This window comes from Thunnus albacares, chromosome 6, assembly GCF_914725855.1.
Source record: "Thunnus albacares chromosome 6, fThuAlb1.1, whole genome shotgun sequence".
Taxonomy (NCBI): Eukaryota; Metazoa; Chordata; class Actinopteri; order Scombriformes; family Scombridae; genus Thunnus; species Thunnus albacares.
The window spans coordinates 11,350,411-11,421,914 of NC_058111.1; the positions used below are offsets into that span (position 1 = coordinate 11,350,411).

General features: G+C 39.3%; 4 protein-coding genes across 8 annotated transcripts; 1 reads left to right on the plus strand and 3 right to left on the minus strand.

Annotated features, from left to right (window-relative positions):
• Window positions 1–7,833: 7,833 nt before the first annotated feature.
• Window positions 7,834–20,786, minus strand: apbb1 (amyloid beta (A4) precursor protein-binding, family B, member 1 (Fe65)). Of its 5 annotated transcripts, none has more exons than XM_044353116.1 (15): window positions 20,757–20,786; window positions 17,486–18,150; window positions 16,314–16,519; window positions 16,171–16,230; window positions 14,911–14,990; window positions 14,735–14,801; window positions 14,109–14,255; window positions 12,564–12,691; window positions 11,980–11,985; window positions 11,664–11,778; window positions 11,458–11,542; window positions 11,280–11,360; window positions 11,009–11,124; window positions 10,623–10,799; window positions 7,834–10,363 (listed from the first exon to the last, which is right to left on the minus strand). In XM_044353116.1, the coding sequence occupies exons 2-15, from the start codon at window positions 18,126–18,128 to the stop codon at window positions 10,208–10,210; spliced, it is 2,067 nt and encodes a 688-aa protein (XP_044209051.1). In that variant the 5' UTR covers window positions 18,129–18,150; window positions 20,757–20,786; the 3' UTR covers window positions 7,834–10,207. The 5 variants fall into 5 exon arrangements, with proteins under 5 accessions (XP_044209051.1, XP_044209053.1, XP_044209052.1 ...); XM_044353118.1 differs by having other exon boundaries at window positions 17,486–18,145; window positions 20,757–20,765; XM_044353117.1 differs by lacking the exon at window positions 20,757–20,786 and adding an exon at window positions 18,818–18,959 and having other exon boundaries at window positions 17,486–18,145.
• A 200-nt stretch (window positions 20,787–20,986) lies between these two features.
• Window positions 20,987–36,245, minus strand: LOC122983398 (integrin-linked protein kinase). Its single transcript, XM_044353120.1, has 13 exons — window positions 36,119–36,245; window positions 33,537–33,811; window positions 27,304–27,469; window positions 26,292–26,387; window positions 26,084–26,180; window positions 25,881–25,964; window positions 25,587–25,672; window positions 25,360–25,469; window positions 24,991–25,118; window positions 24,665–24,786; window positions 24,395–24,494; window positions 22,771–22,901; window positions 20,987–22,622 (listed from the first exon to the last, which is right to left on the minus strand). Exons 2-13 carry the CDS (start codon window positions 33,623–33,625, stop codon window positions 22,473–22,475), a joined length of 1,359 nt encoding a protein of 452 aa, XP_044209055.1. The 5' UTR covers window positions 33,626–33,811; window positions 36,119–36,245; the 3' UTR covers window positions 20,987–22,472.
• A 2,063-nt stretch (window positions 36,246–38,308) lies between these two features.
• On the plus strand, window positions 38,309–44,222 carry rrp8 (ribosomal RNA processing 8). Its single transcript, XM_044354672.1, has 8 exons — window positions 38,309–38,513; window positions 38,633–38,750; window positions 39,765–40,026; window positions 40,836–41,718; window positions 42,886–43,015; window positions 43,115–43,221; window positions 43,313–43,409; window positions 44,067–44,222. Exons 2-8 carry the CDS (start codon window positions 38,646–38,648, stop codon window positions 44,178–44,180), a joined length of 1,698 nt encoding a protein of 565 aa, XP_044210607.1. The 5' UTR covers window positions 38,309–38,513; window positions 38,633–38,645; the 3' UTR covers window positions 44,181–44,222.
• A 277-nt stretch (window positions 44,223–44,499) lies between these two features.
• On the minus strand, window positions 44,500–56,638 carry si:ch211-149e23.4 (synaptogenesis protein syg-2). Its single transcript, XM_044354671.1, has 14 exons — window positions 56,477–56,638; window positions 53,722–54,057; window positions 53,193–53,501; window positions 51,226–51,504; window positions 50,981–51,134; window positions 49,930–50,084; window positions 49,528–49,809; window positions 49,083–49,388; window positions 48,705–48,986; window positions 48,447–48,609; window positions 47,548–47,708; window positions 47,333–47,408; window positions 46,100–46,127; window positions 44,500–45,894 (listed from the first exon to the last, which is right to left on the minus strand). The coding sequence occupies exons 1-14, from the start codon at window positions 56,541–56,543 to the stop codon at window positions 45,742–45,744; spliced, it is 2,751 nt and encodes a 916-aa protein (XP_044210606.1). The 5' UTR covers window positions 56,544–56,638; the 3' UTR covers window positions 44,500–45,741.
• Between the last annotated feature and the right edge of the window lie 14,866 nt (window positions 56,639–71,504).

Here is a 71,504-nt window from a genome sequence, read left to right on the forward strand (position 1 = left end):
GGTACCCCAAGTGAGATTGAGTTGATTGCTTGAACAAATTTGCAAAGTAACGATGCAATTTGCTGCAGTATGCCTTGGGAGGGTTTGGGGGCGTCAGATTGGTGGGGTTCTGTGGAGAGACTTGCAGGAAACCAGGCTGAGAAGTTGTTGTCTTCTTATAAAGATTTGTCTGGAAGTAAATAAATCTCACTGTTGATCATTACACCTGCAAGACAATAAACCATTTTATATCTGCTTAAGTTTTAAAGGAACAATTGTACACTTATTTGTTTTCCTGCCAAGAGATAGATGACAAGATTCACCATTCTTGTATGTCCATAAAATAGATGAGATAGACAGATTAGCATAAAATGGGAAATAGCTAGCCTGCCAGCACCTCTAAAGCTTACTAATGAACATGTTGTAGGCCTCTCTCATTTGTTTAAAAAAATGTATTTGTGTTTTACAGGAGGTTATGTGCAGGTCTAGGCTATTTCTTGGCTGGGCTCAGTGACTTCACCTGTAAGACCACAAATAGTTGTCTTTGCACTTCGGTTTTTGAAAGGATTAAACAAATTAGGTTATAACATGTTCATTTATGAGCTTTGGAGGTGCCAATGGGGCGGGGGGGTTAACCTCTGGACCAGAGCTGGGTGATATGCTTGGGGTTGATTCACAATTTTTTTTTTTGCCTGCAAAATGCAGGGTTGAAACATCATATTTTTTATACTGTAGTGCAAGAAGACCTGCACCACCTGCAAGGCTATCATTATACATAAAATGCAGGTTATCCTGCACATCTATTGACTGTCAGTACCAGATGCTTCAAGTAAATAGAGCATGCAAGGACAGACAAAGTAGAATCTAGAAACTGTTGACTCGACTCCCAGCTCTTCAACTCTTGTCACCAGAGATGACACCTCTTCAATAAACACAAACCAAGAGCCAGTGGTGGAAGAAGTATTCAGATCATTTACGTAAGTTAAAGTACCAGTACTGCACTGTAAAAATACTCCATTTCAAGTAAAAGTTCTGCATAAAAAAAACTACTTAAGTAAAAGTATTAGCAGCAAAATGTAATATGTGAGTATTAAAGTAAAATTACCTATTTATATTATTATATATGCCATCATTAGATTATTAATACTGAAGCATCAGTGTGTAAGCAGCATGTTACTGTTGTAGCTACTAGAGGTGGAGCTAGTTTGAACTACTTTATATACAGTTAGCTAGTTTAGTCCAATGATTCCCAACATAGGGGTCAGGCCCCTCCAAAGGGTCACCAGATAAATCTGAGGGGTCGTGAGATGATTAATGGAAGAAGAAAGAAGAAGAAACAGAGTACTGATACACAAATCTGTTCTCAGGTTTTGGATTTTTTCCCTAATCTTTGATTTTTGGGGAAATATTCGATAATTTGAACATTTATTGAAATGAAACCATGTGAGAAGTTTAGAGGGGAAAAATCACTATTTGGTGGAGCTGTTAACAACTCATAGATATCTGAAATGTGACCCCGACTACACACTGCTTTTTGTAAGATATCAAAAGCCAAAAAGTTTGGAAACCACTGATTTCATCTGTTGTGTTGTATTTTAAAGCTTGTTATATTATCCATTGTGTCAAATCAAAAGTAACTAAAGCTGTCAAATAAACGTAGTACAATATTTCCCTCTGAAATGTAGCGGAGTGGAAGTATACAGAAGCATCAAATGGAAATACTCAAGTGAAGTACAAGTACCTCAAAATTGTACAATACTTAAGTAAATGTATTTAGTTACTTTCCACCACTGCCGAAAGTGCAGACCAGTGTGAAGAGTGTCATTGCCAGTGTCATTTCTGTCCATCTCTTAGATGTGACTGTTAAATTCATTACAAGATAGAGACATCTAGCCCCCTGCAGTCATCAAAGACCCATAAACAAATATTGTAATAATTTGATTTTCACAATTTAGACATTTTACACATCATGGAAAAAGAAAAAATCTAATTAATTAGATTTATCTTCCAGCCCTACTCTGGACAAAGGCAGGCTGGTTGTGTCCCTCTGCCTCCAGTCTTTATGCTAAGCTAAGCTAAACTGCTGCTCGGTGTTCATATTTACCTTCTAATATGAGATTGATATCTATCTTATCATCCACTCTCAGCACTTACGTGTCTAACTAACTGCTTTAAAACTCAGAAGACTGATGTGAAATGGTTAATTATTTGGTACTAGACAATCAGTAAATGAACTATTCCAAATTTTGTGTCTGTAACAACCTCTGTAACACTTTGGGAATGTTTCATCCTTATGTATAATGAGATATGTCATTTTCCACTAACTCCAATCATTGGACATTATGGCCCGACAAACCCCAATCATCCCAGGGTATGAATATGAATTGGTTGCTGTCTGTCATCTCAAGTTTAATGATTAAAGACTCCAGTGACATGGTGGTGCACCATATATAAAGACCATTCATTTACAATGTGACAGTTGCTATTCTTCATTGCAATAACTCTATTATGGAATTTGACAATTTTTAATAGAAATGACTGATTGGAGGAGGGAGAGAGGGGGCCAAGATGTGCCTGAAAAGTATATTTGTCTTGAAATAAAAGTGCCAGTGACTTGCCAGTGAATTGTAGCCTACTGAGATCTTAGTGGCAGACTCCAGGCATTTTCATTCATGCATTGTTTGCAAACAAATCTGTGACAAACATCAAAAGATCAATTTTAAGCTTAACAGGTGGGAAGCTCAAAGGAATATTTGTTAGATGACACCTTTTTTCCCCCTGCATTGCATCTCTCTTTTCTCTCTCAAGAATTCAATAAATATATCATCTGTGCCAAGACTACAAAATACTGACCAGAAGAACTATCATTCTCAAGATATCTTCAAATTACGATTGCAAAAGTAGCAGGAAAGTCCTCGCACGGAATCTCAGAGAAGTGCAAAACTTAAAAAGTATCTTACATGTTTTTTTCCTAATGTCATATCTTTATATTTTATACTTTGTACACTTAGTACCCTTGTCTTTATATATTGTATTACGTTGTATTCCAACTTGTAACTTCTGTTTAAGTGCTTTACAGTTAAATAAAGTTTGCTTGATCTTACAGTCAGGGATGTAGCTACACCATTAAGGACACTGAAATCATGTTTCAATAGTTTTTCTGGGAATTAGCTATCTGGATTTTGCAATTAAACAATCTGATGGATGTTCTATGTGCTATTTTAGCCTCAATATATTTAAACTACTACTGCTACTACTGCTGCTTACAAGTTAATAATTCATCATTTCCCCACCAGAGATTTATTCTTAGCAGTGTGGCGAAAGCTTTGAAACAGCTCACCATCCTTAATGTTGGCAAATAACACTTACAGTATTATTAAAACAGTTTACCAAATTAAATTAAAATTAAATTTTAAAAATACTTAAATTTATTTTTTGGTCCTGGTTGAGATTTTCTGGGAGAGTAGGGACATCAATGGGGGGCTGAGTAAACACTGATAAAATATAAACCAAGAAATAATATACTGTAATGCTCCCACTGACCTTTAAATCTAAATTTACCAGTCTTTGACATACAACAATATGATGTATTTCTGAGCGTGTTTAACATGTCATGCATCATCACACGGCGCTGCATGTTACAGCACCACAGAGTAAGTTGAGGCTTCCCTGTAAGATTGGTATGTGTGTTGAACTGTTACTGAACCACCGCTGAGCTGCTGGAATCGCTGGAGGACCACTGGAGAAACGATTATCCAGACACCAGTGGGCTGCTGGCTGCTCCCACCAGCAAAGCAATCACTGTGTTATTTGGGAAAGAATGAATTACTGGACATTTTGAGATTAGGCCGCTTAATCCTCAAATGAATGGCTCAGGGCATTAATAGAGACTATACCAACATTTGTGTGCATCTGTATTGTCTGTCGTATATTCTCTATCGCCTGCTTCTAACATATTTTCTATTCATGTGAATTTGTATGACTGTGTGAGCAGGAATTGTTTTTTCATAAAACTCCCTATAGTAGTAGAATAAAAAAAAATACTATCCGCTCCTTTGGTTTTCCTTTGTAGTTGATCCAACTCTTGGTGTGTGATTTGCTGTGGCCCTTGCCAAAGCTCGGAGCTCTGTGGTGTCGTCCCTGATTACCAAGAAGTAAAGATCTCTGTAGAACCCAAGAGTGAGCAAAACAAAAAAAGCAGCAGACTGTAATGGGTAAGCACTGCTGAAATAAAGGCTGCAAAGAATATGAGACTCCTTATGCGAAGAGGTTTATTCTCGCAATATGAATCAGTCAGAAAAGACTGTGCCCCACAGGGATTTCCATCATCTCTCTCTCAGACCTTGATAGAGGTTTAAGACGGAGCTTGCTCGGGCTCTTTTATCTAGCCTGAGATTGGTGATTAGATTGAAGAGCCCAGCAGAGGAGGCAGAAGTCCTCTCCTCCACACCGAGAGGAAAAGCAATGTTCCACAAGACTACACATTCATTACTCAAAATAAATCTCCATTAAACAAATGCCATATGCATAATTAGGCTATAGGAATAATTATAATTGTGATTAGTTTCTCCATGGACCGACCTATGTAAATTGTGATTGACACCCAGCAAATACTGAGCGCATAAATCAGGCCTCAGTGATACACGGACACACACTGCAGCCCAATAACAAGCATCAGAATACAGGCCACAAAGGGAATTAGGGCATGGGTGGCTGTAAAAACATGCGACCATGGCACATTCATAACCCAAGAAGAGAACTACTGAATGTTTATTGTAAAAATTCAAAGAAATTTCACCGAATATGAGCAATAATCCGCCAAGAGATAGTAAAAATTACCCATGTCCACTCCTGTGATGTAAAACTGGGCAATTTTTGTTTGAAAACACACCAGTCGTATGTTTAACCCATGATGCAACAGGACACACTATACCAGTGGACTTTGATATGTTTAATCTATACAAACAGAAGTCAATCAGTCACCTAGCAGAGGGGTCCCAGTCTCTGTCTTCAAAAGGAAGCGATTATAGCCAGAGCCTTGATCTGTCCGACTGCTCCAGGATCCCGCTGGCAGGGCAGAGCTGTTATTCATGTGGCGATGTGGAGCCCATTATTACCAGTCTGCAGCTGCTGTGGATTCCACTTGATGTGCACCTTTCATCTCCAAAGCCATCTCTTAGGGAAACCATAAGAGTACACTCAGTAGAGTGTGGATCTCCGCCAGGTGTGTCTGGTGGCATGTGGGTGGTGAAGCACCTACTGCGACGCCACCACAACTGCCAGATGCAACTGGTGGAGATGTGTAAAGTTTTGAATAAAGTTTTTTTTGTATAGTATTGTCTCAGTTTTCTTTAAGATGCATAGAATAGTGTCAGTGGTGGACTCAGGCTGTCTGAGAGGCAGGAGCGAAAAAATATAAAAGGGTGCTTGATACATTCAATGGGCCGCCATCAGCAGAGAACAACGATGCATGGTCGGTAAAAAGGCTGCATAACATTTTAAATGTTTATTTTTCATCTGTCATAAAAACATGGAACTATTAACATTTTTAGAATTAGCTTTAAACAGTCTGGTCAGGGAAGCATGAAACTTGGTAAAAATCAAAGGAGAAATCTTTTGGCCATGAGTTTGTAAAGTTAATGACCTTGTTATGGTCAATTGGGAGTCTTCCTTCTCCACATCGGTTTCTAAGCTGGGTCTTAATCAGCTTCAGTTTGGAGAATGATCAATCGACTGATGCAGTTGTCTCTGGCAATGTAGCATATATTTTGAGGAGTTTTGTGTTATTGCAGGGCTACTCAAATGGTTCCCTGTCATAACAGGATACATTTTTTAAAACTTTTTAACATGCCAAGGCAGAGGTTCAAGTTCTACTGGGCAATCCATCTAATTGCTAAAGGCTAATGCAAACATACTTTTATCTCTCTCATCTCCTCCCTGGCTGCCTCTAGCTGCATTTTTCACATCCCTTGGTATTGTCTTCAATGTTCTGTCTCTTCTTGGCATCTTGTAATCACAGGGTAACCTAATGCTAATCTCCCTCTCTACAAGTGCAAGTTAATCCAAGCTAAAGGGTTGTAAACACATTTTGAATAAAGAATACTCTAATGATTTCCTTAAAGATTTTACTACACCACAAACTTGACTCCCAGTTTGCATTAAATATTTAATATCGAGTTAGCTAAGTATGTATCTAGCTAGTTAGCTGCTATCTATCTAGCATATTGTAGCATGTTATAACAGCTTTGGACAGGCCTAAACATGCAACCAATTTAGAAGTCTACAGTATACATACATTAATAATGTATCTTTGATAAAAATTTAATCCATACACTCGTTTTAACTGCAAAAAGCCTTGCTATCAAACCTTGCTTGTCAAGGTTACAGCTTAGACTGCACTGACCCAAACAATCTAAAGAGGTTGTGACAAACTAGTGAGTAGTACTGTACCAGAATCAACTGAATGGAGTAATGTCAGCCACAACAGCTACATGTTTTTAAGGGTGCTTTATTTCCCTAATGGTCTGCCTACATAAAGGATACATTAATTTCTACCATAATGGCCAGTTTACTCCAACGTAAAGGCATCTTACAGGGCAAAGTATCTCATGTTCTTCACTGGAAGGGCACTTAACCATGTTTATTCTCAGATATAGTACACCCTATAGGGCACTTCACCATGTTTTTTCTTTCATTGAAAGAGCACCCAATTCTACACTGAAGGGAACCCTAAATGGTACTTTTCTACTTTTTTTCCACTAGAAGGGCACCCATACAGAACCTGCAGCTCACCCCATTACAACGGCAACTCATAGGGCACTGCATTACATCTTGTGGGGGTACTTTGCAGGGCAATATCACACGTTCTTCCACTGAAAGGGCAGCAATGAGGGCACGTCAGGCTACTTCATCCTGATTTACCCAGAACTCAGACAGCGATTACAGAACTTTGGTAGCTTTTCTCCTTTCTGCGTGCACTCTAGAGGGCATTTTATTATGTTTGCTCTACTCTGGGGGCACCTTAGGGAGCACTTTCACTGTATTTTTTTGAGACAAATTTTCTATGGATGTCAGTTTTGGAGCCATAACAAAATCCAAAATGTGGGCTGCAACAGACTAGGTAAGGGGTGTATTTAGCCTAGCCGATTGCCGTAAATGCCTTTTGCTGTCATAACACATATCATAAAATGGTGAGGACTGATGAAAAGATGAAAGGTTAAGCTTTACTATAGGCTCATAAGGAATTGTGTTATAAAATGTGTTTTTTTTAAAACGTTTTTCACTGCAACCACTAGAGATCCTTAAGCATAGTCATAAATGTGCACAAAAAATATTAGGCTGATAGGTCCAGTTGTTTGCAAGATTAGCTGCGGACAGATGCACACGTCCACGTCCATGCACGCGCGCGCACGCGCGCACGCGCACACACACACACACACACACACACACACACACACACACACACACACACACACACACGGGCAGCAGAGCTGATATGAATTGAACAGGTGAATGGGGGGGAGGTTAGCATCTTTTATTCCTGCGCTATGTCTGGCCTGTCAATACATATGGTAAAAACCAATGTCAGCAGGTTTAATGCATATGCAAAAGGACCAGACATGTTATGTGTGGCTTCTTTTACATTTTAATGAAAAAGCTGCAAATGACAGATAAAGCCATTGATAGAAAATGAAAAAAAGTGTGTATGCTATAGGAGACATTTTCAGACTATAGGATCCAAACCTGCCCTTTGGAAACCAATCTCTTCAGATTCACTTGGCTTCACACCAGCCTAAAAACAGCAAAACCTCATCAGTGAGTCATAAGGTATTAAAAGACCACAAGATAAACAGCTATGATATGTTCACATTTATTGTGCAGTGACTTTTATATACATACATTTTATACACCTAATTTACATGAACAGAAATAAATTAATCTGCTAATGTTCTTTAACTCATCTGGCTTTAGTGTTGCCACTGACCGGACACAGCAAACTTTGAAGGAGTAAAAGCACAATAATTCCAAGTGACACATGAGTGACAAGGCAGTAATATGAGTAGTCTAATGTTGATTAGTGTTTATATCTTACACGTATAAAGAGGCAGTTGATAAGAGTTTTAGTGTTCGGTAACTTCTAAAACATTAAAAACATCACTAGGGATCTGTGTCACACTTGTTAACATTCTTCTGAGGATACTTTCATTATAGAAATCATTTTTAAAATGATGATTTGAAAGGTAAAGTTTCTAGGAAATGAACGAGTCACAGTGAAAATGACTCAATGCTTATAGCAGGTAGGTGAAATGATTTTAAAAATATTTTCATCTCAGACCATGGCGGTTCAACAACGTTACACACAAGTAACAACTCAAAAACAGTTAACACAAAGTCTCTCTTTAAAAAAAAAAAAAAAAAATCTCAGCATGATGCAATTTGTTTATGGTATTAAGAAATCACTGTTTCAAACATGTATTTTTTGTGTACATGTCTACACATTGCTTTCCACAATATTTTGTTGTAATTTCATTGAGTGATATATCTCCGCTAAAAGAATTTCTAATTTGTAAAAAGACACATTTTGATGTGGTTTCGTCTGTATCTGTAGATTTGTTTTTTATCGCTTTATAGTGAAGTCAGTTAGCCTGAGGATGTTTATTAAGCAGCTACCAAAGAAATGCCCTGCAGAGGTCAAAGTTACCAAAAATCTTACAAACTGCGTCTTTAATATTAGAGATGACTAGTACTATTGTGCTACATACAGTATTAATCACTTACATATACATAAAGATAAAATACAACTTGGCTAATTAGTGTGTTCTTTATAAAAAGTAAATCTAATAATGTGAAAATCATCTTACTTGTGTACATTTTAGTGTGTTGAAACAATAAAAATACATTAATGGGAGTGGCCACGGCCCACACATCAAAATGTGGCAAGGAAAAAATAAAAATGTAAACCACCGGAGAAGTCTTCTCTAGGTTTCCCATATACACAAACTGTAAATACAAACATTAACCTGCTCTCATCTTCTAAATGTTCTAATGCTAGCTTATGATAAACACTGACACTTACTAGAGTGACATGCCTAGGAAACACGAGAACAACACACCAACCCCAGCCTCCTCTTACCATAAACACAGAGAGAATTTACAGGATACATTGATGGGTCTTAAGCACTAAACTGCTGCAAGCAGCAATAACTCTAAGCTATCAAAACATGCAGCTTGTGGTGAGGTTCTACAGTACTATTCAGTAGTTGGTGGCGGTAAACGGCTGTGTGAAAAACCCAGAGTTTGTATTTCTTATTACTATTATTTCTATCACACCAGAATGATTTTTCATCATGGCTCCATTGTTCCATTAGCCTTGCACCCAATGTAGCCAGACTCTCATTAACACATAATCACATGGCAGCCATCTTATCACCACACCATACAGGAACATCTGTTTATTGCACACTAGCACTGAACTTGCAAATGTTCATGCAGAATGTATGAGAAACACACTACACTCAAATCAGTGGTTGCTCACTATGTGACAGATGACCATACAGCTCTTTGGAAGACTAAAATACATTGTTTGGGAGGGTCGGAGACATATAACTACGTGGCACACTACTGAAGCGTCTACAGCGCTTGTATTACAACCTAAGGTGGTAGAGAGAGGTGCAATGATGTTTTAGAAAAACAACATTAGGATGCTTGACACCATCTGAAAATGACTGCATTACAGTACCTTCTTTAGACAGTAGAAAAGGAGGAGTGTTAGAGATGGTAATTGCACCAAGGAGGAAAAGGGAACGAGACAACTTCTGTGAGAATCTAGCAACCTCTTTTTCAAGCAAATTTTTAGCGTCTTTTAGCATGTAAAATATATTACATCCATATCCAACATTCATAGCATTGTTTCTGTTAAAACACAAAAATAGTTAAGAATCACAGAAAGAATCCCAGCCAAGAAAAAATAGATGCCAGGGTTTCATCTGTTTGGAGATGAGTTTAAAATCGTTGTATAAAGTAAAAGCCCCAAAAAGGAAATAAATGCTATCTTTTCAGTCACACATTTTCCCCCACAAACTACTCCACGCACTAGACTAGCGGCTAGACAAGTGAAACGGTCGTAAGGCGCAACTGTGGCAGAAGGATGAGAGCAGACGTGAGAGTGAGAAGGGATTGTTGTGATGGACCTTGTATTTAATGGACTGTGGATCATCTTCGCTCCGACTCAGGGGGATTGAGAGCCTGACCTGTAGCTCTTAAAGCTGCCCAGGAGACTCTGGACCCCCTTCTTGACACGTCGAGCCACAGAGTCAGAAGGAGGAGTGGGCAGACAGGAGGCTAGGCTAGGTGGACGTGCATCCAAACATTTCTGGTAGCGAAGCTATAAAAAGAAAACACACACACACACACCCATAAATGGTCAACCACAGACACTAGACTAAACACAAACACTGGATTCTGCATTTAAACATCTGGGTGAGTTTTGCAAAAATCAATTTGGAACACAAAAAAGAAAAAGTCCTGACAGAATTAAAACATAGAGAATAATGCATATTCAGATATCATTGGCAAGTCCTTTACATCTCCTGTCTCAAATGTGTGTGTGTGACTTTCATCTCATGTATTTGTTGATGACTCACCATGCAGGCAGCCTGTACAGCCTCGCTCAGACTGGCAGCATTGGGTTCGCACCAGAACTTGTGGCAGGTGAACTCTCTGGGACCCTCCGCCATGATGAAAGCAAAGGTGTGAACGTCCTTCCCGACACCCATGAAAGACAGGAAACGCACCCTGCACTCTGACAACACCTCTTCATTCTGGAGTAGGAAATATTGAAGATTTTATAAAGATTCATTTGAATATTTTATATGGTTACTATTTTTACATTTTCACAAATTGTAATATTCATGATGTATCTCCAGCCAAAATACATCTTGGAATTGTGAAGTTTCCAAAAGAAAAAACAGGAAAACATCAATCACACCCTCCCACAGTCCCCAGTCATGTTCAGTTTGTCATCTGTTACCTGTCTTGAAAGTATCGTGAGGGTGGCAGGTGCGACATTCACAGAGACAGGAGTCCATTCGCTTTTATCTTTCTCATTCATTGCTACCTCTAGCGCATCATTGATTATATCCATGCCTGAGAAAAAACACACACAGAGCACATGATAGGATGCATTAACATTATCATAGCCAATCATAATAATGAAACAAAAAATACAACAATATGCTAAGGCACAAACTGCTTCAGTGATTAAATAAATCATGGCAATATCTGAGCGTTTTTTTTCTTACCCACAGGCTTCACCACAGGCCCACTACCAAGGTAATAAACATTAAAGCGCTGGAAGAGTTCATTTTTCGGAGCAGGAAACTCTGTTAAGAAATAAGGCAGCATTGATTATTCTGTTTCAACACTTTGAACAATAAGTAAAATACAAATATGTAAACCCTTTAAGGTAGTTTGCTTTACCTTCAACGGGGATGACCACAGGTTTACCCGGGTCAGAGTCCAGCCTGCTCACCCCTGGCCTGGTCGCCTTTCTCTCCATCATTATCTAACATCAGAGAAGAAAATATGTGGAAATTACAGGTAAGAATTTTTTTTGTGGATTTTAAAAAAAAAAGGCATTATGCGGAATACATAATCATACATATTCAAAACAAACAGGAGCTGACCTTTGAACACATTTCATGTAAGCTGGTGGCGATGTTCTTGGCAGGTGAGTCACAGCGGAAAACATGACACTTCAGAACCTGGGTCAGGTTGTCTCGAGCCACATAAGCGAAGTCCCTGCAGGTGAAACCAGATTGAAAAGGCTACATTCACATGCTGAATCATTAATACTAGCATAAATGTGTGAGCCAGTTAGTACAAATGTATGCTTACAGGCACATAAAACACACAAACACAGACACAAACACTACAAGAAGTAACAACAGCACAAGACAATCATAAGAAAACACTTTTAAGATAGAATTCATTTAAGTATACCTTTCCCTGTTCAGGTCGGAAAAAGCAGCATGGAAGAAAAAACACGATTGTTAGAATACGGTGATGCAGGTAGGAGACAAAAACAGGACATATCAGGGTTGTTATTAGTCTGTAATGTTCTTCACAATCCAGCAGAGGGCAGCAACATGCATTAAAAACAGCACACACAAAGCCATGGCAGATCCCTGTAAGATCCCCTCCAGACATGTTTTATGAGATATAAAAATACTCTGCTTTGAATAATAATGTGTCAGATTTGGTTTTTCCATTAAAAAAAGTTCAATTACCGGGTTAAAAATTCTTCAAATTACATCTACTCCTTCTACCTCATTAAATATCCATAATATATGACACACTTGTGTAAGTTGCATACTGGCCTATGATTAGCTTTGCTAAATGTGAACATAAAAGAAATTTTTCCTCCATGACCAATAAAAAGTATGGTTTAGATCTGAGATCAGACATGAAATAAAACTGGCCAATGATATAAAGCAAGCTTTGTTAAAAGCAAATGTAAAAGTTGAGTACATAAACAATGTGAAGATCTGGCATCTCTTCTTTGTTTTTGTCTGGTGGATACTGACCTGCCATTGTCTCGGCCTACACCCCAAACACGGATGCTGCCAATTGGCTGAGCATGAAGCAGTGTCTGGCCCAGTGGGTCGATCAAGTTCATGGTGTCATTCTCCAGCACCATCAGCATATCCTTTCCCTGTCAAAACACACACTCTCTTAGTATGAGTGGTCTGACTTAAAAGACAGGGTCAGACATCACCGATGGCCCGCAGCCAGTAAAAGTTTATGCGGGGCAAGTTGTCTGTCACTTCTGATTGGCGGTCACTGGTCCGCCAATCAGAGTTATGGGTAAGTCCCTTCGAAAAAGAAAGTAACCCAGCCACAGAGAAGCACCTGCAGCATGTCGCTCTTCACGCTTGATGGAAAAGACGCACTGTTTCCAGGACAGAGAAGCACTGTGGGCGGTTCGAGCCTCAGCCCAGTGGAGTAAGAGGTAGCTCACGTGCCTGCTAACGTGTATGTTATACGTGTGTGTGTGTGTGTGTGTGTAATGTTACCGACACTAGATAGTCACCTCAGCTTGTGTTGTTTTCTGTTGATGTACCAGCTGCACCAAACTCAGCTGTGGTTGGATCTTATTTGTGCCGTGTACCTCACTAAGGCAGCGTGTTGTGTAACCAGCTGTTGTAGAGCAAGTGTACCATGCACATAATGGTAATTTAATTGCTCTGTGTAGCTCTGTGTTTCTGTTGCTGCTATGAATAACTACTTCGGACTTTGGAGAGGGACGGCGCTTTTTGTCCCAGTTCATATACACTCAGCTAGATTTAACCCTTTTGTATTACCGTCTGTCTGGCCTGCCACTGGACAGCGAGCTGTGGGGCTGAAAACACAGTTTTTGTCCTTTCATTGTTATTTCAAAAACAACGTCTCTGCCTTTGTGTGTTTCGAATGCTTTTTACAGTTTTGACAGGGTTACTAAAATGTAATTCCTTGTTGATGCAGTTATAATTACAGTTACAGGCTGAAACTCATTTTTAAAACAATCCTAATGAATTCCCCTTTTACCCAGAATCCCCTTATAGAAAAGGACACTATAAGGAGAATGTGCTTAATTTCATATTTTGCATATTTGTATAATATATCAATATTACATATCCATAACTAAAGGGAAATAACTAAATCTAAAAGGGAACTTCACTGTTGTGCGTCTTATGTTTGCAATGAATAAATCACCAAAATTGTGGAGAAAAAAGTTATTTTCATTTTTTGGCTGACGGGCCAGTGAAAATACACAAGGGGCCAGTAAAAATCTGATCTACTGACCAAGTGGGCTGGCAGGGGAAAAAAATTACATTGGACCCTGAAAGATCTTGCCTATTTTTACTACTTGAGATAATTTCCAAACTCCAGTATAAGTTTTGACAGAGAAACTTTTCAGAACAGCTTAAAAAAATACCTGGAAACGGTGGTTGGCAATAACAAAAGATTTTAGTGTTATTCAAGTACTATTATAAAATACAATGAAACTGTGTGAGCGTCTGAGTGTGAATTTAAAACATTACAGGAAGTATCACTCAAGTGTCTGTGTAATTCAGTAAAAATCATCTCACCTCTCCCCAGATACCAGCGGTGTCGTGAAGGTTGTGTTTGTGATAAGAGAGCTGTCTGATGCAGTTATTGACAGCGACGCTGCTCTTGCCTGGCGCCATGTCCTCCTCAGACATCTCTACCCAGCCCAAGGAGCGCACTGCAAAGCACTAACAGAACAAAAGATGGAGAACAGTAATGTTAGGAAACAGGTCATTTAGGAGTCTTTTATTACACACTTCGTTGTGCTGGCAACTCCATTACTGAGTGAATGCTTGCTTGGCAAAAACATGCAAATACAACAAGAAAAACAATCCCACTTATGGCTTTATTGCTCAGGGTGCACAAAAAGTGCAAAAATAAATCAACTGCTATTCCAGCACTATTCATATGTACGAGAACATATTCATTCCACAACACAAAAAAAAACAAACTTCAAGTGTTTTTGCTTTTTCCACTGCGTGATTGGAAGGAGCTAGTATATAAAATATAAAATTATTTCACTCTCTGCATTTTCCAAGCAACTCCACCTCTGACGCCAGTTGTTCTTTTAAAGAGTAGCAGCAGTAATTTTCATACTCAATCTGGTTTTGAGCCCACAATTTACTCTCAACATAGTCTAGAAATCCAACAGGAAATACCAACTTACCTTAGTCTCTAAATCTGTGCAGAGTGGAGCGAGCTTCTCTTCTTCATCAGACTGGGAGCAATTGTAGCTAAAAGATAGAAGAGAAAAAGAACAGAAAATGAGAATAAGAACAGGTGGAAACTAAAGAAAACCAAATACTACCTACTAACTAATTAAATGACTGTAACACTACATACTTTAAGTTGATGGATGCATAGCGTAGAGTTGCCCCTTCAAACTCCTTCAGACTTTGATCAGATGCAACCTCTCCCTCCTCCTAAAGAAACAGATAAGAAGAAAAACAAATAGTGATGAGTTACAAATGGAAACTACATTTTACAGCATAGGCTGAGAGTGAGACATCTCACCATTCAGTTAACCTGACTAATGAAAAATATTTTGGTCAAATGATCATGTACCAATAAGACATTAAGGGTCCTGAAATAGTGGACCATGTGAATTTGAGTTCAGATATCATCAGCTGTTACTGGCTTATCACAGACATCAGATTCTCTGTGTATGTATATATGTTAAAAAACAAAGATCCACAACTATTTTTGTTGCCTTCAAGATGTGGAATTATATACCAATTAGGGATGTCAACGGTTAACCATCAAGAATATTTTAGACCAGTTACGCATGTCAGTCCATATATTCATTTGCATACACACTCCGCTAACGGCTAGACAATTATGGTGTAAAACCAACTCATATATGGAGTGTTTTATTGTGGGTTGTTTGTAGCATTAATGTTGCTAGGCTAGCGAGTGTCTTAAAGTCTGTATAGTGAGTGTGTTAGAGTCAGTCAGCACTGAAAATGTTTCGTTAGTCCAGTTTAACCTGCAGAAACCTGGAGTTTCTGAAGGCTCGAGTAACGTGTTTTTCTGTCACGGAGGAAATAAATTCATGATGACTGAAACGAGTCCAATGCGTCTTCCAATGTCTCTACTGCAGAAAACGGAATATGTCAAGCTGCCAAATACCGCTGTCACAGATGATAAGGAGTCTTATAAATGCTAACTGCCGGAGAAAATAATTTTAGACCGCTTCCAAGAGCCTGGCAGGAGAGTGTGTGAGTCTGTAACTATACTATGATGTAAATTATATTCAAAAAGTAACCTTATTTTTCCGGTCGTCTTATAAGAGTCGCCTTATTCATATTATTATTTATATTTGTACCTCAAGCCTGAGTATGTTATGCCATCGAGAGCTACTGTGACTAAACACATTGAAAAATACTTTGAGGAGAAGGATGAGCTAAAAGTCAAGCTAGCTCTGACCACGGGAGAGCTCTCACAAATGAAAGCTACATCACAACTTTTCCTAAAAATTAACCTGTTAGTTACCGGTTAATGGGTATTGATCTGTCAAAGCAAAATTAACCGACTGTCATCCCTAAAAACCAATTCATCTCTTCTCTAGTGTGCAAGCAAAACATCATTCTTGGCGTGACTTGCCTTCCACAGCTCTCCTTCACCTGCTCCTTCGTCTGTGCCAGAAAGGTTAGCCCAAGATTCCTGGAAAATTTAACAGTAGTTTTAATATCTACAGTCTCACATGTCAGTATCTCTATCCAAGCAAAATGTGCATTAGACCTCACCTCATGCTCCTCACATGGTGTAGTCTCCAGGGACATAGTGGACGACATCATTGAGTCACCAACTTTACCCAGAGGTGAAGGAGGCTCCCATTGGGTGGTGCCTGTGGGGATGTGCCAGTAGTATGTACCCGATGTATCTCGCACCCTCATCCAGCCTGAGGGGAGGTCTGTGTCAGTCTCAAAAGCACTGGAGTCCCAGAAGGACTCTAAGAGGCAAGAAGAAAAGGAGAAACAAAAAAGAAAAGTTGCTCCAGGTCTGGTTTAAAAGGAGAAAGAAAAACACTCTGACCATGACAGAAGAAACATAAACAAAAAGGAAGAAACAGGGACACCGCTTTCAAATTGAAACACTAAATTCTTAAAATTAGGTCACCTTGGCCAGCCAACAGTCTATCTTCTTAACTTTCTTTCAGTAAGTAAAGATATCTTTGGTTGGTTCAACTCATTTTATAATATATATATATATATATATGTATATATATATATATATATATATTTTTTTTTTCTCCTTCTTATCAACTAACCGCTGAAGGAGAGAACTGGTTTAAACAACATCCTTGAAGGAAAAATTCATAATTTCTGCTTGTTCCAACAAACTATGAAACACCTAGTGTTGCATTTGTTAAGTTGTTTCATCTCATAGATGTTGGTTTGAGGCAAAAATGTCATAAACAGATCAGATAACTCAAATATTACAGAGGTGCTTACATGAAACGTCATTGGCATCAACAAGAGGTTCAACCAGACGCACCAAATCAACATTTTTCAATAGGAGAGCATGGAGATTCTCTCCAATGCTCAGTTTTTACATTCCATCATACAGAAAGTTATAATAACAATACAATAGCTACATAATCCTGCAGATTTTATCTTTATTACATGTTTGCAGACTATTGGATTTGTTCTGTAATCACTAAATGTTTAGAAAAGCCATGTGCATAATATGGGCCTTTTCACGTTAAGTTTAAAACAAATAATTATTCAAAGTTAAAATTTAGAGTCTCAACTCTGAAAGATATGCTATTTACTCACACAACCCTTTCACCCAAATATTTGCAATAGGAACAATTTAAACCTCCACACCTCCAAACTGTGACTCATGGGTGTAAAAAAAAGATTTATTATACCAGACATGTGTGGCTTAGACGTCAGCTCATTGTTCTTCTATTTACCTCTGTTGCCATTTGGAGAGCTGTCAGCTGTGTTGTCCTGAGACACCGTGGGCCAGCTGGACTCTTCATCACTCGGTGTCCCGTTCATGTTGGAGAACAAGAGACAGGCATTCCTTCCAACAACACTGCCCTCTCTCTGAGTCTCCATATTACTCTGTTTTACAGCCCCTTTCTCTCCTCTGGTGTCACCTGATGTCTCTTCATCCTCCTCTGACTTCTCCTCCTTTTCTGTATTATCCTCTTCTCTCTCTTTCTCCTTTTCTTCTGTGGACTCCAGAGTTTCGATGAGAAGCGGCTCATTAAGGATGTTTTTGGACTCCTCCTGGCTGAGACCAGGTGTCATTGCTATTTTGGGAGACTTGGTTTGCTCCTCATTTCCCTGTTGTTCTTCCTGAGTGGTGTTCTGATGTGGGAAGTCCTCCTTGTTCCCATTCTGGCTGATATTGCAGTTGTGGTCCTGGTCCTGCTGGTTCTCGGCTACTTTCCGCAGCTGGTTCTGGCCTTCCTTTACCCACTTGGCATTGTTGCCTGTGGACTCCTGGTCGCACCAGTGGCTGCTGTCATTCAGCTTGTTCTTTAACTCTTCATCTTGCTTTTGTTTATTCACAACATATGACATATCTTCATCGTCATGGCCACCCATGGTAACTTTCCATGCAACTGCTCTGATTGAGAGAGATGTTGAGATTTATTAGCATTGCCGTCAGCAGGCTAGCAAATAAGAGGCTAACGTTAGCTTGTTTTGACTTTACCTTGTCAGAGTTAGAGAATAAGAGCTGCAATTGCTGGGTATTATAATATTACGCAATGTTAAGTAAGTCGCAACTGCAAATAAAAGCTTAAGTTGACGAAACTATACAGCAAAAAGCAAGATTTCGAGCTGAAGACTAAAGTCTGTTTCGCATTCGTCTATTCCGGGTCGCTAACAACTGCCGTTACTTTCACTGTTGGATTTTTCGAACGAATGTGAAACGAACTTCAGCAGCTTCACCTTCCATTTGCCAACACGACCTTTTTCTCTTTTGATATTGAGCTCAATATAGAACGAATCAGGAGCTCAGTGCATCATTATAGATTCAGTAGACCGGTTTTTAACAAAAAATACATTCTAAACCCACACTGCGTGCTAAAACACTGCGATATTAATCGAATACCATCGCCGCAGCTGGATCTAACGGGCACCATCCACCATCATCACCGTCGTCATCTTGGCTAGGCTAACGCTAGCTCCACGGCTAGCTAGCAAGCTAACGTTGCCAAACAAGAAAATCAAAGCGAACTTAGCTTAAGTGATAGTGATTCATCAAGCTTATGTTAAAAATGTCGACTTACCAGGTCCACCAAACCCCCTGTTTTCGAGATATGCTGAACTATGCGAGCTAACTACATATTTCCATAAATCGTGTTCTGGGTGGTGGTTTCTGTCAGTGGGCTCGACTGGTGATGGAGGGCGAACCTGCGTCACGGATTAACGTCACGCCCAGAGCCCACTGCTGCCAGTCAGGAGGGGAAAACAGGAAAGTTTTGGACAATATTGATCCGGCTCTGTTTGCTATGATTAAATTAATCTAATTTAATATTATATATAATGCATAGCTTCCGTGCCAACAGTAATATTTACATAGTCTGGTACGTGCAACAAATAGCAACATATACAGACATTTCGCAAAAAAGTAGATATAGAATTGTTATAGGCATTTATCAAAGAAAAATAAAATAAAAAGGAGCACTGTCTCCAGCAGTCCAAGAAGGGTCTTGAATTAATTTAATTTAAATTGATCCTGAAAAGTAATTAAAACCACTTACATAGAAAAGAGATTGAAAAATAGTGCATTTATGTGAATAACAATAATAATAATAAGTTATAATAATATATTATATTTGTACTGCTCTTTTCATTCATAGTGAAACTCAAAGTGCTACAGTATTAATAACACAGAACACACAACATGAAGAAAATTTTAATAAAGAGTTAAGATGAAAAAGCCTTCCTAAATAGAAAGGTTTTTAGGCCTTTTTTGAGAATCTAGGGTCTGAGCTGCCCTCAGATGGTTAGGTTGCTCCACAAGCATGGTGCAGTAGCACAGAAGGCCCCATGGTGTGGAGCTTAGTACTGGTGGCCCTGAGGAGCAAGCTTCTGGCAGATCTGAGGGTACAGTTGGACGTTTGTGGTGTGATCTGTTCCAGTAGGTAGGAAGGCGCATGTCTGTTAATGGATTTGTATGTGAGCAGCAGGGCTTTGTAGTCAATCCTGAAGGAGACAGGGAGCCAGTGCAATGAAAACAGTATTGATGTTGTATGTTTGTGTTTTTGCACTCTCATCAGGATCCTGGCAGTGCTGTTTTGAATGTACTGAAGCCTCTGGATGCTCCTGCCAGAGATCCCTGTGAAGAGCTGCATTGCAGTAATCCAGTCTTGAGGAGATAAAGGCGTGGACAAGTTTCACTGCATCTGACAGGGTTAGAGAGGGGCAGATTTGGAGATGTTTTTGAGATGGTAGAAAGAGGCTTTGCACAGATGTCTTATATGGTCATCAAAAGTAAGCTGAAGGTCAAACCTTACACCCAGATTATTGACTGAGGAGGAAAGAGGGATGTCCTGGCTGTCAAATGTGAGATGAATTACGGGGGATGACTGAATCTGGTGTGGAGGAAATTTTAAGACAGGTGCTGAGGTGTGACATGGCTGCAGAAGGGCTTGAGGCAGTTTTGATGTAAAGCTGGGTATCATCAGCATAGCAATTATATCCCAGGTCTGATGATGACACGTCCAAAGGGGAGCATGTAGGGCCAAGATAGTGAAATCAAACTAGCTTCAAAAATTTGCATGGGTAGGCTATTATATAAAAATATTTTAGCAAACAAATAAGATGTTCAACTGTTGATCTTTAAACTGCAAACTACCCATTGCTTGTGGTTTACATTTTTTGAACAAACTGTCTTTGCTTTTGGAGCGATGATGGAAAGGTATAATAATTACTTAATTAAATTGTAGGAGCTATTGAATACATCTTTAACTTTTAACTTTAACAGGTGATGGAAAATGTTCAAATCTAAGTATATTTTTCATCAACTTTTTATAGTATATATGTACTGTATATTCTCTATGGCCATCAGTCAGGCATCCACCATCATCACCGTCGTCATCTTGGCTAGGCTAACGCTAGCTCCACGGCTAGCTAGCAAGCTAACGTTGCCAAACAAGAAAATCAAAGCGAACTTAGCTTAAGTGACAGTGATTCATCAAGCTTATGTTAAAAATGTCGACTTACCAGGTCCACCAAACCCCCTGTTTTCGAGATATGCTGAACTATGCGAGCTAACAGATATATTTCCTGTAGAACATTTATACCTTTTCTGTCGCTTATTTGACAGAGACTCAACCCAAACAAAAAAGATTGTAAAAACATCCACACTCAACCAAATATCAGTGGTATTATTATTACTATTGTTGTTGCTTACAGTTTTTTACAATTCCCACTATAAATTCACACAGTCAGGATGCCCATACTTTTCCTTTTTAATATACTTATATATAAATACATACATTTGTATAAGTCATTCTTGATTTTGGCTTCAACCTGTGATTCAGCACAAACAAGCACAAGCTGGTGGAGGCACGGAAACAATGCACGTAGGAAAAAAAACACATGACACTGATCATAAAGGCAAATTAAAGTAAGAAGTAATCTAGAGGACGCAAACAATAAAAAAATAAGTCAGGAAACAATATGAAAGTTTGCAGGATGTTAACATCATCCCATTAATGTCCCAGTCACCTTCTGTTGGCAGCAGCTTCTGATGTAGATTAGAAAATTGGGAGGAAAGACAGTCCCCATGCTCAACAACAAAACAACAAATTAAAACTGTACCAATGATATATTAATGCAGTATTCATTCCTGATACTGCAAGGAAAACAAGGTACTACATGTTATATACCATTGCCAGTATTCAACATGAAAATAACACTTTTAGATATCTAGGAACGGAGGCTGACTATATTCTTTGAATAGTACAGGTAACAGAATTCAAACCAATCAAATCAGTATACATTTTAAAGGGAAAGTAATGAAAATAAACTGGATTACAATAAGACATTTGAGTAATCTAGTTAATTACATTACATTATTACAATTAACAGGAGAAAATCAGCAATCTGCGATACTTTTTCTTCCCAAAATTGCAATAATAAATCAACACTGACATTTTTTGCTGCACAGAAAAAAAATGTTTGGCCAGTTTTGGTTCGTTCGTTGTCAGCAGGTTGTACAGGATACGGTTAGGGGACGAAAGCTCAAGACAGGCCAAGCTTTACACATCACTACACAGCCAAGCTGAATAGCAAAACACAGTTAAGTCCGCTCATGGAAACCACTTATTCATATACAGTTTCTCAATAATCTTACATGTTTAAATGCTTTGTTTTAGATTTCTCATGCTTGCCATTTTGCATACAATTTGCTGCCGACACAACAAACTTCCCCACGAGACAAGCTGTGGGTTAATATGTTATTTCTTTTATTAGCATTATAGGGGACCAGTTTCCTTATAGTGTGACTTTCTAATAGTGAGCCCATTCCAGATACAACTTAGGCTGTAAATCCACTGAAGCAATGCCGCAGACCATCATGCCGACCTCCACAGGTTATTCAGTCACTTGAAGATTGTATTTACCGTAGTCCACCTCTTTACAGTTAAGAAGATGAACAGTCAATATTTAGCTCCTGTGAAGGCTGTATCAGTGGAAAAAAATGGAGGACACAAATAAAAACGTGATATCACATTGGAAAAAAAAGAAGAAAAAAAAAAAACAATATAAAAAGACTTCTGCTGAATTCATCTCAGAAGCTACAGTGGCGTTGAATGCAGCGGTAGAGTAAGAGTTTAAGGCAATACTGGTAAGCACCACACCACCATATCAGAGTGATATCTGCGATAAGATATCCGGTAATTCGACGGTTTAATAAAGGAGGGCACAGAAGGTTTTTCACTTGTCTTGCATTTTTTCCAGAATTGGCACAATCATGTCAAATTTGGGCCTCTTTGCTGGGTCTTCGTTCATGCATATCTTCATGAGCTTGCAAATGTGGGGCGAGATGCCGGGTGGGATAGTGGGCCTCAAACCCTCCAAGGCGACCTAAAGGCAAAAACAGACAGACAATAGGTTCCGTTGAGAAGATATTATTAAACCAAAACAATAATGAATAATAGCTTATTTTGCCAAGCCTCCACTGCAAGCTTTTACTACTCAGTCGGGTGATCTAATGAGCAGTAGCCCTCCTAACCTTCATGCCGATCTCCATGTTGGACAGGTCAGCAAAGGGCACCTCTCTGGTCACCAACTCCCATAGCAGGACAGCAAAGCTCCACATGTCTGCTGAGCGACGGTTGATCTCTTCGGGCTTCTTCTGCAAGGCTGAGCGTCACAAAGAGCAACAAGTGAAGGTCACACAGAGGAAACACACAACAGAAACTGCCTCCAGCTAAAAGCCCTTCAGTACAAAAATCTCCTCTAAAGCACAGTTATACAAAAATACTTAATATGAATATGAATATATACGTTAATATGAAGCTGCGGTGTTTACATCACAGAACTGGGTCAATCTCATGTAGGTTACAACTCAATATGAGTCACAAACACATCCATTTGTTCCTGTGAACTTCAGTAGACATCAAAAAGCATTATCCTAAGAAAATGTATTTACATTTTGTGTTTACTAAGTGGCTTTGTGGCACCGTGTGGCACTTGGCAGAGACAGGAGATTTCAGGAATTGATCAAAGTAGTGCTTGATAACCATAGTGACAGTAGAGTCTTGTGGGCGTTTTGTCTGTGATCTAGCAGATACACGTTGCTATGGAAACTGAATGTCATGAATAAAGTAATAAAGTGAAAGACTTATTTTTGACATGATGTAGTTCATCTCACAATAACAGCTAAGCAGGAAACAGTTAAAAAGAGGGCGACTGAAAAAGGAAAATTTGGGTCAATTCTGTTTATAAATATACTTTTGCAATATACCTCAACATACTGAAATGTAGATGAGCTGTTATGCAGAGACTGAGGCTTGGAAAAAAAAAACCTTGATCTTGTGATATTGATATGCAGTATATCATAGATCTGTTTATATAGCACGAATCACAAGTCAGTTAGCTGACGTTCATCACATCGGCCTGCATGATCATTTGTACTAGAGCTGTAATTTTTTTAGCTAGTGTTCCTCTGTGTGTAAGTGATGCATTAAACTAATAATTGTTTATGTATAAATCATGATGGGCATGTTGTTTCTTCTATTGGATTATACATCATATTAAAGATTACATTTTACTACACGTTTTAAACTTGAAAGGCAAGCAACATGCAAAGCGTATATATTATATTATATATATTACATTTGACTTTTCTTGTTAAACACTCTTTCCATCAGCTGCAGCTATGAAGTTACAGGGTGTAAATGTGGCAAAGACATCCTTCACCTTAGTCAAATCTGTGCATTTGTGTCTTTTCAAAAGCATTGCTCTCTCTGCTCTCAATTTCATGGCTCACTACCCGCTATATAATGTGTGGAGGTTCTTTCTATGGTTGTTTGATAGCAACAAATCTCCTGCAGTCACCACCTTCATGCTCCACACACTGCTTTGTTGTTACTGTTTGTTCCTCTGCTGCAAAAAATCACAAATATGTGAGCACCACCTTGCACAGTGTTTGCAGAGTTCTCTGGTTATTTTCTCATTTTGTAATCAGTTTATGTTTCCAACATGCTTGGATTTCAGTCTATCTCTTGGGGACATCAGCTGTAGATTACATTTGGCTCCGCTACAGTCTAGAGTTCCCCTTATCCATCATTCACGCTCGAGCTTGTGTGGCTTCAGCTGTCACTTTGGATCTGTGCTGTGTAAGTGATGCCTACCCTCAGGGGCTACCCATGCGGGCGAGTACATCCTGCCAGGACACTGGAAGGAAAACTTGACGTCTGCCATGCTGATCCTGGCTGTCATGTCTTCATCTATCTGTGGAAACATGAAACATTGAGTGAAATGTCACTTTTAAGTGTAAAGGACATCACTTCCTGCTTGTGCAGTGTCTGTGTTTTTTTAGGCAACACAATTTCCTTTGATCAGTCAGGTGTTATATACACGACAATTGCAGGCATGGCGTTGCGACCGAAAGTTCTTCTTACCATAACGCTCTTGCTGTTGAGATAGTGGCGAGGGATCATAGGTTCAAGTGTGTGTAAGAAGCCCATTCCAGAGGCGATGTCCAGAGCAAACTTCACCGCCTGCGTCTGGTCTACCACGAAGTCTGACAGCAGGATGAGGAACAAATAATAACAGGTTTGAGCTACACTGACAAGCACCACATAACAGGGTGACAGTGAAATTGCTACTGTACAGAAAGTGATGGCAACATAATGACAAACGCTCAAGTGTAATAAATCACAAATCCCTTCAATCCACCTAAACCGGTGACAAGTACGGACTTTGTGACCAGAGTAGAAGTACTCACTGGTGCCTTCATGCAGCACGTTGTAGAGGGAGCCATAAGGCATCCAGTGTGTGATGATGATGGGGTGAGGGGCGGGAGGAGACTGACATGCTCCCACCATGGGTAGGACATTCGGGTGGGAAAATATCCTGGGATTGAGCCCCAAGTGGGAGGGACGGGGGAGAGAGGCAGACAGACAGACAGACAAAAAGAGGCAAATCCACACAGGATTCGACATAAAAAAGGAAGTTTGTGTGAGATGCGACCCCCCAAAAAAAGAAATACATACAAATACATAAAGTTTGGTTCAACGCAATGCAAACAGACAAATGAGTGACCACAACATCACGGAACATATAAACTGAATCAAGTTGTGAATTAAATAATAACCTGAGTTTGGGATACTCCTCGTTGAAGTCTCTGCTTTTCCTTGTGGTCCAGTCACGAATCTTTAGCACCTTAACAACAATTTCATTTCCTTGCCAGCGCCCTTGCCACAACTACAAATGAGAAATAAATATGGAAAAAGTTAAGCATATGACGTGTGACCTTATTACAGATCATCAGCAGTTCTGTATGAACATTCAGTGCAATAAAAAAGCGTATGTACAAGGTACCTCTCCAGACTGGTTCTCATTTATTTTAGCCAGGAGAGAGAGCTGTTTGTAGTCTATGCCTGCATGTTTGTTCAAAGTGCCATTGCCTAAAAACAAAAGATTGAGTCAAAAGGAAAGTTCAAACAAAACACTCATTATTCATGTGAAATTTTGCGGAACATGCAGATGGAAAAGCGGTGGGATTTAAAATTGTTTGGGAGGCCAACATGGAACATTTCTCCCCCCCTAATGCAGCACTCTGACAAAAATCAAATAATGGAAACTAGTCAGCTGATGCGTGTCTTTGGGACTCACGGGGTCGAGTTCTGGTGGTGCCTTTCCAGAAAGTGTCCTTGAAGGGAATTTTAGTCAAGTTCTGTCCCAATTTCTCTGCTTTTTCTGGGTGATGGAGAGATAGATTGAGAAGAGGAAATAAACACAAAAAAATGACTCGTTGATACAGAGATGCATTTAAAACTAGAAGTAGAATAATCAGCTGTAACGGGCGGGTGGGATACCTCTGAGAAGATCCCGCAGGTGAGGTTTGGCTTTGTCCAGGGGAGTTTCCCCATATTTGTTACAGATGCTCACCTGAGCCCCGTTAGTCACAAGGTCCTGAGAAAGAGGAAAGATTGCTGTCAGCCAAATTTCAAACAGTTTATCCTGACAGGAATTACACATCAACGGAGAAGCTTCCTCTGTAACACCACCAGGGGGCGCACTGACCTCAGCCACTTCGTCTTGGCCCCAGAAGCAGGCATAATGCAGTGGTGTGTTCCCGTGTTCATTGGCTGCATTAGTGTCTGCTTTGCACTGGATCAGCTGAAAGAGAAGCAGAAACAAAGGATTATATGCAAAAAATCAGGCTGGTCAGATCTTGTTTTGGCTGTATACAGGGATGAGTGTTAATGCTGCCAAGAAAAATGATGGAAGTTTGTCTTGCCTGTGGGCACATACCAGAGGTATTCAGACATGCCTAATATTAAACTCAATGACTGCCTGGCAGCAATTCTAAATGAGACACCCTGCAGCAGATGCCTCGTATTATGACATAGGGGTACTGTGGGCTGCAATGAGATACAAGATATCAGAGATAGTCTGCATACTTTTTTTTTCTACTTTACCAACAAGATCTGCTGTTTTATAAAACTGAATACATTCATTTTATGACAAAGTTGAAGTCTGCTTGACTCACTGACTGCCTCTTAAAAAGCCACAGAGGAGCACTGCAGGTGATTTCTTTTATGCTCTACATAGCCTATCAGTGAATGAAGCCCTATATTGAATGGTTGGTTTCATTGGACCTATAGATGATGCAAAAGCTTTAAAGAACAATTAATTATTATTTAAATTGGCCAAGAAATGTGCATTAGCCATTCCCTGGATAAGTGAAGATTATACGAACATTATTGCTTCTTTCAGAGAATAAATGGACTGACCTCTTTACAACATCTCTAGCAGTAAGCAAGTTTTACAGTCATACTCATACAGCAGCCATTAAAACATTGATTTTACCCTCCACACTGACAAATTACCAAGCGCTCCCTTCAACTTGGAATAGCTGATTGTGGAAGTGCAAGAACAGACACGACTTGTATTTAGTGTGTTCGCGTGACATCATTTTAGGTTTCATAATATCCTGTGATTATGAAGCAAAGTTAAAGAGATACTTGCTGTGAAGTTACAGGAACCTTGTGCAGTGTCAACGTGTACATTCAAATGTTTGCACGAGCCCTACCTTTCCCACGATGTCGCGATGTCCGTGGCTGGCGGCCAGGTGCAGGGGCGTGTCGTCTCCGCGGTTCATGACGTTGATGCGAGCCCCTCTCATGATGAGCATGTCCACCACGCTGGAGCGGCCCTCCCTGCATGCCCAGTGAAGAGGACTGAAGCCGTGGTCATCTCTGTAGTTGAGAGAGAGAGGGGCCATTTATATTCAGCACAGGTTGCATGAAAGCCTTCAGCAAAGCAAAGATTAACTGAACAAGCAGGAAAACAGGCTAAGTATTTCTTGAGGGAGACGAAAGTACACCAACAACCTCAGGACCCTGGGTTATCATCATGAAGTTCTTCCCTACAGACAGCTCTGTGGTACAAACTAGGAGCAATTCATCAATATTCATTTTGCTCCGACAATCACAGTATCACTTTTTTTTAATATTAATTCAGCTGTTTTTTCCCTTTTCAATAACAAAAACATCTAATGCATTTGAATCTGAGCACCTTTGAGGAGGCTTCAGTTAATAAGCTTTAGAAATCTTTTATGAAATAACAGCATTGTTTTAGGCTATTCAGAGCTGTACAGATCAGCTGTGGGACTGCATAATGAAGAATTTGTTCATTTGTACTTCAGTCAATATTCTCCCAACTAAAAAAAAAAAAAGGGAAGTTGATGCGACTGAAAACAACAGCTAACAGGCCTCTGGCACTCATCATTCCTCTTTGTCTCAGTGACACTGGCAGGGACACATGTAGGACAGTGGCCTCGATTACATGACAGAGGAGTGACTGATGGCCGACCTCTTCGGAGAAAAAGAGATAAAGACCGAAAGATTAAGACACAGCATGAGCTGAGTGACAGAGAGTCAATCAGGAAAAGGCTGAAGGGAAAAAAAAAACAAAACAAAACAAAATAGTAGGCCGAGCGTTCGCCGCAGTCCTTATAAGGCCCAGTGAGACTTCCTTTAGCGGTGCTGCACATGCATACACTCCAGCTGCTGTGTGTGTGTGTGTGATTGTGTCATTCTTCATTTCTCGACACTGTGCCTGACTGCGGTCCCCCCCCCCCCTCCCCTCTTTATGAAGTTTCCTCCCTCATCCTCTCCCACTCAGCTCCAGTAAAACAGCTGGACTTTGCTGGTGATATATTCCACTTTCCATTCACTCTCCCCGTTCCATGTGGCCTTTACTGTTTGTGCCAAGATACTGCAGAATCCTAGAGTTAATAACGTTAGGCGCTTGCTCTGAAATTATGAGTAGGCAGACAGCATAATAATGTGATCTGAGAACTGAGGGAGTATTATGAATCTGGAGGACTCTGAACCCTTTGACCCCCCCCAAGCCCTCAATTCACTGGTTTGTATTAACACATCCTGCAGCGCTCTGCTCCGAACAGCATCAACAGACCCACAGAGACCCTCAGTCCCACAACACATATCTATCTGTGCATCTGGGTGACCTGCTGCAGTCACACCAGATCTGCTCAGGGTGCAATTTCCTCTCAGACCAAAAAGGGCAAAATCCTAAAAAGTAATTAGCCAAAGTTTATGAGAGTAGAAATCCCCACAGACTCACTCCTATGATTTTATTAGTTTCTGTGTAAAGCTGGAGTCTGTTTCAAGGAGAATGAAGAAATATGACAAAGTTACTGGCTGAATTATGCAGACGCAAGAATGCACATATAAACAGTCTGATTTTATCTGACCATCTGCACAAAACAACGGTTCACTCTCATGACTGATGAAAAATAACCTGCTATGAAATTATGAGACAAGATCCAAAGCAGCAGTAGCAGCAGTAAATATGCAGTAAGGAATTAAAAAAAAACTTTGTTTCAGCAGTTTTGTGTTTCTTATAAATAGAAAATGAAAAGTAGCAAAGCTCAAACAGTCTAGTCCGTTTGAAAAATAATATGATCCAGCATAATTTGATTACAGGTGTTGCTCACACGTTGTGCTTGCACAGAAGATGATGCATACAGATTCATTTAGCATCATCAACAACAAAATGAGTGAAAACAACGCAAGAAACGATTCAAATGAAGAATCGTTCTAAAAATGTCTGTAAACATTAAGTTATCAAAAAGAATATGACGAGCATAAACAGGTACTCTTTCTTTCTTGAGAAATTATATAAGCTCTATCACAATGTACATATTAAGGCTGCAACTAACAATTATTTTCATTCAGAGCTGCAACGATTAGTTGATTAATCGATTAGTTGTCGACTATTTCGCCAACTGTTTTGCTAATCGATTGATAATTTAGTACTTTTTCTATGATTCCAGCTTCTCAAATGTGAATATCTTCGGGTTGTGGACTGTTGTGGATAAAAGAAGACGTCACCTTGCACTTTGGGAAACAGTGATCAACATTTTTTACCATTTTCTGACATTTTAAACAACTTATAGGTTCATTGTGGAAAAAAAAAAATTGACGGATTAATTGATAAGGAAAATAATCAGTGGAATTGGACACTGCAGTTCTATTTTCATTATCGATTGATCTGTTGATTATTTTCTCAGTTAATCGACTAGTCTGTTTGGGCTATAAAATGTCCAAGCAAAAAAAAAATAAAGGGCTCTCATCCACATAAAACTGCTAAAAACGTAGCATTCGTGAGACTCAGCTCTCTGGTTTCTGCGTGTATTTCTATTCAGAGGCACTTTTTATAGGATTGATTTTCCCTTTAAGCTAGCTTCATCCACACAACCCAGAGGCAACTGAATGCCAGGGTTTTCTCCTGCTCGCCCCCTCCTCACTGGCTGCGGTAATTTATTTCAGGCACTTCCACCTGCCAACAGCACTCAGTTTGGCAGACGGAAAAGCCCGAGGAAGAGCCGCTGTCTGCACCCTGTACTGTGTGTCTCTGGCCCGACATCCACGCCAGGTCACATAACGAGCCTCAGATGACGGGAAAACAAATTTACAGAAACATAACACCGATGAAAAAAAACATTAACTGAAGAAGATAATAAGTTCCCCCCAGATGTTTTATGTTAGAAGCAGGACTTTCGCTTTTATTGGCATTTAAGTGGTCGGTGCAACTTTGTTTTTACACTGGAGAATCTAGGGTTCCTTTTCTTTAATATATGATAAGTCGATCGACAGAAAATTAATCAGCAACTATTTTAAACTTGAATAATCCTTTTAGTCATTTATTAAGCAAAAATGCCAAACATTTGCTGGTTGCTGCCTTTTGAATGTGATCATTTGATTCTTTTCTGCGTCATATATGATAGTAAATGTTCACAACTTGATGATTTTATAGACAAAATGATTCATTGAGATAATAATCAGCAGATTTAGTTAGTTGCAGCTTTAATCTGTTACCTTATGAAGAGTCAATGGAACAACTTGCTTCCAACAATTATCTAGAATAAAGCCACAATTATCAATTCTCATTATTGATTCATCTGACAATGATTTCCTCAATTGATTAACTGTTTAGTCTATAAAATGTCAGAAAATAGTAAAAAGCCCGAGTTCTGTTTGTTGGGCTAAATTCTTTAGTCCAACAAACAGTCCAAAAACCCAAAAAGGAATTCAAAGTACTATCATAGAATACAAAAAAAAGATCATTTCCATTTTTCTAATCAGTTAATCGTTAACCCTTCAGCACTAATCTAGAGAGTGTAAAAGTGAAAGTGAAAGTATAGAGATTACAATGAACGTGTTCATACTGAAGCCTCTCGACCGCTGTCTGCTGGCCCCGACACCCTGACAGGCTCATACCACCGCCCTGACCAAAAAGGTTAAATATAAAATCTGTATTCACTCTGTAAATCTACCTCCTCCCCAAACAACCAGCCTCAAACTAAACAACAAAAATAACTGCTGCCCTCCTGCCCGGAACTATCCTGAGAGAAGAAGAAGTGAAACACTTAAACTATCATTCACACATGTACAAGGTCACCAAATCCACGATCACACACTCGTGGGCCGAAGAAAACACCGAAGCAGAGGACTCAAGTCGTCTATTTGAGATCAAACAACATAAATGAGGCACTTTGAGGAGTAGGAGTCAGGCACGGGGACTCAAAACTGTAAACTTTGTGATGAGCGCAATTTTCATTCAATTTTAATTAAATCGCCCTAAATTGTTGAGAACCGGCGGCTGATTTCACACATGAAACCGTCTGTAACCCTTCCAGCACAGCAGCGGAGTAAATTACAGTTAAAAGACCGGAGACGACGGGAAGAAGTTCACAAAGACTAAATTCTAAACTTTGCAATTAACTCTTGTGAACTGGGAGGAAATATTGAGGGGGAAATGAGTGTGGAGCTATCTAATACCGCCGGGAGACGAATACCGGAAACACATAAGAGGAGGAGGAGGGGGTAGGGTGCTATGCCTTTCTGTGCATTCCTCTTTTGAAAAAATTCACTATTAGGACACACACACACACACACACACACACAAAGATTCTCTGTCTCGTCACACATAACTCTCCCAGTCCTGCCCACTACAATAATCTCCTCCCTCTCTCATATTTGGTAGGTGGTAGAGGGTTCCCCTGAGGCCTGCGTGTTATTCCTTGTAAGGAGATTCAGCATTCCACTACTACTCTTTGTCTCGGAGTTATATCAGCGTAAACACACTGTCATCGAGGAGCGCGATGAAATATTTCAGTGAAGCGCCGACAGACTGAGATATAGTGAGTTTACTGAGATGTAGGAGGGGGAGAAATTACAAAGTCATGCCTTTTCCGCAGGGAGATGAAAAAAAAAAAAAAAAAAAAAGCGAGAATACATGCGTTTCACCCGCTGGGGAAGATATATCAGCCGGAAAAGGGAACTTGACATGCAATCAGCTAATGGACAAGTCACATGTGGGAGATGTATTTCCCCCCACATCGGCTCCATGCGAACGTACAGTCTCACATCAATGGCGAAAATGAATCAAAAAGAGGAAAACAGAGAAAAGAAGAAGAAGTCAATGCAGATATTAAAAAAAAAGAGAAAAGAAAAATCCCCTTTATTTTTCTGCACAAACATCCTGCTGAGAATTGAATAAACAGACCAGCTAAAAAAAAGACTATTTGGTATACTGCATCGGCTGATTTGGTACTTACTCATAGAACTAGTAGTTTATTATTATATTTTAATAACAATTTTTGAAATGTTAAATGTTGTAATAAAGATAAAAATCCCTCTTTTATCTTGACAGAGAAAAAAACTGCCTCAAACTAAACACATTATTGATCAAATTCAGACAGTTTTCTCTTCTCAGCCAAAATAAATATGTAACATATTTATGAAATGATAAATACTTCACTTCTGGATGTTATCAAAGTCACATCTATTAAACAAAACCATAAATCATTTTCTCACCATTCTTGTGTGTGTGTGACCAGCACATCACTAGTTGAACTTTTCAACAGCAGAGAGAAAATAGAGGAAAAAAAAGCCTCTCTGTTTTTTTAAACCGCTGCTGGTTTCTTTGGAATTATTAAAAACAATCCAAGTAGTTGTTGTTCATCCTTCTTAACACACACACTCGAAAACACAGGAATAAAAACAAAATGAGAGAAGCTCAAGGTTCATAGTCATCATAGTGAAACAGATGAATTTATTCCCTTGTTGTTTGCTCTGAAAACAAATACCAGAACTCTACATCTGGGACAGAAGAATCCAAAAGAGGCACTTCCCGGGTGGCCATCATTTATTGCCAAGTTTTCCTTTAAAGAGTCAGCCGAGGATACAGAAGAAGCTCAGGACTGACTGATGATCTGCGATGATGTATGTGTTGTAAACATGTCAAATGTTACAGAAGCCTGCAGTTTTCTCTGCACCTTGATTAACCCACAGCCTTTTTTTTTTTTTTTTTTTCTCCTGACTTTAATTGCAGCAGCAACTGCAAGCGTGACAAACTCCACCATCGCAGGGAGCTTCCTGTCCCGAGATCATGCTTTGAATTATTCCGCTGGCATTCTGGACATAAACATGTGCCCTCAAGGAAGTGGGTTCAATCTCAGGCCACGATCTCGCTGGGGACTAACAAGACCGGCTCTCAGCCAGCATCAGAAAATGGGTTTTTTGAGAATGCGATGACTCTGCAGTGTAACTTTTATTTCCTTGAGATTCTAATCGACGTTATATAGCATCACGATTTTATGTTGTGCAGGTAAGTACGAATGTGCCGAAGTGAACGTTAAGCTCGTCTGTAAGGCTCTGCATGAACTTTATGATGATTCCTCAGTGTGTGTTGATATTACCGACAAGAAAATACACATAATAAACTTTGGCTCACCCTTGGTTGAGGTCATTCTCTGTATTGTCCAACCATAAGCGAACCGCCACGGCGTTGCCTTCCCGGCACTGTGTGAAGATATCATCCATTTTAGCTGGTGTGTTATTCTTATTCTTCTCTTCTTAAGGTGCACCTGCGAGAGTCGATGCAGAAGTGAAGCGAGACAGGTGAGAGAGGCGGCCCGAGGGGTTCAGCGGGGTCCCGGCCAGCATCAGTCCCTCATCCGGGGCAGTGAGGGACACAATCAAGAGAGCCTGGATGGCACTCGCACAACACTGGAAGACGGACACATAAAAAGGGAAAGTAGCTCAGTTAAAACACATATTTTATCAGTTCTAGACCTGTTTATCCTCTCACATATACTTTCTTATCGGACCTGACAGAGGAAAGACAAGCAACCAAAAAGCTGGTATTGAGCAACTTTGTCCACCTTAGTAATACTGGGTGGGTATGCAGCTCATTTCGTCGTGACTCACAACACTTGGCTGTGACTAGCACCCTGTGCACCAGGGTAGAGTCACATTTTAATATTGTGTCATGAAAAAGTTTGCTTCTTCTCGGTGACTTACTAAATATTTGACTGTGAAAATCGTCACTAAATACACTAGATAAAGGCAGAGAGTGCACAGTTTCATTAATAATACACCAAACGTCCCTTTTTATATTCACATTATTCAGCACAATCTGAACTATGATGATTTTTGGGATGCATGGAAAGTATAGCCTAATAGTGGAAGTTGTTAAAGAGATTACTGAGGACAAGAGATTGTGACCAAGATAATAAATGTGGCATGACACCAGCAAAATAACTGGAACCATATCTTTCTATTTTTTTTTATTTTTTAAGTTTTTTTTACATTTTACAGACCAGTAATTAATTAATTGATTAATAGTTTCAATAGCTTTGGAAATACCAGTTAGTTGCAGCCCTAAACACAACAGATAAAGACCACAGACAGGAATAGTAGCTTGACACATTCATTTCCTCTTCACATTTCACAGTCGTAACTATGGTGATGTTAGTAAGCAAGCGAGTATTCTGATAATCACTCATTTTAAAGCTAATTTTCCAGGCATAAGTACTAAACATTGCGTCGTTCCAGCTTCTGAATCGTGAGGGTTTTCTGCTTTTCTCTGTTTTATAATCATGAAACTGTCAATCATAGGACTGTTCGTTGGACGAGACAAGACGTTTGAACATTTCATCTTGGGTTCTGAGGAAATTGCGATGCACATTTTCCACTCTTTCTAAACATTTTACCTACAATTAGTTGATTTATCGTTTAACAGATCCATCAGTTTTGGAAATAACAGTTAGTTGCAGCCCCAAACACAACAGATAAAGACCACAGAGAGAAAATGTAGCTTGACACATTCATTTCCTCTTCATATTTCACAGTCGTAACTATGGTGATGTAAATGTTTTGAGGGCTACATGCTGTAAGAAAAAAAAAACATAACTCTAAGATTTTTTTAAAGACATGACAAAGGCCAACAAGTTGTGACAGGAATAACAAATATGACATGACACCAGCAAAGAAAACAAAACAAACTGGAATCACAATTAAGAGCTGAAACGATTTGTCAATGAATAGATGAGTCAATTAAAAGAAAATTAATCTGCAACTATTCTGATAATCACTTATTTTAAAGCTAATTTTCCAGGCATAAGTACTAAACAGTTCCAGCTTCATTGAACAATCATAGGACTGTTCAATGGACGAGGCAAGACATTTGAACATTTCATCTTGGGTTCTGAGGAAATTGCGATGCACATTTTCCACTCTTTCTAAACATTTTACCTACAAGTAATTGATTTATTGTTTAACAGATTAATCAGTAATGGAACAGTTAGCCTAGTTGCAGCCCTAAACACAAGAGATTCAGAGAAAATGCAGACCGACACAATCGTTTCCCCTTCATATTTCACAGTCTTATCTATGGTGAAATGTTTTGTGGGCTACATACTGTTAAAAAAACAAAAACATAACTTTAAGAGCTTCTATAGACATGACAAAAGCCAACAAGTTGTGACAGGAATAAAAAAAAAAGTGGTATGACAGTTTTACCTCTTGAATGCAATCTGTATGAATGAAGGGAAACATTACTAACCTGTTGTTTGAATATGCCAAGCACACAAGTGAGGATCACATAACTGAGGCTGCATTCAACTTGACATTAGTCAAATACAATCAAACTTTGTAAAGCAGTGTGATTTGATCCTGGAGTGAACATTACATTACAGTAATGAGTTCATGGTTATCACGTCACTGCCTACAGCTAGCTACAACTAGCTAAGGCAGGAGAATAGCTCATTTAACATAGCTGGTTAACCCTTCAACTCCTGGCAGTACCACCGGATGCTTTCATTATACTAAAAAATTAAAAATGGACTCGATTAGCTCCACACATTAGCTAGCATCCTCTAGTTGACAAAATGAAACACGGGCAGGTTTTGCTAACGAGCTAGCCGCGAACTGTCTTCGTTTCTCTAATTTTTTGACGCTGACTGACTGAGAAGAACACTAAAAAACATCGTTACGTGGTTTAAACACATCAAACTAGAAAAGGTGTTAGCTTACCGGATATATCAGCCTGGTGTCTCGTGTTGTGCAGTTAAGACACAGTACAAGTTATGTTATCTCCAGTGGATTGCAGTGTGTGTGGGACGTCCACACCCTCACCGCCGTCAGGACGTACGTGGTAACGTTGAGTGGAGGAAGAGGACGTGCTGCCTCCTACAGGCGGTAGAGAGAACTGCATCAAGGCAAAATATTCACTGCCTCAGGTTATGGTTTTTGTCAAAGGATTTTTTTTATACCTTACATACTTTTCAGGTCAAGTTTGATCCATTTGAGAGCAGTAAAACACCCTAAACACCTTTCACCTATCCATCTATAAACACCTATCTATCTCTCAAATTCAAATTCAAGTAAGCTTTATTGGCATGACAGATCAGAAACCTGTATTGCCAAAGCAGTACAGAAAATTACAAACATTGACAGATGATTGATTAATAATTATTCAATAATATGTAAATATCAACAATAATATTAAATACAATATCATAAATGGCTTTTTTTCCTTGTTTTTTTTTATTTTTTTTTACAGATGTAATCACATAGAAACGCATACTACAGAGCTCGTTTCTCTCAGAGTATGACAAGATTTAACATATTTTGCAGCTATTACTGCACATTGACTTTTCTCCCCACATAGATAGGACAGTTTCTGAGGGTCGGAAAGGTGGATAAACTCAGGATATATATGATTTATTCTTTCAAAGAAAACCTCCCTCAAATCCTTATATTTGTCACAGAATAATAGGAAGTGAGATTCTGTCTCCACCCCTCTTTTATGACAAAGTGAACAGAGCCTGGCCTCCCTATCTATCTATCTATCTATCTATCTATCTATCTATCTATCTATCTATCTATCTATCTATCTATCTATCTAAAATTACCCAGAATATCCAAACATGTAAATATTTCATTTTATTTTGTGCAGCTTGACCTGAATTTATTCATAAATTCAAAACTCACCGTTCTCCTAAATGTTAAATCATCCTAAAACACAATATACATTATATTGTGCAATACACTCTATCCTATGATATATTAAAACAATTACTATACTATGTTGGATTGTAAACTGAATATATAATAAACTAATATTACAATTACAATTAAAAATACAATTGAAATAATTTGTTTTTTCAGAACCAGGATTTAAAAACCAAAACAATGTTAGATGAAACAAAAAGTGTCAAGACAAAAGCTAAGCTAAACTATCTGAACTGGGTGCATTGAACCTTGAGGACAGGACAATTAAATGATAAAACATGATATATACTACATCAAGAAGGCCTGTAGGATTATTAAAGACTCCAGCCACCCCAAGTAATGTTTCACCTGCTATCATCTAACAAGCTATACTGCAGCCTCTAGACCTGGACCAGCAGGCTCTGGGACAGCTTTTTCCACCAGGCCACCAGGCTTATGAACAATGGATACTGACGGCCTGCAGCTTGCCTGTTGTCAAACACATATATACATTACATAAACACACATATATGTACGTACACATATAATATATACATAAAGCAAACACACTAAACACATACACAGATATAATCATACCCACCTTAATTTCATAATTTAATCATAATTTTTAGTGCCACTTTGTACATACTGTATGTGTGTCTTATCTATAATATATGAATAATATGAGTAGGTTGTCCAGATTAATTTATTTGAATGTGGAACATCTGGCTGTTGATTAAATATGTTTTAATTTCCCAATAAAACCCTAAGTATGGGTTTTTCAATATCCAGAAAAGTGTTTGTTGAAAGGGGGCCTCTTTGAAAAATTACAGACACAAAGAATTAGGATAAGTTATTAGTTTTGTCTGCATTCTCATTGGTTTGTTAATCCAGTTATTTATTTGTTTCTTTCTTTCATTTCCCGATTAATTCATACTGATCCATCATGTTAATTACAGGATGGAAGCGGTAAAGTTTGGAGCAAACCAGGATTTCTTCAGAAATACTACTACCACTACCACTACTATTACTACTACTACTAATAATAATAATATAGATCTTAGTTGTATCATGGTTTAAGTTATATAAATGATAGTTTTCAATGAAATGAACAAACACTGAATAAAAACAGAAAATTGTGGCGCATCTCTCCTTTATATTTGTAGTTTCTATCAGCTTCACGAAAAACTTCATGTCCCATACGCCTCTGACGTGCTTGCGTCATCAACATGCGCATGTAGCTCTGTTTTGCTTCCTTCGCGCACATGAAACAACCCAACGTGGCTTGTGCGAGTTACTAGAAATTCCTGCAGTAATGTCAAAATCACTGAAGTTAAATGTTCACTGAAGAAAACATTTTTTTAAACACCACCTGCAGCTAAACGAGCCGTTTAGCACGTGAATCAACTGGTTTAGTCGCCTCAGAGTCTGACTGGTGAGTAGCTGAATTAAGTTAGCTGTTAGCGTGTTGATAGTAAAGCATATACTCTGACAGGGGTTTCTCAACATCTGTCAAACATGTATTACTTACATATGTGTGTGTGTTCTCTACAGTTCTCGGGCAATCATGTTTAATGAAGATGAAGACTGGAATGACGAACCAGACGCTCAAATCCTGAGTAAAACTGTCCTCAAAAACACTCAGAAGGAGAACAGCAACACCAATGTCAAGGTATCTATAAAAATGAGTTTAGTTACCTGCTGCAGGAAGGTTATATTGATATCAAGGCTGCGCAGTTTATCCACACTATCTATGATTTAAACATACTGGCTTTATTTAGTGTCCTTAGTTAATCCACAATACAATAAAGATTTCTGTCAGAAATGTGTTCGTGAATCAATTCTAGTCTGTGATGGAGAGTCAGACTATTTAACAGCTGATTGTTTGTGACCAAGATTTTATTGAAAATGTTCCGTCCCAGGGAATGGACAGACATGGAAACATGTCATGTGCTGCAGTTACATAGAATACAAAGAATGAATGAACAGACATAAACATACATTCAGATAGAAAAGTGCAGATATACGAATATATGACTGTGCAGAAGTATTAGGCACTGAAAGTAAAATGAGGATGCTTTCAAAAATAATGCCATGAATAGTTTTTATTTATCACTTAACTTCATACAAAGTTAACAGAAAAAATGAAATCAATATTTGGTGTGACGACGCTTTGCCTTCTTTCAATTTAGGCGTCTCAGTTATTTCTGTCTCTTCATGTGATCCCAGACTGACTCCATGATGTTGAGGTCAGGGCTCTGTGGGGGCTATACCATCTGTTGCAGGACTCCTTGTTCTTTTTGTCGCTGAAGATAGTTCTTTATGACTCTGGTTGTATGTTTGGGGTCATGCTGCTAAATAAATTTGGGACCAATCAGATGTATTGCATGATGGATAAGAATGTAAACATCTAAAGTGCCTAAAACTTGCACAGATGTAAAAGTGTTACTTTCCAAAGCTAATTTAGCACCATAACAACTAAAATTAAAAAAAAAACTTGAAAACACTAAAAACTAGTCAATGCAGTTTTTAGCACATGAAGTCACATAAAAAATGAGAGTGACATCACATCAATATTGGATGGTCTTCTGCCTATTTGTATACAGTATTGCTGTATTTCACAGTCCAACATTAGGCTACGCATTTCAAGTCTAATTATATAAACATCTTATATTCCTCTTATCAGTCAAAGGTTGTTGGAAAAAAGAGCCTGCTGCGGACCCTGCAGACACTGGGATCAGTACCTGAGTGGAAGAGCGACGACCGTCAGCAGGACAGCGACAGTGAGACGGAAACAGCCCCGACACACAGTAAGAAGAAGAAGAAAAGAAGGAAAAAGAGAAAACATTCAGCGACATCAGGAGAGCAGGAGGAGAACGGTGACTTAGATCATTGCGTCAATGAGGAGAAAACTGAAACAAAGAAGAGAAAGAAAGACAAGAAATTTGGTGAGTAATAAACTGGGTGAAGGAGCACATCTTCATGTGTACAGTCAGTGTTACTATGAGAAATTATAAACCAGATAAAAGATCTGCACTCTGCACTGCTGTAAATGGTTCCTATAAATTTAACAGAGCACATTTTGATCTCACAGAGATCTTTTTTATGCCTCCACGCTGGCGAGAGCCGTGGCTGGAGGCATTTGGTTTTCGATTGTCCGTCCGTCGGTCCCATTCTTGTGAACGCAATATCTCAGGAACACATCGAGGGAATTTCTTCAGATTTGGTACAAAGAGTCCACTTGGACTCAAGGATGAACTGATTGGATTTTGATGGTCAAGGTCACTGTGACCAAAATACGTTTTTGTCTGTAATTGAAGACGTCATATGACAAAGTTTCACACAAATGTCTAACAGGATAAAATGATGAAGCTGATCTTGAGCTTCAGGTGATTATCATAGCACCATGTGACAAAGCTCTCTATCAGTCCTCTGTACTCCTCTGTAAAAATAGTCTCTAAGATCATTTCTATTTCGCCAAAAAATACACTTAATACCTTTTTTAAAATTCTTTCAAAGTCTTCACTACAAATATTATATGAGTCTGAACAGACATGGATGTAAACTGCAACTTAACCGGTTGGTGGAGGCATGCAACCGCAAGGCAATATTTCTAATTTTAAATTTGCGCTGATGTTTTGTCCATTTTTTCCCCCTGAAGTCAAATATTTTTTAATCTAAAAGTGTTTGGATACGCTGACTCTTCTCTCTGGTTCACTGCGTGAAGTTTATAAGTTGTGTTCTTTCTTTCTAATAGGGGCCCCGAAGGCAAAAACCACATCTGCAGACGAGGCAAATGGAGAAGAAATCACAATATCTGCAGACAAACCGGAGAACAAAGACAAACTAAGCAGAAAGCAATGGAAAAGCAAAATGAAGAACAAAAGGAAATGTAAAAATAAATACCGGCAGAATAAGCCTGACGAGGAAGTAAACAAAGCAGAATCTGCAGATAAACAAACACCAAAGGAAGAAGTTACACCAGATTCATATAGCGACAACAGAAACAGTGAAAAAACACTTACCCAGACAGAAACCCAGAAACAGAAAACAGGGAAGACACGTAAACCACAGAAAAGGAAAAACACCGAAGAGGAGACTGACATATGTGGCACATCAGAAGCACAAACACGCACAGAAGAAAAGCAGCTGACTGAAAAAGAGAAAAAAACAAAGAGCAGCAATATCGGAAAGGGTGCAACTGAATCTTTTAATAACATAACAGAACAGAAAGTGGAAATCAAAAATGAGCAGCAGCACCAATCGCCCGCAAAAAAACTGAAACCTGAGCTGAGCAAAGAACAGAGTCTGAAAAGAGAGCAGCTGCGTAAACTTCTCAACAGCCAGGAAACGAAGCAGCGAGAGAGTCCCGCGGAGCAGAAAGAGGAGCCGATAGTACCGGAGGAAGAGGTGAAACAGGACCGCTCTTCCTCCCTCAGGTTCCGCATGGAGCAGCGCTTGGAGTCTGCTCGTTTCCGCTACATTAATGAAGTTTTGTACAGCACGTCCAGCGGCGAGGCAAAGCGTATGTTCCACCAGGATCCGCAGGCGTTCTCAATTTACCACAGGGGATACACGGCACAGGTTGAGAGGTGGCCAGCCAACCCTGTGGATGCAATCATCTCTTACATTAAGCAAAAGTGAGATATCTGAAAGTCACTGTGATATGTTGCATAAAATTTATATTTTGTTTAAGGTTCTTTGAGGAATGCTACAGTAGGAGGTAGAGATATTTTATTTTTCAGTTCATAAAATCAAGAAAAAAGTTTTAATTTGAGCATGGAAGTTCATTTATGACCTTTTGGGAACAGAAAGAAAAAAAAATAAACTCAAAGATCCACTTACTAGCTTTTTTGAGCTTTCCACTGCACCCCATGGTCTTCTTCAGAGAAAGGAACCAGCTCAGGTGTCCATACATGACCAAAATGTCAAACTTCGGTCACTTGATAACAAGTAATTAAAGTCTCACACTTACATGTTGACAATGTTAGAACACCTGAGCTAGTTGTATTCATTGAAGGAGACCATGAGGTGTGGTTGAAAGCTCTGAAAAGCCAGTAAGTAGACCTTTGAGCTTAGATTATGCTGGTACACCTAAAATTTGCAAGTGTGAAAATAAGAGCTGAAACATTTCTACTGCTAGTATGCCTGGAAGTGTTTCTGAACACCCTGCATTTTCATCTCATTTTATGGCGTCATAAACCGGCACATAGATCGTGACAAAAATAAGAAAAGACACAAAATGCCAATAAATATAAGTTACTGATTGTAATATAGGAAATAAACTGCAAGGTAACTTCAGATATGAATATACAATCAGCTCCTCTGGCACCTCAAAGACAACATGAGTAGACACAGTAACTGACACAGCACACACACACAAGCAGACAGGGGCCGTCACTATGGTAACATTTAATTTAACATATAAATTACCCATTTAGAATGATTTCTTACCAGCACGCTGTATCTAAGGAAAACAAAAGCGGTACTTTAAAACACAAACGTAAAAGAAAATAATTATAGTACACCAGCTCAATAATTGATTTTAAACAGAGCCCTTTGCATTCATAAACAGTGTGTTGCCTAGTTACACCTCTAGAAGTGCAAGTTAAATCTCAGCCCTCTCCCAAGCCGTTAACAAGTCCATCTCTGCACAGTGGATGTTTAATGAATTCTTCATCAGGCTGTTGTGAGAAGATGTTTGATGGTATTATGAGCTGGTTGTGTGTAGATAATAGCTGGCTTTTTATTTAAGGGTGAAAGTGCACTATCCTCTGATTTAAAACACGTCCACTGATTTGTTTCAGACCTGCCTCTCAAGTTGTTGCAGACTTCGGCTGTGGCGACTGCAAGATCGCCCGCAGTGTGAAGAACAAAGTGCACAGCTTCGATTTGGCAGCCGCCTGTGATCTTGTTACAGTGTGTGATATGGCCAACGTGAGTGTGTGCTTTGTAGTTTTTTTTTTTTTCTATCTCCTAATGAGTGTACACAACCTCTGTGATGAAATGAACCTCTTTCTCTCTCTGTTCCCGCAGGTCCCACTTAGAGACAGGTCTGTGGACATCGCTGTGTTCTGCCTTTCTCTCATGGGGACCAACCTGGCAGATTTTCTGGCAGAGGCCAATCGTGTCTTAAAGATGGGGTAAAATATGTAATATTGATTCAGTATAGGCCTGTTTAGTTTTGTATATATCATTGTATGTTTGTGTAACTGTTCTGCGCAATTATCGTAGGGGTGTCCTTCAAATAGCAGAAGTGGCGAGTAGATTCGACAACGTGCACAGCTTCGTCACTGCACTGGCAAATCTGGGATTCAAGTTGGTATCCAAGGTGAGGAAATATAAAATATGACATGTCAGTGACCATGTTTACAGGCACTAAAAATTACTTTATTTGTTAACCAGAAATACCTTTTATTAATATTAAACATCTTAATTTTTTGATTTTGTTTCCAGCTGAATACTCTTGATTTTAAAAACGGTATAATACAACAACATTTTATATGATTAGAAATAATGTATCATTTATTTCTTCTTTTAAGAGGTCAGTTGCTCAAAGAGAGAGTTAGTAGCTTGCATTACACCTTTTGTCATTTATAGCATGTGGCTGCTGTGTGGGCAGGAAACCTCAGGTAAATGAGAATACTCAGTAAGCTGGTTTATTCTTGATAAGGAAACACAGTTAGATGCATCAAAGGTTCATGTAAACAACTCAAATCTTAATAAGACTTGAACCTCACTGGGGCCAGAGAACACAGTACCGACCCCAAAATTTGTTTCTGTCATGCCTCCATTTGTAAGCTGAAGCATTTCTCACAAGTCAGATTCATATGCCTTTTTCACAGCAGACATGTTGACTTGTAATAGTAAGAAAAGCTCGGGTAAAACTAATAACATGTATTGCGACCCAGTTTGGGCACCACTATTCTCACCTGTATTTGTATGTAATCAGTGTTTAATTTTGTGTTTCTATGTACTTTTTATTTAGGATACAGAGAACAGTCATTTCTACTCCTTTGAATGTGTGAAGACAGCAGATGCTCCAGAAAATGTAAAGAAATTTGGACTGCAGCTCAAACCCTGTTTGTACAAGAAGAGATGAGCACTTGAAAGGACTTCATAAAATTGTCTGTGTGATATTTTATCTCACATATTTTTTCTTTTGGGATCACATTTTTTATTGAAGTACCATAGTCAATTGATACTGTTTGAAGCATCTGTACACTTGAATTATTTACATTGTACATGTTTTTTCATGTAATACAAAGCTCTGCAGTCATGTGCCATCAATGCCCAAGTACGTTTCCTTCCTAAGCAAACACCAGTTAGGGTGATTTCATTGATTAGTACCATTGTTTCTGGTATCTGGCTATGTTTCAGCAGATAAAACAAGCTGTCTACTGATAGCTGTTAAATTCCTGGCTCCTCCTGTCAACACTGAGCCACAAGTTGCTCCTGATGGTTTGATTGATGCCTTGCATGTAAGCTCACATGTAAGTGTGTGTGAATGATTGATGATTGAGAGGGAAATTATAAAGCACTTTGGATACAAGTGTTATACAGTATAAATTGCAGTCCATTTATGTGCTGATCAGCTTTTTGTGGTGTTTGATTGGAATGAAATGGATGGCACACTGGAGGCAGCCCACTAATTTAGACAGTTGTACAAGAATAAGTAAATGTTAAGATTTTCATATGAAAAAATACTGAAAAAATGTGTTATGATTCTGAAATATACATTTTAAAAAATGAATCTTTCTGGTGTCTGATAAGTATTTCTTATGGAGCTCAAGTCCTCATAATTCTACTAATTTTGTTTTATTGGTCAGGTACAGTGTGGCATTATGGCTTTGATACACTGAAAATTACTCCTTCGTTAGAGAACATATAATGAACTCTTCAGAAACTCAAAAGCAGATAGATGGTAGAAAATTCCAACGTAAAGTCCACAAAGAACACTAGTTTATGTGGTGACAATAGGCTTATTCACTCATCTGTTTGTGTAATCATTTACCACAAGAGGGCGTAGTAACACCGCTGCAACCTGATGTGAGTGGATGATCTGGAAATGAATCTTTCTGCATCTGGATCATACATTGTATAAAAATGCATTTATAGAGTTACTCCTGTTGTCACACCAGATGGTTGTTACTAATTTAGCTGAACAAAAATATCAAAAAGGCAGCTGATGAGTTAAGTCACTCTACTGTACTCCACTGTCATCTCTACTGTATTAGGGATGAAGGTACAGTAATAAGTTGTTGGATGCAAACTGGACAAAACAAAAAACATGGAAATAATTTATATTTCAATGACTTTATTGACAAATACTGAAAACAAAAAAACCCATCTGAAAATACAATGTGTATAAAGACAGTACAAAATTCAAGTAAGATGAATAAGTGCAATAGTTTCTCATTTATAATCATTAATGCGAGTCAATTATAACAAATAAAAAAATAAAAAAACTTCACAAGTCGGGATGTTTCAGTACATAAACAAAGAATCTCACTTTACATGCTTCCTCAGCTGTACAAGTCAAATACAAATACACTTAAATCATAATGCTGCAGTGCCAGTAGCCTTCATACTATACTGTATGTTCTTGCACAATGAAAAGCTGAATGTTTCATACAAAAAAGCCCTGCAAAGCGCTTTTATCTTCACACCGTACTCTTGACGTCAATGACTATGGCGTAACTGACCAGCTGCGTGAATTCCTTACAGTCTTTCTCTGTCACTGCTGCTGGTTTCTTCCCCTCAGGAGAGCCAGGCTCCTGCATCAGAGTTGTCAAGGCTGACGAAGACTCCTTCCTCTGAATTATAGAGTGAGTGCAGCAGCAAGAGAAAAAGAAGGATAGAAAAAAAACAGGTAGAGAAGCTGTTAATTTTGGCTTCTATATTCGCATAATAATACAGTGAAGTAAAACCAGAGAAGCAAAGATGAAATTATAATGAAAAACTGAATTTATGAACAGATTTCTGAAGGAAAAGTTGCATGTTAACAGAATTGAGTCGTACCTTATGTTGTGTCTCCTGATATCTTTTGCTGTAAAACAAAACACAATTGTATTGATTATTTGAATAACCCTATTAATCAATCACTGAGTTTTGGGGGTCATAGGCATGAAAAACACACTAGATGGCACTGTGACTTAATTTGATACACTGAGTGAATTCAAATAGGCAAACTGCAGGAGAGGATTTATTATGCGACAGGAATATCAATGGAGACGAGTGGTGACCTGAGTCCTCATCATTGATCTCTGATGTCAGAAGCAGAAGCTCACATTGTACATTATGACCCCAGTGACAACACCAATGAAGACCTGCTGCTGTCAAAAAGTGTCTCCCTCACTGAAGGGTTGGGGGTGGTTGATGTTAGTCCCAAAATAGCTTTCCTCCCGGGGAGTCATGTTTTCTTGTGTACACTGTTGTACGCTCTGTGACTGACCTTCCCAAATTAGCCTGACAGGACCCTCCCACTGGGAAAGGGGATAATGGGGTAGAGGCTCTGTCAACCAATGGCACCTTGACCAAATGTTCTGACCGGAGAGGCAGGCCTATTGAAATAGTCTCCGGACCTCTGTTATGCGCCTTTATTCACAGCGAAGCCTGATCCAATCCTGACAAAACATTCTCGAGAGATTTGGCACTAGAGTGGAAATGTGGAAACTTCTGTAGGCAGAAACCATAAACAGTTGAAGGATCGTGACAGATATCCCACATCAGTCGTAAAAGACCAGTAACTCACTGATGTTTTCCAGCAGCAATAAGATTAAGAGATGGATTTGTGGATTTTTCTCATTGATGAAAAGTAGTTCGAATTTCATTGTACTAATAATTTCCAACCATGTGGACTTTCCCGACCTTTTACCTTTATTTTTGCAAGGTGAAATTGGTGATAGAGGGCCAAATAAAAGAAGTCTGCTGCTGAAATAGCCAGAAGAAACATTGCTAAAAGGCAGACCAGGAAACTGGAAAATAAATCTGTTATTCTGAAAGACAGAGGAAACATTTTCTGGCTGTCTGCAAGCAGGGCTGTTGTGGCAAAGGCACCTGTCTGCTTCAGCCACATAGCTTCCTGTTTGTGAATAACTGCACGATACCGGGGTTTAGGTGAGTTGGGTTAACAATCCGCACATCCTGTTTGTCTCATATCGTACGGCGGTGCCAGTGTTGCCCTCATTTGCTCGTCAATAGTTCACCCTCCGAGCTGCAGCAACCTGTCACCTGTGGAGACATTTAACTCACCAGAACACCCAGAGAATGACAATAAGGATGAGAAGGATGGCCGAGGCCGAAGACATGCAGATCACGGTCAACAGTCCTGCAACACACACAGCACAAAAAATATTAAACAAATGTCTCAGCAAACCTCATATTCAAACTGATAACAAACCTCAGCATATTGTTATGATCACAACATTTTGCGATATTACTAATATAGAAGGAGAGTATAACATTACCAAACAGTCTGTCCTCGCTCATAATCTCCACTTGAATGTTGACTGCGGCTGTGTGATGATAGAAGGACGCCCGGCAGGTGTACAGTCCTTCATCCTGCTCTGTGAGCTCTGACTGGAAGACCATTGCAACCCCTTCCATTTTCACAAATGAGCCATCACTCCTGAAACAAAACTGACTTTCAAATGAATTTGTCATAAGATTCATGTCAGAGATATGCAGTATACGGTGTTTGAAGAAGTGTTTAGGTCCTTCACTTAAAGTAGTAATACAACAATGTAAAAATCTAAATTTTGCTTGAGTGAAACTGCAGTATAAGTATCAAATGTAAAAGTATTATTTATGCAGAATGACTTCTTTCATATAGCCCTGTCCCAAAAGATGATATATTTTTTTGTCTTTTCGCACAAGATATTATATTGTGCACCAATAAATACATATATTATATTAGTGGGTTATTGTTTGGGTTATTATTTGTTAATTATTTGATGTGCATGTAAGCAGTATTTTAATGTAGCTGGTTGAGGTGGAGCTAATTTAAACAATTTTTTAAACTGTTGGGTTGTTCAAACCGGACCAGGACTGTGTGGGCATGTTAGACCAGACTTCATAGACCTCACTTTACACGTTACATTACATTACATTTTCACGTTACAACCAAGTTTTCAAGCTACAACCTTACCATTCGTATAGTACATGGAGGTTGGAGACTTCACATAGCTCCAACCTGAGCAGGTCTAATCAGGGCTTTTAAATTTGTCATAATGCATCATATTTTATAAATTGATCATATGTTTTGTATGTAAAATCAAAATAACTTTAGAAGGAATAACATCGGTTTTTGTACAATAAACTGTATTTACAGGTGTTTACTCAAAAGAGATCAGGAAGGATACAGTACCTTTGACACTTGAGGTTATATTCTGGCACATTGCCATCAACTTGCAGCAGTATTCTCTGGTTGTGATGATTATCTTTGAGTGTCAGTCTGTGTATGATAGGTTCACCACCGTAGCGGCTTTGCAGAGGCGTCGTGTGGTTCAGGACTCTCACAGAGGAGATATCTGTGGGAGAGTCAGTTGGAGGAAACTTGTAGTTTGCAGATTTCAAGCATTGGTTTTTATGTGGGTTTTTTTTTTTGTTTCTAGAATGCACTCACAGTATCTGGGGATATGAATGGTCTTCCTCTTTGTGAGCCCATGTTCAAATTGATACACACAGGTCAGGTCCTGCCCCTCATGAAGGGCCAGAGGAAACTGATAAGTCAGCCTGACTTTCAGGGCGCGCCCTTCATACTCTGAGTGCAGAGACGTTTGGCCTTTGGCATTTTCAAGGACCCAGTTGAGGTTAGCCCCGACACCCTCCCCGCTGCAGGCACACACTGCCAGCCAGAGAGGAGAGTCCTGCTGTCTCACTACAGACACACTCAGCAGACGGGCTCCTGAAAGAAGACGAGGGGTGACAGGAAGGAGTTGAACAGCTGTGCAAGTTTGTGTGTGTCACAGAAAGAAATATTTTTAAGAAAGAAATTACGTACTGTGCACTGGAATGTGTATTGTGTTTTTCTCAGGCGCTTCCAGGCTCGGATGCTCTACCATGCAGGTCAAATTCTGACCAGAATACATAGAAGACAGGAAATGCACAGAGCTATGGGCTGAAACCAAACCATCAGCCTGGACTTGAGTCTCCGTCAGGTGACTGATGCTGTTGTTACTGTCACTGTTTCCAACATGCCAGGTTATGGTTGCTGCAGGGGCAACACTGTCCACAGAGCAGTCCACCTTTGTGTACTCGTCACCATCTCTCCACTCAGTGCTGGAGTTGAGGGTGATGTTTGGGCGAGCTGTGTGGGAAAGAGAAGTCAAACTACAGGGAATGAATGGCTGCTTTTAGAAAAAGATAAAAATCTATGGTGCGCTAACATGGCCAAATATGTCTGCTACTCAGACAAAATTATCCATAGCTTGATTTGTTGAACATACCGCAAAGAGGGAGTTTTATGCTTCTGTTCTCTGGCTCCTCAAATGCAGGGTGATTTATCACACACTCTGCAGTGAGTTCCCAAAGCGAGCAGGCAGGGAGGAGTAAAACTCCCCTGACAGAATGGCTTCCATTATGGGAAGTGAAATTGAACCAAGAGACTCCAGACACACCCTCTGGTAGAAGCCAGGACATGTTGGCTGCAGGAACAGCATCAGCTGCTGAGCACTCAATCAGACTGCGTCCATCTTCAGTCTGCAAATCAACTCTTATTGTGGGTGGAACTGAGAGAAAGAATGCAGAGAGCAGGCTCCACATAAATGTTTCATATTCAGAAAATGTAGAAAATTCAAAGTGTATTCACGAAAGTCTTTAAAGAAACACCCTCAAAGAGTTGCACCTACCACGCTTAACTGTGATGTTAAACTGCAGCGTTGCGTTGTAACGGTGATAGGAGGTGACACATTCATAGACGCCAGCATGCTGATGTTCCACAGGACCCTGAATGGTGAGGCTGCTGCTACCCAGCTTCACGCCCTCAGGCAAGGGCCCGTCATCTCTAGAGGGAAAAAAATAGCAGAAATAAAAGCAAACTTCATGTTTTAGTTGTCATGTTTTCCCAGTACTCAAATATTACAAATAAAATCTCTAAATCTGGTCCCTGCAGTCTATCACTTGTGGTTCTGTGCCACCAAACCGAATACCACATCCTCTACAGGGTATGTAGGTTGTCTCAGTCTGTATGTAAATGATGTGAAAAAAATATTGATGCTACTTGTCTCTGTAAACCTCACATATTTTACCCTCATACTATTCTTCACTGTTTCCATGAGAAAAAGAATATAAACATTGAACATTGAAGCCAAAATAGAGAATAAAGTTGGCAGATTTCAGCTCAGTCTCATCTTTGCAGTGATCCACGCAACACAGATGCAAAAAATGTAACTAAAGACATAGAAATGTAAATTAGACTACGAGTCTGCACCTATGCTAGCAAGGCTGTACTTAGGCAATGGTGCTTTGAGCTAATGGATGCTAACATGCTGATGTTTAACAGGTACATTGTTGGCTATGTTCACCATCTACACGAACAAAATAAGAACTGAGTACAAGTACAGCTGAGGTGGACAGGAATTGCATTTGTTTGCAGGTATTTGGTCACAAACCAGTGTTGGACAAATTGAAGTTTTGACCTGATGATGGCGCAAGAGAAGTTAAAGGATCACCAAAGTCATTACAAGTTATCCTGAGGGAAACATGTATGCCTGTACCAAATTTTGAGGCAATCCATCCAAAAGTTGTTGAGATATTTCAGTCTGGACCAAAGTGATGGACTGACCAACTGGCATTGCCATCCCTTGACTTATGCTACTAACATGGTTAATAATTGATCACATTAGTGCATGAAAGCAAACTGAAATCAAGACATTTGTCTAAATATCACATATTTCTTACTTTTTGCAAGTAATACTGTAACGTGGCACATTTCCAATGACCTCCAGGTCGATAACAGTGTCACTCTGTCCTTCCTTCAGCTCTAAAGACTCAGCAGCTTGGATATGATCACTGTTTTTTCCCACACTTGCAGACAACTGAACTCCTGACAAATCTGCAGGAAAAAAAGAACATTTCTGTTTTCTGTAACTTTCACCTCATGAGCATCAGAACACTTTTCCATGTGAGGCAGTGATAGTACTCACAAAATGATGGCAGCGTTATGACTCGTGTCTCCTTGTGTGTAAATTTGGGGTGGTCAAACACACAGGTGACGTTGCGCCCCTCAAACACTGTTGCAGGGAGGTGGAAAGAGATTGTTTGTGTCTGTGAGTCTGTGTCATTCACTATCTCCAGCTTCTCGGTGTTCAAAGCCAAAGAGATGTCAGTGTCAGGTCTCCCTCCAGATGAAATGCAAGAGACCACCCAGAACTCACTTCCTCCTTGTTGTACCATCTCTGCTTTAATGGTCACATTTGGCCTCACTGTGGAGCAAGAAGAAAGGCGAGAAGCGTTATTCTTTCACAAGGTCTAATGTCTTTTCCAGCAAATTAAAAAGTCAGATAGCAAGTGGAGACTCTGGGTGTTTTTGTTAAATAGGAAGCTGGGGCCGGATGAGCTGAATGTTAGTTAAACACAGGCCATAAGGGGCTTCTCCTTGGGTTCTGGAGAGTGCTGACTTAGGCTTATCACCTGTCCCATCTGTTGGCCAGGCTCCAGCTGAGAGCAGATGTCTGGCCCAGCTGCTGCCCAACCAAAGCTGAGAGAACCGCAGACTTTAATACAGGGAATCATCAGAGATCAGAGTCTATTATCAAATACATAAAAGTTGTGGTGTCATGCAATAGCCAGCTATCCCTAATGAGTAGGAGAAGTGAGCTAACACTTCATAATAGCTCGGGTGCCAGAGAAGGGTATTTACGATTAAAGTGACTTAAAGTACTTGGGCTTCAAATATTCCATCTGTTAACACCTTAAGTTATGTGTGGATTTAACCGCTGCAGTTAGAAAACTACTGGCTCATGCTAATAGGACTTAATAACAGTGATCATGTTTGTAGTCCCAGGAGAGTAATTCTGTGTAAGACAGAATCCACTGCCCACGTGCGGGAACACAGTTCCATTTACAGCTTGTTTTGCTACATATCACAACCTCTTGGCTTATGTACTGAAGTTCTTTGAGAAATTATCAATGTTGCACAAAATTGAGGTTGTGTTATGTAGCAAAACAAGCTAATGAAGCACTATAAATGGAGCCGCATTCCCATGCATGCTCAGCGGCGTCTGCATTACAAAGAACTACTCTCATGAGACTGCAAATGTGGTCGCTATTATTAGTCTTTGGAGCCATTTCTAAACAAACTACCATGACCGTAATCTGTGAAGGAGCATGTCAACCAGTGGAGCGGTGTGTTTTTAATAGTTTTTGAACAACAACGGAGGTCTACGGCACGGGGGAATACAATATATTAACTTTGAATACAAACACAATACTTGTAAGTAGATCAATTCATTGTTGGTTCGGCTCTGCACATCAGATTTGTTGACAGTAATACAAAGATAGAAAATTGCCAGCCTTATCCTTTAAGTGCACACAAATAAACAATAACTGAGAAAAATCAAATGCACAAATGAATAAACTAGTAAACTCACAAAAAACTACAAAAACAAAAAAAAAAACTCTTATTGAACTGTTAATTCAAGGCAGCCAATATGTAGCCTCTGACCACTAGGGGGCATTTCAAGAACAATTTTGCATTTTTCTGCAGTGAGTGTAATCTAGTTTAGTATGGTGGCATAACAAGAGCATTTAAAGGTTGATGACCCATTTGAAACAACCACCAAATTGCATGCTGCACTGTATGTGTTATGATATTGATATTAATTAGTTACTTAGTTGTTTCTACATTATGGTGTTCTATATGTTTAATACTAGTGAAAGAGTGCATTCCCACATGAATGCTTTGCATTGTGCAATGTAATTTATGGTCTGTCACTGTGTATGTGGAGCAGAGTGAGAGGGAACAGCCAGTGTGAAAAATCAGAAGCAGACAGTAAGTGTGCTGAGTCATTATGCATGATCATAAAACTATGATACAGTACATAGAGTTATATGTCACCTCCAGACAACACAGATGTAAAAACACAACACTCAGCTGTGAATGTGAGCATACCGTAGGTTTCCACCCTCACTGTAGTGAGTATGGGGTTAGGGAGGGTTGGGTGTTGGACCACACACGTCACACTGTCGTCGTCCAGGTGGTGAGTGGGGAAGCGGAGGATGCTGCTCAGGGTCAAGGTGCCGTTTGAGTGAAGCGTTTCACTTGTCTCCACAACAAAGGGGTAATCTGAGGGAGAAACGCCATCGACCAACCAACTGATCTGAGGTGTGGGCCTGCCACCGACAGCAGAGCATGACACCGACTGGTAGTGAGTGCCGTTGATAGTCTCTGCATTCACCAGCGTGTGTATATCAGGCCTGGCTGTGAATGAATGGACAAGTGAAAGTGTTATCCTCTTTAAATGATGTAGGCATGTCTTGGGTCAGAGATGCATTATCTCTGCAAGCTTCATTAAAATTGGACTGCTGGTGTTGTAGCAGTTATGACCTTTTTGAGTTTTAAATCTCATCAGGCTGATTTTTTAAAACAGAGGTAAATGGGGGAAAAAAGGAAAACAAATGCATTATTCATTCTGGCTTACCTACTACAGTAAGGATTACACTGTCAGAAACATCTTCTTCATTTGATGAAAACTCACAGATGTATTCTCCCTCTGCCTCCACACTGGAGACCCTCATCTTAACTGTGAGGTTGGTGAGAGAGTCTGGATATGAGAAACTCTCGTCGTAGCAAAATGTCTTATTTTCAGCTAAGAATCCTACCAGTCGCCTGGCCTTAACTTTAGAATTAGCAATAATCTGCCGTTTCCACTGGGCGCTGATGATCTCGCTCTCCCCCAGATAGCTACAGCTCAGGTACACGTCTTCTCCCAAGACTCCTGTGACGTTTTTTGTGATCTCAAGAATCTGCTCTTCACCTGGACCAGACAAAAAGAAAACACAATGTTCAGTAATAATGAGAGGTCATAAGTTCACCTGAATGGTCCTAGAATTGCAAACACTAGCAAAGCAGAATTGTCTTGAGGGGAGGAATGTGATTGTTCCTGTTCCTGAGAGGATGGACAGCATGCTGATGGATGTCCATTGTTGTGCCTGTGAAAGGGGTTTCTGCACATCCCATTGTCTTTCACAAGTTAAGTGAAACTGTGATGGATGAGACTGACTACCGGGGTCAGTGGTTATGAGATTCTCAGTCATTTTATCATGATTAGAACTTGCCAATGACTAATCAATATAAACAAGAGTCTACAGCTATGCTAGCAGCTTCAGGCTGTCCTTTATTGGCACAGAGATATGTAGAGCTAAATGGTAATGTCACAAATGCTAACACGCTCACAATGACAATAATGTTTAGCACATATAATGTTGACCATCTTAGTTTAGCTCAGTTTACAACTGTGGCTGGTGGGAATGTCATTAGTTTAACTTTGATTTATTTAGTCATAAATCAAAGTGTTGGACAATTATTTTGACCAGATGATGGCGCTAGATGAAGAGTCAGAGGATCACCAAAGTTATTACAATTCATTATCAGGGGAACATGAATGTGTGCATCAAATTTCATGACACTCCAACAAATAGGCCAGTTGTTGGGGTATTTGACTAAGAACCATAAATGCCAACCTCACGCTGGCAGAAAAGTCAGGGTATCACCAAACTCATTATTATTCGTCATCTGGAAACCATGACTGTCTGAACAAAATCAACATTAATCCATCTGGTATTAGGTAGAAATTTTTGATCTGCTGGTGGTACTGGATGAAAGGTTAAATGATCACCATTTATTAGGTATCATCATCTGGGGATCATGAATGTCTGTATTAAATCTCATGGCAGTTTATCCCTAACACCACACTGCTTATGTGGCTAAAACCACAAAGCTGCAAGCCTAAAAATGATGTGAATGTTATATGCAAGAGCAAATTATTGTAGCCGCTTCCTAATGCTCCTCACAGGGCTAAAGACAGGAACTGGACTTTATGTGCACAGTGACATTTGACAAATGTAGCCGTCTCCTTGCTTGGTGTATATTTAATAGAGGACTCCATTATGTTAACGAAATGAAAACAGTCCAAAAGTTACGCCCTGATCCACACTCAGACACCAGCGACCTGTTCCGGAGAACTCAGCCATGATTAGGGGAGGTTTCAGAGGGAAGGACATTTAATAGAAGCTGACATGTTTTAGCACTTGCAGAGGGACAGTGTACAGACTCCAATGCATACCAAATCCCTTTCATCCTGCCTCCTCTGCTGACTTTATCAAAGTGCACAGTTTGCTCCATCAGCCGGTTGAAGCCGGGAGCTTTTATTCCGCTTTAGTTACATGATGAGTTAAATGATGACAGCTTGGTGCGCTGCTTCATGAAAAACCATTGAACATACAGTCAGCTGCTGCAGTCTAAACTAAATTGTTTGCATCAAAAACAGTTGAAGCAGAGATGCTGTGAGTCTAACTATATATCACAGCAAATGGAAACAATGTGGAGAGTCTCCAAAGCCATTTAAGAGGGAAGGATGGAGAGGGAGAGGAAAAAATATGCTGTATCAGTTCAATTATGCCTAGTGGGTTCATAATTCATTTGCCCTTGCAGGTTATTGCCAAAATAAATGTCAGCCAAACGTGGAAAAGGCACACCTTAAGGATACAAACTAAGTAATAACTGAGAAGAAAATCGTCAGCCACTGCATCATATTTCCTGAGCCCCACGGGCTTCTTTTCTCACCAGACAGCAACTACAGTATACCAGTCTTTCTTTGCAGACTGGGGATGTGGTAAACAAATAAAAGACTCTTGATCTTAAAAAGACAGAGCTTTTTCACAGATTTCAACTTTCATCTCCAGCTGGAAGTCCTAGTGATTGCAGAAACAAAGACGCTGTGAGGATTTACCTCACACTGAACCCGTAACAATACAGGGGATCTCTAAATAAGTGTAGTTTGCATTGGGTTTTCCCCTCACACGCACAAAAAACCCTGTAACAACTCTAATAACTTAAAGGTGTCCTTTTTTCCAACTTTAAAAGGCTGTAAAGAAACTAATGTGGTTTCAGGTGACACGACTGATCAGTAATAATGAACTAACTGCCAGAGTGACAACACCAACATGCTATCAGTAATATACTTCAGATATAGCTGTCATTTAGTTAGTTAAAATGCATACACAATGCTTCAAAATGTGACTTTAATGCCTGTGAGCATTTTAGGAATCACTTATGAAAACCATAGCTGCACAGTTTGGTGCAAATGCCACAGGTTAAACAAGACCTTGAGGGCCAGTAAAATAAGCTCATAAACAGCTGACAGTCACAGATGGATTATAACCATGTAGACTTACCCAGAATTTCCAAGCAGTGAGCAACATTTAGGAAAAGACCCAAAATCAACAGCCATGAGCATCCCATGATGGTGTCACTGAGTGAAATAAAGTTTGATCAACCGACTCTATGCACGACAGAAAGGTATTTAAAGTGAATGTGTTCTCTGTGGTTATGGTTAGAGGTGCACACACCCTGCAGCTGACTCTTACGTCGTACATATGCCTTTGTACGTGCATGTTTGTCACCACTTACACACACACACACAGGTTTACTTAAGTCACTTTTGGGGTATTTACATAGACTTATATTCATTTCCTTGAGACTTACCCTAACCCTAACTCTAACCACTACTTGCCTAACCCTAGCCCTTATCCTAACCATAACCACTGACCCAAAAATCAGTGTTTTACCAATTGGGGACATGTCTTTTGTCCCCAGTTGCACGAGCTGTCCCCAGTTAACTGGTCTTTAGTCTGGTTTGTGTCCCTGAGAGTGACTAAAGTCATAGCACAAACACACACACACACACACACACACACACACACACACACACACACACCCACACACACACACACACACACACGACAGCTGTTTGTAAAACCACTTCTTCCTCTTGCTTTCTGAAATAATAATTGGGCTTCCGAGTGTCACAGTTGATGAGTTGTCAGATGCCCACAGCTTGTGTTGTCCAAGTCATCATGCAGGATGTGTCTGTTCAGTCACTCAGCCACCTCATATAGCAGGGCGCCTTGGGTAGTGGTAAAGCCATACATCATTCATACCATCTCATCCCTGCGGGGGCCCTCATAGACTGCCCGTCTGCAAGGCAAGCTTGCTGCTACTCATGCGCTGCTGTTTGGGAAATCACTCACTTCTGGGCATTATTTTATGACATAGTGCATCTCTAATTCACTTAGAAGCTGTGTTTTTTTCATTCAGACGTATTTGCTGAGCACGATTTGTCACAGTAGGAGCCTTCGCGGAAAACTGCAAACAGAAACAAATGTGGATGAGAAAGAATTTTTGCAGGGGTTCAGCATTGCACAGCAATTTTAAGTCTGTTTCATGTGAGGTTGCTTTCTTTTATTTCCTGTTGAAGTTGATCAGTTTCAATGTTGAGTCATTGTGGCCACACAAGGATGACAGTGAATGAAATGACCTGACAAAATAAAGTAAAAAAATTGCTACCAACACACTTGGTGGTGTGCGGTTTGTAACGGTTTTTTTGAATTGTATGACATGAAACTGGCAGTCGTGAGACGTTTTGTAGCCTGTGGAAGTAGGTTTTACAAAAAATCGTTGTTCCTGTTTCATACTCCGTCTCTCTGTCTCTCTTTCATATACACACACACAGCAAGTCAATCTTCAGGATGGCTTATAGTGTAAAAACATCCTTTGAAAAGCCTGAAGTGCTTTTTTATTTGCACACATGCAAATTCGTGCTCAATTTTATTCCTCTATTGCATCTTTCTTTGCACCCTAACAGGCCAGGACCTTTAAATATACTTTAAATGCAGAAGTTAGACCCCTTTTGTTGGTGAAGGATCAAACTCAGATATTTCATCCCTCTAAGTTACTTATTCATGCATATTTCACCTTGAATTTCATATTAAATCTTTGAAGGGGCTTTTGAGGAGTGTTAACCAAGAAAAAAAATGATACCTGTTAATCTTCTCTTGAATTATAGTGTTCAGTAACACTGCCATTAGATGAAAGGAAGCATATCAGGATGTTTTTTTCTTCACATCTACAAATCACACAAGATCAGCTTCCGAGCCACACGGACAGATGAGAGAGGTTTTGTCGGCATGATCTAAGCGAGATTAAAGCCTTATTACTTCCAGTCTGCTCTCTGACTTGATTGTGTGGATGATCATATCTCCGGAAGGTAAAACGCAACTCAGTTTATTATAGAAATTACATGCAACATTTGATTTTGAGGGCAAACATCTGACACGTGATCACATGAACATGGAGCTGGAGGCAATTTTTCTAGCTAATTAAATTACCTGAAGTGGTTATTCCCTAAAGGTATAGGCGGAGGTGGATTGGCGTTTGGAGAGAGAGAGTCTGGAAACTTTCAGTCCTTTCCGGGTGTGCCCTACTGTCTGTGAGCTAATGTATTTTACTGAAAACCAATTGTTAACATTTCACAGACAAGGCATTTATAGATTTCACAGATGTACAATTGGCGTCCCTTTCACCTTGCTGTCTTTCTCTTTTTCGCTTTCTCTATGGACATTCAGTTGGAAAAGGGTAGTTGATGATCAGCCAGTAATAATGTGCCTGTAAAAGGTTGCGTGGAAACCTACTTAACTCTGTGGAACCTTATCATCACTTTCTTCAGAGGGAGGAAAATCACTGATCATCTGCACCATCTCTTCCTGCTGTTATTCATTTACAGCAGAATTATCACCAAACCCCCAGCCCTCACACTAACACACACACACACACACACACACACACACACACACACACACACACACATGCACACACTTTCACAGATTCCACTCTGACACTAAAATTGATGGATGTAGCACTTTCAATCTGAGTCACATCGCAGTATTATCTTGTGAAACTGCTGGCACTCATGTAAAAAGAGAAATAATGATATAGGACATCAGAGATCAGCAGCATCAGTATGTGCGTCACTTTCTCAGGTCTGAATATCTACAAGTACAATCTGATAGCGGATATAGCACTCATATTTGAGAAGATGAAACAGTCTGGTTGGCAAGGCCTCTCTTTGCAGCATCCTCGAATGGGAAGCAAATAGACATGAAGTGAAAAGAGAGGTTTAAAGGTTTAAAGGTGAAGTTTGACAATTTGAGAAATACGCTTATTTGCTTTCTTGCAGAGTTAGATGAGAAGACCTATCACTCTTTTGTCTAGCTGTTCAATATGAAGCTAGAGCTGGCACCCGATTAGCTTATTTGAGCAGAAATACTGGAAACAGGAGGAAACATGTTATACCTCAAACACTGAAGTGTAAAAAAAAGTGTGAAAAGGAAGTCACTGTGTGACAAATAGTCTGGCACATAATCTCTTGTAAAACAGTAATGTTCTGTTTTTACACTTCGGGTTTTCGTTTGGATAAAACAAACAAGATATGACAAGTTAATTAGTGAACTTTAGAAGTGCTTCAGGTTGATTTTGTTTCCTTTGGACAGAGCCAGACTAGCTGTTCCCCTTGTTTCCAGTCTTTGTGCTAAGCTAAGCTAACCATCTGCAGGCTTTAGCTTTATATTTACTGTACAAATAATGGAGTGGTTTTATGCTGTGGTGGAAGAAGACATGATTTACTGAAGTAAAAATAGTGGTGCCACAATGTAAAAATACTCTGTTACAAGAAAAGTCCTGCACTTAAAGCTATATTAAAAGTAAAAAGTAAGTAAGTATGGAAGTATCATCAGCCAATGTACTTAAAGCATCAAAAGTACTCATAGCGCATTGTATATTCAATTATTGGATTATTTCTAATAATGAATTAACATGTAAGCAGCATTTCAGTGTTGTAGCTGGTCAGGGTGGGTCTCAATTTAATTGCTCTATGTTGTGCTGAGTTGTTTAATGCATTCTTTATAAACTGATCATATATTTTTCATGTAAATTAAAACCTGCAAAGTAGTTATTATAGATGTCAGATGAATGTGGAGGAGTAAAATATATAGTATTAAGTTGCATAAAATGGAAGTACTGAGGTAAACTACAACCTTAAAATTGTACTTTTATTGTTTTATTGTAGTTTTAAACTTTATTTTATTAATGAATTAATGCATTAATAGTTTTTGCATATTTAATGTCACTTTTATCATCTTTTGTTTTTGCTGAATTAGTTTGTCAGTCATCTAAGGTAAATGAAAGGTGGTTGATTGGTTGGCTGATAGTACTTTCTGCAGACAAACAACTGCTTTGAAGTGCACAACAGTGTGTTGAAGAGGTGCTGACCACAAAGACACAACTACACAAAACTTTAAACACTTCTAATGCAGAATGGGATGCAACATTTCAACAGCAACAACTTTTAAACATCATAATGTACTGTATGCACTCACAAGCTGACATTCATTCACAAAACATCCTGACCTTGTTTTTAAGAGCACATAATGGTTACTGATGCATTTTAACAGCTCCTATAAAACATTATACATCCATAATGCATCATAATCATCTCATGAATGTTTATGACTTGTTGTCTGAAAGCCTTCTAAAGTCACATTACTTTTCATTCTTTTCAAATCCATCACTCAATATTATGACCTTACCCAAAAAGAACAATGGAAAAGTTGCAATTTAATATGGTTTGTCTGGGACGGCATGAAATTTCACTGAGCACATCACTTGTGATTCTTGAAGAATCATATGTTTCTAGATGCACCTTTCCTGTGTCTGTAGAATAAGATGACTAATACTGAAACACTAGTTCATAAAATTTCTTACAGTCAGGAAACATCTGAAAATTTATCAAACACATTCACACAGTATAGAGTACAAAGATACAACTGTAAGCATGAGTGAGTAAAAATGGAATAAAAGCTCCTTTTTGTAGATAGAAAGCTTTCAAGGGACAAAAACAACTCCTACTGCAACTTCTTGTATTGTTCTCTGTGAGTCATAATGTCTCTGATCAATCTCTCCTTGTTTGATGCCCCAGAGTGCTTTAACGGTTGAGGATGTTGAGTGCTTAATGGTTATTTAGTCGGTGGAAATTACTCAAACAGTGATGTGGAAGTCTTGAAGATGATGCATCTGATGTTCAGGTCATGAGTCATTTATGTAGTTCAACAGTTGAGGCAGTACTGCTGAGTGCTTAATGGTTATTTAGTTGATGGAAATGAGAGGTAAGAGTGGAGAGGCAAATAGGCCGATCTGATCATTACAGTAAGTAGTGGATGAAGCAGGAATGAGAGTTTGTGATAAATGACTCCGCTTTGAATTACGTTTCAGGGAAGTACAGTCCTTTGTTTTCCCAAACAGAAAGAAGTCCTGCCAGCTGAACTGGGCTCTGAGGCGAAGCTTTGGTGGCTCATGTGAGGACGGCAGGATTAGTCTCGTTCCAGGGGTGAAAATCGAGCTGCTGGCAGAGCATCAAATGAGAATGTAAGTGAAATGGACAGCAGATGGTTCTGGTTCGTGCACCGGTTGTTTGGGACATGCTGAGAATGGCTAGGCCTTTGCACCCCTCCAGACCTGGCACCCATCCTGCCTTCCCCCTCCACAGGACTCTTCAGCGAGCAGACTGTGAGCGTGCACTAATGCTGCATGTACAAATCCAATCAGGAGACGGCGAGTTACTGAGGCTCATCCAAGGAAATGATGCCATTTACTGAAAAAAAGTCTCAATAAGGCCCAAAAGCGAGACCTCATTCGCCTGAAGTATGTGGACGCTTTTCTGTTATGATACACAATCAATTTAGGGAGTAACATTTAAACTATGCTTACTCTTTAGTTCATGGACCGCAACCTTGTTGTTTTTGTGAAACAGAAAGGCCACACCTCAGTAACCACTTCCAGTAGTGGCCATGTAAAAAGGCTGATCAGCGGTTACGTTGCTGGGTTTTGAAGCGGAAATTTTCATCCTTATTTTTTTGTCATTCGAGACCTTCAAATTTGACATGCTAGGTGCATATGTTTGTAGGTTCTTTAAATGGAAACACCCACTTGGTCATTAGCGAAAAAGCAGTGACATGGGTTAGAGCCAGAGCACTGATACCCCACCCCTCACCACACACACACACGTAGTTTGCTGACAGTGTCTTTCTAACATACTCACTTGCTGTAAGTTAGAGAATGAAAAATTGAGCGATGTTGCAGAGCTGAGTCTGAGTGTGTGAGATATAAATATTGTAAATATAACTGAACCGGATGGAGTGGAGGTACAGCTGCTGAGTGCCGGGAGCTCTAGAGGAGAGAGCTGAGAGCACAGCTGGAGCCTCGGGACAAATAACACCTCTGATCCAGAGCCATTTACTGGCGGGGGGAGAGCAGCAGCAACAGTGTGTGCTCCGTCTCTGTGTGTATGTTAGCACGTTCAGCAGAGCAGCAGCAACAGTGTGTGCTCAGTCAGTCTCTGTGGCCACTGGTATGGATGGGCGGATCGATATTGTGGGATTCATACTTTGATGCTCATAAGCCACTCTTTTGGTATCAATTCCTTTAAAAAAATTTGATAATACATTATATAAATACTAAACGTTTGTGCCAATAAACAGCCCTGACATATTGAGCTGGCCCGTGTCCCATGACTGTGGACAGCTGCACACACTTCTGCATGGAGTAGTGCTACTTTTCACCTATAGATAAAAAGTACAGCAAGATGCACTATTTCTTACTAGAAAGTGCCACACAGCAGCAACATGAGTAACCTCTTCAAACATTTAAAAACAACACATTATGAAAGTTATAACGAGGCTGAACAAAAAGACCCTCTGTCCGACAGAATATGTTGCAGGAGAGTTTTCAGAGATGCAAAGCGTATCCAGGTAGCACCGAGATTAGTTGTTACCTCTGCCAAGGAATTTGGCGGAGGTTATGTTTTTAATATTAAACTTATTTAATTAAATAATTCAGTACTGGTATCATTAAAATTGTAAAAGAAGGTATTGGTATCATATTGAATTAAAAAAGTTTTTATTGCCCATCCCTAGCTACTGGCTAGGCGGGCTAGGGCTTCATATCAATTAATATGTAGCAATGTCATTTTGCAGAAACCTACGTCAGGTCATGAGGGAAAAAGTTTTTAGAAGGGCTTGGGAAAACAGCATTTTGACGCTAAAACATATGTTCTTTGACCAAAATTTGAATTTTCGGAGTTGAGTACATATGGAACACTAATGTAAAGCTACAGAATGATATAAAAACCTCAAAAACTCAACGCATAATAATGTACCCGCCCTTAAACAATTGGACCAATGACTATGTGTTATATGAAAGGTGTTGCTCATGGTAACAAATACACAGATCATCATCATTGAACTCTGCACTTCCCCTCAGCTCAATGGAGCTTTTTAGCATCTTTCAGCTCATTGTTTTGTTTTTCACAGCCCACAACTATACTGTTTCGGTTCAGTCTCACTGCTGCAGCTTTCGAAACTTATTTGTCTTGTCGCTTAGGTGTTCCTAATATTTTGTCCACTCCATTAACATACATGAGGGGGGGCAAAATATTAGGAACACTTTCCAATATAATGCACTGCAGTACACTACCATCACCCACTATGACCTAAATAATAAACATAAAGTAGAATTATTGCCTTTCAGACAATGTCAACAGAAACTGAAAATGTATAAGCTTTGTAAATGTTGAATTTATGGCAGAGCTGTTGTATTGCATGGCATTAGATTGCACAGGTGTTCCTAATGAAATGACCAGTGAGTGTATATCTTCCTGTCAAAGTTAAAGGAAGGATCATAAAATAATAGAAAAAGTGCTGATTGACCTTTACCTTAACTTCTACTATCCCCCCTTCTGTTAAACACAGTTTTAATTTTCTGTTAGATGTTAGTGTGCTGCAGAAGTATTCGTGACAACGTTACACACACTCCACTGTGGAAGATGAAATATTACTTATTGCCGTTTGGAGACGCCTACCGCAAGAAGTAATAAATGAGTTAAAGATGTTGCTTTCGTTGACAGCAGGCTCTTAATTAAAGCAGTGTGCAATAATGAGAGTTCACCTCCTCTCAAGCATGCACTGCACTAAACTCAGCTGACACAACAGAAAATTCACATGCAACCTTAGACCTGGGGGACAAATTACACTGGCACCGGCCAGGCAGGGACTGTGCAGCAAGGCGAGCAGCAAATCAATACAGGTTTATAGACCTGAATCATGCCTAAATGTTCCTTCTCAGCCCTGCTACATTCATTCATCTTTCTGTCTTATGGCTGCTCTGGAGAGGAGAGAGGCGACTGCTGTGATGCAGATCATTACACTCTTCCCTCCATTAGTTGATGTGAAGACTCTATTCTGACTGTTGGGTTTGGTTTTATAGTTGTTATGAATCCATTCTGCATTTCTCAGTGAAAAGCTTCAAGTCACAAATATAAAAGAGGAAAAGTACCTGATGCAAAAATTTGTGCCACAAGTCTGTGTTATGAATTTCAGAACTTTCAGAACAAAACTCATGGCTGCCATCTATAGGCGGAATTGATAATTAATTAGAATTTTGATGCAAAAGAGAGGATTCATACAATAACAGGTACAGACAAATAAAGATTACACAACAAAAAAAACATGCATTTATGTGCAGAAAGATACAAAACACTCCAGATTAATGGAGAAGTCATGTTTTTGAAACACAGACATAAGCAACTACTTTCCACACTTGTTTCTCTGTCATTTAGTGCTTCTCCAACCTCAGCAGGACAATTTGCATCTCATCTCGCACACCGATGGCGGGGGAGCTGCCACGCAAAGCACTGGCCTGGACACTGAGAACAATTTGGGGTTCAGTATCTTGCTCGAGGACACTTTGACATGTGGACAGCAGGAGCCGGGATCAAACCACTAACCCTGAAATTGATGGACGAGCCACAGCCGCCACCTGCGTTGATATTCTGTAGTGCAGTGTCGACTTCATTTGAACCCCTCTCTACATTTCATATTGTTGGTGTCATTGATTAGATCAAATCTAATTAACCCTAAATCAGCAAAGCATATGTATTCTGTAAATAATTAAAAGCCTCTTCTAATGATAAAGTCAGCTCCTGAGGTGAGTTGCAGCCAGTATGAGCAGTCATGAACCACACAGGGAACTACACACACACACACACACACACCGAAGACGGGGGCCCTCAGAAATCCCTGTGGCGCCTCTTGTGTACGCAATGACTGCTCAACCAGTGCATTCCTGCAGCACACTGTAGTGTAGGCCTGCCCATGTTCACACAGGTTTCTACACAATGACAACAGAATCTAAAGGGGCATTCCCACACGTTTAGCCTCTAACAGGAGATATTGTATCTGCAGGGTGTTATCAATACACACAGATTCTTTTCAGCCAGGAGGTGTCTTTGGTGTCCCTGAGTGACCGCTCCCTCTGCCTCTGCCATCACACAGCGTGACCTTTGTTTTACCTACACTGACTCAGCATTTGCTGCTTATGTGAGGTGATTATGCTGGCGGTGACGCCCAGTGGGTGTGAGAGGCATTTGTCAAGGATCAGTCCAACATCCCCTTAACTGCATTTTAAAAGCCTGAAAAAGCCTGCAGCCATAAATTCTGACCAGACCTCTGACTGATCAGAGGCTGATTGATTCGTCTAGTGGGTGGAAGTTAACAATAAGCAATATGTTTTACCATACACAAGTTTTTCTCTAAGTAACACTTTGTTATTTTGTGAACTGTCACTCGGATTTAAAAGAGACAGAGGGCAGAATTCTCATCAACAGTCCATTAATGTTATTAAAAGTCAGAGTTGCCATTTGTTGCATCATTATTTTTCAGTTTGACATTGTGTTTGTGTAAGCCGTTTTCTGTTTTGGAGAAGGGGTTATTCAGCCCTAAACAATCAGTAGTGAGTGATGGTGATTTGTCGGATTTACATTTCAGTTTTTGTGCTAAATAAACAAAAAAGATATAATGTGTTGATTAATGAGCTTTAGAAGTGCTGTCATGACTGGCAAATAAAGGAGAAAGTTATTTACTTACAAAAACATAAATTAAATGTCTAAAGAGTATGTGGAAGTCAGTGGCGTAAGTGAGTGGATGTGTGGGGAGTGCAAAGTGTGAATGTTGGTGGGAGAAAATGATAAGGGAATCAATCAAAGCGCATGAGGAGAGACTCTCTAAGAGGACTAAGGTGGCAGCCATTATAATGACTGGCAGCAGTGGGCCCAGGTGCTCCCAGTCAGCCCAAATGAACTGCCTGCCCACCAATTTTATGTACCTGCAACAGAAAAATGAAGCACAGCACAATCAAATAGACCAGAGGGCTGTTACAGTTCTAGTAGGGGGAGTTTGTAACCTCGTTACGTCCAATGGAGCCAGGTTAGGTGTTTCACCCCCGTTTCCAGTGTTCATACTAAACTAAGCTATCAAATTGGTATCAATTTTCTCATCAAACTTTCAGTGACAAAGTGAATAAGCTTAATTTCGCAAGAAATCAAGGATGTTGGCAGCAAGTCAGAGGTCTGGAAATAGCAGGCAACATTAATAATTAATCTCTTAAAAGTTCCTTTTTGCTCTATTGCACTAATCTGATCTAATCTTTGCTGCAAGAAGTCTGGTCTGGGCACAGATGTATTTATTTGAATCCTCTGCTGAATGAAAGACAAGGAAAAAGAATGTGGACCCACCATCTGAATAAATATGAGTTTTGGCATCCCATCAGAGACAGGTAGCAGGATGATTACAACCACTAAAACCCTACGTAGGGTCATACTCCTCAGTCAAACAATTATACCTCTGGACCTTCCTAAATTTACTTTACCTTATAAGATATTCTTGTCTGTAATTAGATTTTATTCATGTGAGGGTCAGAGGGTCATTTTGAGCTCAAAACCTCACATGTAGAGTGAACACATGATACAGGAGGTAAGGTTAATACATGAGAGTCAGGTTTCAGTGACTCAGGCCCACAGTGTATGAAATGGATCTGTATTAAGGAAACTGAAGTCATCAATAGGTTTCACATTTTCTATATTAAGTGTCTGCATTGAGTTTTTGAGATGGTCTGTCACTGCTGCAGGGATTATTAATGTATAGATTCTGCAAAATGAGGAAAATAGGTATTTTTTTCCTCCTCAAAAGTTCACAGAGGGAGAAAAAAATCTTTAAATTAGTCAAATGTTCATTTCAACTGATTAAAAATAATTGATCCATTATTCTTAAAAAATTATTTTAAAAAAAATAAAACTATTTGAAATTTTAGGAAATACACACATTTGATTATTTGTGGAAAGTGAGACGAGTGTGAAAAACGGTATCAATCTTCTCATCTAACTCTCGGCAAGAGAATAACATATTTCCCAACATGTCGAACTTCTCCTTTAAGAAACACAGCATGTAAAACAGTAAAGGACACTGCAAAGGCCACTTGTTTGTTTTGAAAAGTTCACTAAAACCAGCTGTGAGATAATGTCTAAACCCAGAGACACACTTTCTGCACAAAGCTGCAACTACCTCGCCAACGTAAACAAAGCCTGACCATACTGTAGTGACCTCTGTCCCCCAGTGGTGTCTTGGTTTGCTTGAGATGCACTCCCTCATTATAACACACATAACCGTCTCCCGCTATATAATTACTGACTCACAACTTCCCAATAGCTGGTTAATGACATCAAAAATGTTGGACGAGAAAAGAGAAATGAGCTCAACTTCTATTTTCAGATTTACATTCCACTTAATAATATTGAGGGGGGGGTTGAGAGGTTTTTGTCTGTAAAGTTGGTCTGACTGGAGCCAGACGCAGGGGCCAGACAGTTTTATTGCATTGTGGGATTACTCGCTGGCTGAAATGAAAGTGTATCGTCACGGCTACTAGACCCCTGATCCCCGCTGCTGCAGGAGGGCCACTGCATGACCTCTAAAGGTAACACAGCCTGGGGAAAATTTCATACAAGAGCAAACATGTAGCCTATACCCTGGCCAAAAGAGGAATGCCCCATGACTTTTTGTTCTGATATCACCACAGGAGACCCCCGGAAATTCAGCTAATTAGGACACAGAAGAGCCCACACTGTGCAGAATAATGTGGAGTTCAAATCAGGTGAGATTTTGTTTACTTATAATTAAACTATTCTGGTAAAACTGCTCTGATAATAAATAATAATAACAAATATACAACATGCCAATACACCAAATAACATAGGAATTAATACCAGAAAGTCTCTTGAGGTACATTATCTCAGGGGCATGAAAAAAAGCATGATTTATAATTTATTTAACACAGATACATTCCTCATTTAGCATTGTTTCAATGTGTTGTTTTAATGCCTGATATGCATTCTTGGAGGAAATATTCAGATCTAAGTAAAAGTAACAATACCATGCTTTAAAAATAAAAATTCAGCATCGAAAATGCTGTTTTTAAGTATCTAAGTAACATTAGCAAAATGTTGGTAAATTATCAAAAGTATTCAATGGAGAAAGTCTCATGTGAGTGTTAAATATATATTAATATAATATTATTCATTGATTATTACTGATGCATTAATGTGTAAGTAGCATTTTAACATTGTAGATGGTTTGAGATGGAACTGATATTAACTAGTTTTACTGTACGTACTGTTGTGAAACCACTTCTTTATCGATGCATCCTATTATATCAAAAAGCAGAACAAACACCTTCCGTGATGCTTCTTTGAACAGCCTTACAAAGAATCTGAGAGGAACTGAGAATATTGATATTTTTAAACATAGACTAAGACCAGACTATCTGTTTAGTGTGGCTCTTATGTAGTGTCTTATTATTTTATAGTTTTATGGTTCTTAATGCTTTTATTGTTCATTATTTTTTTAAAATTAATATTTCACAGTTTTATCTATTTAATTTTATAATTTGCTTTTGACTTGTGCCTTTTATTGCTTGTATTTTCTTGTATTATTTTAACTTCTCTCTTACCATTTACTTATCCTATATTGTTGTCTTATTCAATAAAGTAGGTTTTATTAAATCTTTCATTATTAGTTTTATTTACATTTTGTCACCTTGTTTTAATTTTCATAATTACTTGTATCTTGGTATCCCAATACGTACATCCTGTAAGCATTTGAATTGCATTCGACTTTTATGACAGGTGTTATATAAATAAAGTTTGATTGACTGATATGTTTTGTGTGTTAAAGCTTTCATACAAAGCTTACAGCTGTCGGATGAATGTACTGTGAAAGTACAATATTTCTCTCTGGAGTGGAGTAGAAGTGTAACGTAGCATAAAAGAGTAAAGTACAAATACCTCAAAATTGCTCTTAAGTACAATACTTGAGTAAATGCTGTTAGTTACATTCCAGCACTGCTAATATGAAGGCAGCATTTCCAAATAAGGTTTATCTTGTAAGTTATTCCAAGTCAAGAACGCAAAGTATGTAAATGCAGTTTTGCCAAGTTCAGAACTGGAGATATTACAGATTGTAAATGATCTGGGATGATAGCTGTTAGAAACAAGAAGAAACATTTCACAGAGGTGGACAGAAAGCTTAACAAAAATGTCTTGAAAGAATAAAAGATACATACTGTGATGATTCCTGTCATCTTGGGGCTTTGCTACTTATTCACCTGTCTGTTTTGCTCTGCAGGTGGCTCATTACCTCAACTGGGAGCACCTGGCACCAGTGTTCCCAGGGAATAAAGCCTGGCTGCAGCTTGCAGGCTGTGTCACTCTCCTCTGACTGCTTGTGGCTGCTGTTGTGTGCAGCTCTCTGTTCTCCCCTGCAGTTACTTGCTTTGGTTTGGTTTAGTTATGTTTCCTTAGTTTAGCTATGTTTTGCTTTCTTGCATTTTACAACACTCACACACACACATATCTTACACCCATACACACCATACACCACTGGCGCTATTAATATCCACACCCCAAGCTTTAAAGGTATAATATGTAATTATTCCACATTAAAATGTCTAAAAACAACTAGACCCATGTTATATATTTTGTTGAGTTGTGTTCTTACATTATCCCAAATGTTTCCAACAATTTTCAAACCCAGAGAAATCTGTAATTTAATCAAAGTAACGGACTGTTTCATTTGGTCGCATGTCAATGGCGTCATACCTCCTCTACCAAAGAGTAAACACGCACGAAATGCATACGGCAGCGCTGTGTTTGTCCACTACAATGGCGTCTACCAAAGAGTAACTTACACAAATACAAGATAATACATCGGCGTTGTAGTTGTTCCACAGAATCTGTTATAAATGGACTTTTATTCAGTTTTAAGCCACATTTTCATGATAAATTTAAGTCATTTTTAACTATATCTTTTAGTCAGAAGAAGGATTTCGTCATTGGACGTCTGGATCTTAAGTTATCAGAGAAATAAACTGGGCAAACGTTAGCAGCAGCTCGGCTAACAGCCCATCCAGGACGTCCAGTGGTCTTCCTGGTCGTCCTGGATGGGTCCATTTGTTCTGGAGAGGAGGAGACCACTGCAGGTAATTCGGCTCCCAGTAAAAACATCCTGAACGCTTAACACTGGCGTAATCCTATCCCGGTGAAGCTGGTTATTTAACAACGAAGACAACAACTCCCATGATCCCTTGCTACTTCACACCGTCACCACACTCCGTCTTTTGTTATTGTTTTGATTGAGAGACCCCTAGTGGCTGAAATTACATATTGTGTGTTTAATTACATCTATTTACTTCTTTAATTTGGCTTAATTTGGTTTAATAAAGTTTCTTTTGTTAAATGTTGTCATGACCAGGATCGTTTTGGTATTTTTAATTCATCCACTTAAGAATTAAAGTGATGAGGTCATGATCCAAATTTAAAGTAAGCTAAACAGCTAAACACAACTCGACATAGTATAAATGAACTGTATATACAAATATACAACAGAAAGAGAAGGCAAAACAGCTCTATTACAGTAGTTTAGGTTTGTATATGTATCAATCTGGCTGACGAATTGCCTAAGAATTTGGATTTGGTATGGCTGTTTAACAGCACAGGGGAGGAAGTCTACACAGTAAATGGGACTGCCTGGTCAGCCTATCTGTCTCTGAACAGTTGGATCACGAGATATGGAGCAAGATTTTTATTGTTAAATCTGCAAAACATTTATTGAAACAAAAATAAAAAACCTAATATAAGTTTGAGTTTGGTTAATAATGTAAGTATAGAAAGTTGTTATGTTCCAAGATAATTGTGCGAGAAGAGGTTTTCTAATCGAAGTACATCTAGTGTTAGCAAGTGTGTTCTTTAGGACTTCAGACTAATAGTTGTCAACATAAACACTGTTTTCTGTCTAAAGGATCATTTCTGTACCAGCGTCTTTACCAAAACCAACTTGGCTTATTTACTATAATTAAATGTGATTCTGTGCATATTTTTCACCAAACTGTGAGGTGAGGCTGAAGCAATAAAGTCACGTTTGAAGCCTGGCA

What these genes read in the sequence shown, in the direction of transcription:
- rrp8 (XM_044354672.1), top strand. Translation starts at nt 38,646, where the DNA reads ATGTTTAATGAAGATGAAGACTGGAATGACGAACCAGACGCTCAAATC. An exon ending in ACAGCAACACCAATGTCAAG is followed by an intron (nt 38,751 to 39,764) that starts GTATCTATAAAA and finishes TCCTCTTATCAG; the next exon opens with TCAAAGGTTGTTGGAAAAAA. An exon ending in AAAGAAAGACAAGAAATTTG is followed by an intron (nt 40,027 to 40,835) that starts GTGAGTAATAAA and finishes TCTTTCTAATAG; the next exon opens with GGGCCCCGAAGGCAAAAACC.
- LOC122983398 (XM_044353120.1), bottom strand. Translation starts at nt 33,625, where the DNA reads ATGGATGATATCTTCACACAGTGCCGGGAAGGCAACGCCGTGGCGGTT. An exon ending in GAGAATGACCTCAACCAAGG is followed by an intron (nt 27,470 to 33,536) that starts GTGAGCCAAAGT and finishes TCTCAACTACAG; the next exon opens with AGATGACCACGGCTTCAGTC. An exon ending in GCCAAGACGAAGTGGCTGAG is followed by an intron (nt 26,181 to 26,291) that starts GTCAGTGCGCCC and finishes CCTCTTTCTCAG; the next exon opens with GACCTTGTGACTAACGGGGC.
- si:ch211-149e23.4 (XM_044354671.1), bottom strand. Translation starts at nt 56,543, where the DNA reads ATGGGATGCTCATGGCTGTTGATTTTGGGTCTTTTCCTAAATGTTGCT. An exon ending in TAACATCACAGTTAAGCGTG is followed by an intron (nt 49,810 to 49,929) that starts GTAGGTGCAACT and finishes TCTTTCTCTCAG; the next exon opens with TTCCACCCACAATAAGAGTT. An exon ending in GAGCGAGGACAGACTGTTTG is followed by an intron (nt 47,409 to 47,547) that starts GTAATGTTATAC and finishes TGTGTGTTGCAG; the next exon opens with GACTGTTGACCGTGATCTGC.
- apbb1 (XM_044353116.1), bottom strand. Translation starts at nt 18,128, where the DNA reads ATGGGTGGCCATGACGATGAAGATATGTCATATGTTGTGAATAAACAA. An exon ending in GCACAGATTTAGAGACTAAG is followed by an intron (nt 14,256 to 14,734) that starts GTAAGTTGGTAT and finishes TTGTTCTGTTAG; the next exon opens with TGCTTTGCAGTGCGCTCCTT. An exon ending in TACATGAAATGTGTTCAAAG is followed by an intron (nt 11,543 to 11,663) that starts GTCAGCTCCTGT and finishes CTCTGATGTTAG; the next exon opens with ATAATGATGGAGAGAAAGGC.